Source organism: Monodelphis domestica, chromosome 2 (assembly GCF_027887165.1).
Source record: "Monodelphis domestica isolate mMonDom1 chromosome 2, mMonDom1.pri, whole genome shotgun sequence".
NCBI classification, from domain to species: Eukaryota; Metazoa; Chordata; class Mammalia; order Didelphimorphia; family Didelphidae; genus Monodelphis; species Monodelphis domestica.
Window position 1 is genome coordinate 366,466,065 of NC_077228.1, and position 72,089 is coordinate 366,538,153.

Below are 72,089 nucleotides of genomic sequence, written 5' to 3' on the forward strand. Positions count from 1 at the left end.
AGGAAGTCCTTTTCGGTCTAAATCTCCCTTTCCTTCCCTCCAAAGTGGAGAGACTCAAGATTGACAGCCTAGCCTTTGAGAGTTTCAGGTTTGTAACCCCTGGTCTTTGTCACAGCAGGGTCAATGTCCAGATCCAAGGTGTCACAAAACCTGTGTGAGATCTACTTACGCTGCTTCTTATACTTCTCAGGTTTCTGTCACAATTTTTGGTATCCTGGGATCTTTGAGGGGGGGGGGATAGTGGTTCAAGTTCAAGGAGGGATTTTGTATAGCTCAGGATACAGTCTCTGATCAGAGCTTTACCTTTTGTAAGGGGTAAATTTAGTGGTTGTTGCCTGAATATATTATGCTAATGGTTGTCAGGGATTTAAATCAATCCCAATAAAAATACTCAAGTCAGTTTGGGAATTTTATAGTGGTTTAATTAATATATAGGGAAGGAATTAAGAGGAGAGAGAGAAAGGGGTATAAGATTGCTCCAGCCTCACCTAAGCCAAAGGGAGTTAAGAGATCTCAACCATGAGGCCTCCTCCAAGATTTAGGGGCTTCCTAAGAGGATAATATATTGGAACGGTAAAGGAAAAAATAAGAATCAACCTAAACTCAAAGAGTGCTCAGGGAAGATGCCTCACCTGACCCATGATACTGAGCTTCTCCCAGTCACCTCACCTAGGACACTCACCACCAAACTTGGACAAGAGCTGCAGGCATGCCAAGATTCCAAAATGCCAAAACGCCACCCAGCACAAAGAGCCAGAGCCACGTCTCCATGAGAAGAGCTAAAAGAGGAAGTGATGTGAATATATAGAATCTTTTTTACAATACTTCCTGCATTTCACATGTACCAATGATAGTTTAAGCTTGACTTAGGACAGCCAGGGGGTCTGTCAGTTCTTTCTTATTTGTCACTTGCTAGCACATGTCTGTCATAGGCCATATCTCCTCAACACTTAATCCCTAAGTAGGGGTGTTTACATTCCTGTTTGTTAGGATTTTCAAAAACCAATCAGGGAGTAGAAAATCTAAAATTCACAATCCCCTCCTGATGATGATTGGGGGACTAGTCTCCCCAATTGATCACTAAACATAATCATCCTGCACCTCTAAATTTTCTAACTGCAAGTGCATGCAAAATTTTCCCTTCTAAGAGTAAACTACAATAGTTAGAGAGAAGAGGAGAATTAAAGAAAGACAACAAAAGCAATGTTTTCTGGGCCCATTGATGAAACTCAATTAGAGGGCTGTCCCCTTTTGGCATATAAGAGTATACATTCAAATAAATGTTCAACCACACCTAAAGCTCATTCTGGATCTTCTTTATGTAGCTTAGATTTTCCAGCATCTTTCTGCAATGGTTCATTCTCTGTGTTTTAGGAGTTACCAAGGTTCTTTCCTTGAAAATCTTTTTCAAACAAAATTTCAAAATCTTGAATTTTTATTAAATACAATCCCCCCTGTAGTGCGTGTTAAGAAATACCTAGTTCAGCTCAGGATGCATTGGTTGGGTTATGGGGTTGTATGAGTCAATTATCAAAAGAAGAGAAAAAACAAAAACAAACAAAAACATAAAAATATGGAAAAAAGTTAAACTTTTGTGAGAAAGAAAAAAATTGAAAATCATGATAAAAATATTAAAATCTATGTATATAAAATGTTGAGTAATCAAGATTAAATTCATAATAGGCCCTTATTTGGGTTTAATAAATTTCTAACAGGCCATTGTATTAGGGTCCAATTTAAAGTAATTTCTATTCCACAAGACTGTAGAACAAAATGCAGTAATACTTCATGTACCCATTTGCAGCCAAGACTACAGGAAGTTGCCATACTATAAGAGGGAAAAAGTACTAGAATTTTGTATGTGATAGGGAAGTGTCATTCCCTGGTCTGACTTTTTGTCATTCTCAGGGATATGGGGAGCCAGGATGATAGCCAAACTTTGGTACTTGTCTGTGAGTATTTCACAAAGAGTGTGGATACAAAGAAATCCTACAACTTAACATATGTCAAGCGTCTCAACCTCAAGTTTCACACTAGGTTCAAGTCCTTTTGTATTGGCTTAGAAAAGCATCAATCCTTCCTGTATTTGATTCTTTCTTTTTGACCTGTGTGCTCTTTTTTGCACTATTGAGGTTAAGTCTGTGCTCCTTTTTTTAATCCAATTTCCTAGAATTAGACACAAACATTAATCACAGTCCCATAAAATTTATCAATAAATGGCAGATTCCCACAATTTAAATCTTTTGGGTATGCATTAATATTATACCAAGTATATATGTATATATATAAACTTTTTTTACTGCTGAATGAAAATTAATATTGATTCTATGTATCTTAAGTACAAGAAATGAAAAAAAGGAAAAATCAAATATTCTAATCAAAATAAAAGAAAAGCAATAATAAAAATAAGGAAAAAAAATTCAGGGATTCAATGTATTCCCCCCCAAAAAACCCGTATCCACTTGTCTATGGATTATTGTCTTCAATGCATGTAATAGGATACAGTCAATCAGTCTCAATAGAAGATGCTCTCTTTACATGTGGAGCAATGAATCCAAGAGTCCTTCTCTCCAATCTTTATAGATGTCAGAGTAGTTAACAATATTTGGAATACCCCTTCCCAGGAAGGCTGAATTGTTCCAGTACACTGGAAGTTTTTTATATACACCTTGTCTCCTAGGTTCAAGTCATGAAGTGAAAAGTCTAGTGGTCTGGCTTGTATTGCAGCTCCAGATTCATGGAGTTCACAGTTTGTGCTATAATTCCTGTATGTAGGAAGTAATAGTAGTATCTCCCCCTAATAGTGATATATACTCAGGGGAGAAAGGCTTAGCCTGTATAGGTGGATGTCCAAAAAGCATCTCAAATGGTGAGATGTATAGGTCTCCTCTGGGCCTGCTTCTAAGATAAAATAGGGCCAGAGGGAGAATTTCAAGCCATTTTAAATGGGTCTCAGTGCATAATTTTCCAATCATCATTTTAAATTCTCTGTTCATTCTTTCAACTTGGCCTGATCTCTGGGGATAATATGGTAAATGAAATTTGGGAATTATCCCCAAGCAAGAATATATCTGATTTAGGACAGAATCAGTAAAATGACTTCCTCTATCTGAATCAACATGTGCTGGCAGGCCAAAGCGAGGAATAATTTATTTTAAAAGCACTTTAGCAACAAAAGCCTCTGTGGCTTGGGCTATAGGAAATGCTTTTGGCCATCTGGTCAGTTGATCTACTATGACTAGAAAAAAATGTATAATGTCTAGCCTTTGGCACTGTTATTAAATCTATCTGTAAGTGCTCAAAATGTGTGTAAGCCAGAGGACAGCCACCAAAGATTTTGCAAAGAAAGGCATGTTGGTTATATCCTTGGCAGGTAGAGCAGGCTACACACACTTTAGAGGCTATAGTACTTATACCAGGGGCTATTCAACACTCTTTTTTTTCAGCTCATGTGCTACATGGTATCCTCAAAATATAATTGGGAAGTCTCCTATCAAGGCAGGTAGACTATGTAGCATGTTTATGGAAGGATAGTATAAGAGCCACACAAAATCATTTGGCATAAATGGATTGGAAATTTTCATGAAGAATATGCTCTTGTCAATGAGGTAATTGATTTGTTGGAATATTTGATTATTTAAATTAGTTAGAAATATTTGACATAAATAGTGTTTTTAAAATTAATTATTGTTATAAAATATATTATTATAAAGAGAAATATGTGAACAGAATGCATACTTTTCCTACAAGTGACTTTTAGGGATTTCAGAGAAATGCTGTTCATCTTTTGTTTATAAATAAGACCAATGGTATCACTAGAGTGATTTCTTGAATTGTTTATAAGTTGAATTTAAGAGAGGCAGAAATGCATGAAGTTGTCAGTCTCACTCTTTTTTTCCAGAGTCATTGAAGTCTACTAGCAAAACAAAAATAAGGATGACTAGTAATGGATTGGAATACAGTTGATCACCTTAACGTTTTTACTGTCTGACTAAGCTCAAACTGCTATACAGTGCCTCCTTTCAGCTGCTTTGATGACTGCTGACACAAATGTTTCTCATTTTTCCATTCCACTAGAGAAAGCATTCATGTGTTTGTGAGAGATACCCCCTTAACTCACACATGGATTTGTGGCTTGATAGTTACTGTCAATGTGGTTTAGATCATTTGTCAGATGGTTGAACAGATTGTGGTCACTGAATTTGCTACAGCTTCTTGGAATCACTGCTAAAAGTTGAGTGTCAAGAAGATGGCACTAGTGGATAAACAAATATGAAATAGTTTTGGCAAGCTCTCATACCAGAGTTCTTAGTTCTCCTTAAATACTCATAAATCTCAGAGAAATGTTAATAAAAAGAAAACAATGGAGGTAAAAGACTATTTAAAAGTAAATGTGTGCAATTAAATCCACAGAATATAATATTAGAAGATATTTAGTTTTTTAAGAATTGATAGATGTGAAACTACTCTCTACAAATGATCCAAAAAATAAGAAAAAAATAAATATGGTGACTGGAAACAATATCTGATAAAGGAATTAAACAAATGTATTTATTGTGGCTGTGATTACCATATAATTCAGAGTTATGATAATTTTCTGAGAACTATGACAGTAATCTTATCAATGTAGAAAAAATTAAATTAAAAAAGCACAGAATCATAGTAGTTTGAGGATCTAATGTAGTAATTATGCAATTTATTGAATACTGGTTATATGATACATCATCCATTTAATGCAGCATAATTGCTTAATATAATGTATAAAAAATAAATAAAACATCATTTTTTAGAAAAATAATACAATTTTAGGGGCAGGAAGATAATTTCAAATGTAAGAAAAATCTTTCAGTATATAATATGGATCCCCTCTGATGAATAAAAGCATATAGGAGATAGAAAAATAACAGGAAGGCATAGACAAATTATGATCACTATTATTGAAACTATATAATTAACATATTTCCATCATACTTGTGATGTTCTAATAGAGCTGGAGTTTTTTAAATACTATAAACTTCTTTCACTGGAAACATTAGTTTTATAAGAATGTGTTCCTTGATATGCCAGCCAATAACTATATATACTTCATCTTAATTATGTGATTTTTAGTGAAAAAATAATCTTTTCTGAAGAATGCAAGGTGATATATTGATTTGAATTCCAAGACCCTTTTTAATGGTTTAAAAATAATAAATTACGAATCCACTAGTAATAAGCAAATGGAAATACCTCAAAGGCCAAATAATGTTTGAAGATATATATATAACATAACATAGTTTGACTTCTGTGATATTATCCTCCATGGCAAAATTCAACTTTCAAAAAATCTTAGAATACATTAAAAGGAAACAATAGCATAATGGTAATTCACAGAATTATATAAATTAATATAAACAACCACACAAATAGACATTCACATTGATACTGTGGCATTTTAATATCCTCTCATATGGATATAAGTGCTAATTCATGCAACTATTCTGCTTCCTACACTGCTTCTATTACATCAACATATCACTTAAATAACTGTAATTAAACATTCCCTCTTACTGCTGATTACATTGCACTGATGAACATTCCCACTGGATTTAATGGCCTCTTACATACCAGCTACAATAATCATCTCACATTATAATGACTTTCCTACAGAAGACTTCTTAAATAATCTGAAATTCAAATTCTACAAGGTGTTGATTATTGCAATCTGAAGTTCAACAGGAGCCTAATCAAGAGAGTTTGAGTATCACAACAGTGACATTTATTAGACAATATATTAATATGTAGGTTTGAAAATGCACACATAAGTTGTTTTGTCATTAGAGCAATACAGTAAAAGAAATCATAGCACAAATAAGAAAGTCATTTTTTTCCCACTTTGAGATGGAGGTAAAAGCTATAGAAACCTCTTTTAATAAAAAAAAAATTAAATCAACATTTCCACAAATCTAAATAATTCTTTCAGTTTAAAATTTCAGATACTCTACATTCATATGGATTTCATCTTGAAACTTGATTGTAAAAATGGAATGAATAATATTTTGGAAAATAATAGTGAAGAAATCTGAAGCAGAAAGGCCATTTTTATAATTAAGTGGGATAAAACAAAATTTAGCAATTATAACATTTTATCATCAATGATTTTTGTTCCTTATTTTTAACCAAAAGTGGGAAAAATAGAATGCTGTTGTAGTAAACAAAATAATCCAGATCTCTTCAAATCCACCATATGAGATTCTGGATAGATTTTCCCTCCCCACAAAAACAACAACAAAAACCTATTGTTATTTTTGTGCTTTGCCAATGAACTAAATGTGTCAAAAGGTATAACAAAGAAATGCAATGAACTTCCAGAAGAAATACATGCTTTCCATTGCAGAAGAATTTCTCTTGAGAAAAAACCTTTCCTACAATACTTTTGAAAAGAATTTTAAGGTGAGAATAACTAAAATGTCAACTAAATTGGGCATGAGTGCTGATATATGTGTTTGTGTGTGTGTGTTTAATTGTTTATCAGATGTTGTTACTACTACTACAACTACTATTGCTATTGTTACTTTTACTTATTATTTGTAGTATTATAATATCATAGTTCTGGTACTGTATTATTCCATGATTTTAAAAAGGGTGACTATATAATATACAGAGAAAACATATTTCACTTTTGGTTGGATTTAATGGTTAGTAAGGTTTTTTTTTCTTTTATTAACTTTAAATGTACCAATCTATAATCTCTACAAACTAATGGAAGTAACAAAAAATCAAGTCAAATTCATTTCTGACATGAATGTATGATTTTATTTTAATTTTTACAGCTTACCAGTCAATACAATTTTAATGTTCATTTTCTGTTATTTTATAACTTGGTTATTTCCTTCCCTGCCATACCTTACCATTCATCAAGAAGGAAATTAATATCATATAGGTTGTACATATATTATCATATAATGATACATTCATGTTCATCATCTTCTCATACAAAATACATGTTGCTTATAATAAAGAAAAATTCATGGATGAAATAAAGTAAACAATACATTTTAAACTACATTCAGACTCTGTTTTCTTCCTCCTGTTTCATCATGATTCCTTTTGAATTGTCTTAGATACTGAATTTTATCACAATAGTTAACTCATTCATATTTGATCATCATCAAATGATCATTATTGTTGTTATTCTGTACAACATACTCTTTCTGTTCACATGTGTGTAATTAGGATCTGTTACTCTAAAAACTACAATTCCCAGCACCCCACCCTCCTCATTTTATTACTGATATAGGGAGTATATAAATTTGGTGTAGCCCCACCTCTATCTTTTCTTCCTCTTGAGGTTTTGGTGGGGTGGGCTTCTTAAACAGGTAAGGAGATCTTAGTCACATGTTCTTAATTTCATTAAATAATTAGTTTTTTTTTTAACTTTGATTTCCTTTTTATTCCTCCTACTTCAAGTGATTATTAATAAACTCTATAAAATATAATTATTGGAGTGTTGGATATTAATTTCTGTCCTAAACTTTCCTTTGCATTACTTTTATAAGTATTTCTATGTTTTTTGTGATCATCTTGTTTGTCATTTCTTATGGCACAATAGTATTCTATCACAAGCATATACCACAGATTATTCAACCATTTCATGTCTGATGGACATCTCTTCAGTTTCCAGTTCTTTGCCATCACAAAAAAAAAACAAAACCCTGCTATGAGTCTTTTTTGAACATGTAGGTTATTTCCCTAACTTTAATATCTTTGAAATACAGACCTAGCAGTAGTCCTGCTAGGCCAAAGGGTATGCATAATTTTATGGTTTTTAAGGAATGGTTCCAGATTGCTCTCCTGAAATGTATCACTTATCATCTCATCCTGAAATCTGTAACAGTCATATCATCTTAACCACATATTTCATGAACACATCTCTCATTTTTGCTCAAAAAATCATGAAACATTTTATCAAATGTATTACTAAGACTCTTGAAAAGTGAATTCATAACTTTCCAGCATGTAATGAAATAAAATTAAGTTAGTCATGCATGATATGTTTTTAAGACCATAGCTTGACATTTTTGCTATCAAGGTTCTTTTTAAATCAACCAATCAATTGATGAATACTTAGTAAGCACCAATTTTATGATAGGTATTGTTCTATTGTCCTAGCATGAAAAATAAAAGCACCAAAGGAAGCTTTTTCCCTCAGGGAACTAAAGAAATAATCAGGAAGATAATGTGCAAATAAATATACACAAATTCAGTTATGTATGTGATAAAAAAACAAATAAGAGAAAAGCACTGGAATTAAGAGAATCTGGGAGAAGGTAGCATTGTAATTGGGACAGAAAGGGATCTAGGGACTTTATTATTCAGAATTTAAGAGAGGTAACATTCCAGAAATGGGAGGACAGTCAAAGAAAATGTCCAGACCTGAAAAAAAGAGTACTTTTTTCATGAAACAAGCAGAAATCTGCTGTCACTGGTTCTAAGAGTATGTACCAGGAGATAATGTGTAAGAAGAGTGGAAAGCAGAGTAGTCTATTTTATCAAGGTCTTTAAATGTCAAACAGGATTTTTTATTCCATTCTAAAGGCAATAGGATGCCACTGGATCTGATTGAATGGTGGTGGTGGTTATGATGGGTGATACCAGACATGTGTTTTATGAAAGTCACCTTAGTAGTTGAATGGCATATACACATGGAAATAAGAAACCTGAGGCCAGCAGAGCATCCAGTACAATCATGCAATAATATTGTCAAAAGGTCATGAAAACCTGCATTATGACAGTGACAGTGTTAGAGGAAATATGTGGATACATAAGAAAACTGTGGTACACATGAAATCTTGAGGTCTAAGCAACAGATGAGATATAGGGATAAGAGACAGTGAATCAGAGATAAGAGACAGAATAACTCCTGTGTTGTGTGTTGTTAGGCTAAGGGACAAGTTGAATGGTGTTACTTTCTATAGTTATAGGAAAAAGAGGACTATTTGTCTGAGTGGTTATGGAGTGGTTATGGTATTTGGTGAATTTTATTGAGCATCTAGTTGAAGATATTTGAAAGGCAAAAGGAAAAACAAGATTGGAAGTCAACAGAGACATTAGGGCAAGATAGATAGATTTGATCATCCTTGGCATAGATATGGTAATTAATTCCATGGCAATTGATGAATTAATTAATTGAAATAATATAGAAGGAGAAGAGAAGAGAAACCAGGAAAATAAAGATAGATAGATAGATAGATAGATAGATAGATAGATAGATAGATAGATAGATAGATAGATCTGTAATAGGCTCTAGTAAAGAAGATAGAGGAGAACTGGCTATATTATTAAGAGGATAACTAAGAGAAAGTAGAGTCCCAAAAGATCTAGAAAGGCAAAGTATCAAAGAAAAAAGTAATTAATGAAAAAAGTCTATAAAAATGAGAACTAAGAAAAGATCATTTCATTTTTCAAATAAGAAATCATTAAGAGCAGTTGGTAGAATGACAATATTAAAAGATGCATTATGTAGACCTGAGAAAAGAGTGAGTGAGAGAAGGTAGAGGTATTTATTTATTTTTTTCCCCTTCATTTTTTTTCTTTTTTTTATTTAATATTATTTTATTTGGTCGTTTTCATACATTATTCACTGGAAACAAAGATCAAAGATCGTTTTCTATTCCTCCCCTCCCCCCCCACCTTTCCCTCTCCCATAGCCGATGCATGATTCCACTGGTTATCACATATGTTCTTAACTCGAACCCATTTCACTGTTGTTGGAATATGCATTATAGTGTTCATTTAGAGTCTCTACTCAGGCTTATCTCCTCCAACCCTGTAGTCAAGCAGTTGCTTTTCAGCGGTGTTTTTACTCCCACAGTTTATCCTCTGCTTGTGGATAGTATTTTTTTTAAATCCCTGCAGATTGTTCAGGGAAATTGCATTGATACTAATGGAGAAGTCCATCACCTTCGATTGTACCAAAATGTATCAGTCTCTGTGTATAATGTTTTCCTGGTTCTGCTCCTTTCGCTCTGCATTACTTCCTGGAGGTTGTTCCAGTCTCCATGGAATTCCTCCACTTTATTATTCCTTTTAACACAATAGTATTCCATCACCAACATATACCACAATTTGTTCAGCCATTCCCCAATTGAAGGGCATCCCCTCATTTTCCAATTTTTGGCCACCACAAAGAGCGCAACTATGAATATTTTTGCACAAGTCTTTTTGTCCATTATCTCTTTGGGGTACAAGCCCAGCAGTGCTATGGCTGGATCAAAGGGCAGACAGTCTTTTATCGCCCTTTGGACATAGTTCCAAATTGCCCTCCAGAATGGTTGGATCAATTCACAACTCCACCAGCAATGAATTAATGTCCCCACTTTGCCACATCCCATCCAGCATTCATTACTTTGCATAGCTGTCATGTTAGCCAATCTGCTAGGTGTGAGGTGATAACTCAGAGTTGTTTTGATTTGCATCTCTCTGATTATAAGAGATGTAGAGCACTTTTTCATGTGCTTATTAATAGTTTTGATTTCTTTGGCTGAGAATTGCCTGTTCATGTCCCTTGCCCATTTGTCAATTGGAGAATGGCTTGATTTTTTGTACAATTGATTTAGTTCTTTATAAATTTGAGTAATTAAACCTTTGTCAGAGGTTTTTATGAAGATTGTTTCCCAATTTGTTGCTACCCTTCTGATTTTGGTTACATTGGTTTTGTTTGTACAAAAACTTTTTAATTTGATGTAATCCAGATTATTTATTTTGCATTTTGTAACTCTTTCTAATTCTTGCTTGGTTTTGAAATATTTCCCTTCCCAAAGGTCTGACATGTATACTATTCTGTGTTTGCCTAATTTTCTTATAGTTTCCTTCTTTATGTTCAAGTCATTCACCCATTTTGAATTTATCTTGGTGTAGGGTGTGAGGTGTTGATCTAAACCTAATCTTTCCCATACTGTCCTCCAATTTTCCCAACAGTTTTTATGAAATAGTGGATTTTTGTCCCAAAAGCTGGGATCTTTGGGTTTGTCATATACTGTCTTGCTGAGGTTGCTTGCCCCCAGTCTATTCCACTGATCCTCCTTTCTGTCTCTTAGCCAGTACCAAATTGTTTTGATGACCGCTGCTTTGTAATATAGTCTGAGATCTGGGACTGCAAGACCCCCTTCCTTTGTATTTTTTTTCATTATTTCCCTGGATATCCTTGATCTTTTGTTCTTCCAAATGAACTTTGTTATGGTTTTTTATAAATCAGTAAAAAAAAAATTTTGGAAGTTCCATGGGTATGGCACTAAATAGATAGATGAGTTTGGGTAGGATAGTCATTTTTATTATATTGGCTTGTCCTACCCATGAGCAGTTAATGTTCTTCCAATTGTTCAAGTCTAGTTTTACTTGTGTGGAAAGCGTTTTGTAGTTGTGTTCATATAGATCCTGTGTTTGTCTCGGGAGATAGATTCCTAAGTATTTTATTTTGTCTTGGGTAATTTTGAATGGGATTTCTCTTTCTAGTTCTTGCTGCTGAGCTGTGTTGGAATTATATAGAAATGCTGATGACTTATGTGGGTTTATTTTGTATCCTGCAACTTTGCTAAAGTTGTTGATTATTTCGATTAGCTTTTTGGTTGAGTCTCTAGGATTCTTTAAGTAGACCATCATGTCATCTGCAAAGAGCGATAATTTGGTCTCCTCCTTGCCTATTTTGATGCCTTCAATTTCTTTTTCTTCTCTAATTGCTACTGCTAGTGTTTCTAATACAATGTCAAATAATAGAGGTGATAATGGGCATCCTTGTTTCACTCCTGATCTTAATGGGAATGAATTTAGTTTATCCCCATTGCAGATGATATTAGCTGATGGTTTTAGATATATACTGTTTATTATTTTTAGGAATGACCCTTCTATTCCTATGCTTTCTAGTGTTTTCAGTAGGAATGGATGTTGCATTTTATCAAAGGCTTTTTCTGCATCTATTGAGATAATCATGTGGTTCTTGTTGGTTTGCTTGTTGATGTGGTCAATTATGTGGATAGTTTTCCTAATGTTGAACCAGCCCTGCATCCCTGGAATAAATCCTACTTGATCATGGTGGATGACCCTTCTAATCACTTGCTGGAGTCTTTTTGCTAGTATCCTATTTAAGATTTTTGCATCTATATTCATTAGGGAGATTGGTCTATAGTTTTCTTTCTCTGTTTTTGGCCTGCCTGGTTTTGGAATCAATACCATGCTTGTGTCATAAAAGGAGTTTGGTAGAACTCCCTCTTTGCTTATTCTGTCAAATAGTTTGTATAGTATTAGGATTAACTCTTCTCTGAATGTTTGATAGAATTCGCTGGTGAATCCATCAGGCCCTGGGGATTTTTTCTTAGGAAGTTCTGTGATGGCCTGTTGGATTTCTTTTTCTGATATGGGATTATTTAAGAAAACTATTTCTTCTTCTGTTAGTCTAGGCAATTTATATTTTTGTAAATATTCATCCATATCACCTAGGTTGGTATATTTATTGCCATATAGTTGGGCAAAGTAGTTCTTAATGATTGCCTTAATTTCCTCTTCATTGGAGGTGAGATCCCCGTTTTCATCCTTGATGCTATTAATTTGCCTTTCTTCTTTCCTTTTTTTAATTAAATTAACCAGTACTTTGTCTATTTTGTCTGTTTTTTCAAAGTACCAGCTTCTAGTCTTGTTTATTAGTTCAATAGTTCTGTCACTTTCTATCTTATTAATTTCTCCCTTAATTTTTAGGATCTCTAGTATGGTTTTCTTCTGGGGGTTTTTAATTTGTTCATTCTCAAGTTTTTTTATTTGCATTTCCAATTCCTTGGTCTCTGTCCTCCCTAATTTGTTAATATATGCACTCAGGGATATGAATTTTCCTCTAAGTACGGCCTTGGCTGCATCCCATAAGGTTTGAAAAGATGTTTCGCCGTTGTCATTTTCTTCAACGAAATTGTTAATTGTTTCTATGATTTCTTCCCCATCTATCCGATTTTGGAGTATCATGTTATTTAATTTCCAATTAATTTTTGATTTGGGTCTCCATGTACCCTTGCCGATCAATATTTTAATTGCCATGTGATCTGAAAAGGCTGCAGTTAATATTTCTGCTTTTCTGCATTTGAGTGCCATGTTTCTATGACCTAGTGTATGATCTATTTTTGTGAATGTGCCATGTGGTGCTGAAAAGAAGGTGTATTCTTTTTTGTCCCTATTTATTTTTCTCCATATGTCTATTAATTCTAATTTTTCTAAGATTTCATTCACCTCTTTTACCTCTTTCTTATTTATTTTTTGGTTTGATTTATCTAAATTTGATAGTGGTTGGTTCAAGTCTCCCACTAATATGGTTTTACTGTCTATTTCCTCCTTCAATTCTCCTAGTTTCTCTATTAAAAATTTGGATGCTATACCATTTGGTGCATACATGTTGATTAGTGATATTTCCTCATTGTCTATACTTCCTTTTAGCAGAATATATTTACCTTCCCTATCCCTTTTGATCAGTTCTATTTGTACTTTGGCTTTGTCAGATATCATGATTGCAACTCCTGCCTTCTTTCTATCGGTTGAGGCCCAAAAGGTCTTACTCCAACCTTTAATTCTAACCTTGTGAGTGTCAACCCGTCTCATATGTGTTTCTTGAAGACAACATATGGTAGGGTTTTGGGTTCTAATCCAATCTGCTATTTGTCTGCGTTTTATGGGTGAGTTCATCCCATTCACTTTCAAAGTTATGATTGTTATTTGTGGATTCGCTGGCATTTTGATATCTTCCCCTAGTTCTGACCTTTCTTCTTTAGCTTTCTTCTTTTGAACCAGTGTGAAAGTGTCAATCTCCCTAGTCCCCTCCCTTGAGATGCTTCCCTTTCTAGCCCCTCCCTTTTTATGCTCCCTTCCCCTCCCCCCTCTCCTTCCCTCCCTTTTTGTACTCCCTCCCTCCTCCCCCTCCTTGATTTTCCTTTCTTTCTTGCCCTAATGGATAAGATAGAATTCAGGATCCCACTGGATCTAGATGTTCTTCCCTCTCAGATTTGATTTCAGTGAGAGTAAGGTTTAAGTAATTCCACTTCACGCTCTCTTCCTCTCCTTCTCATATGAGAGTTCTTCCCCTCCCCTTCCCATGTGTATCTTTATATGGGAAAGATTATTCTATTGATTCCCCCCCTATTTCTTGAAGTTAATCTTAGTATTATCGTGGTTCCCCCCTCCCTTTTCCTTTCTTTACCCCAACTTTCCCCAAATCTTCTTAATGCCCCAATCTTTCCCTATGCATGTTTCTTCTAACTACTCTTATGATGATACAATTTATGAGAGTTACACAAAACATTTTCCCCACATATTAATATATATAATTTGATGTAAATGTAGTCCTTATAGAAGAGAGTTTGACTTAAAGGAAAAGATAAGATTTATCTCCTTTTCCCTTTCTTTCATATTTACCTTTTCATGTTTCTCTTGCTTTCTGTGCTTGGATATAGAACTTTCCACAGAGCTCTGGTATTTTCTTAGCAAATGCTTGGAAATCTTCTATTTTGTTGAATGCCCATACTTTCCCCTGGAAGTATATAGTCAGTTTTGCTGGGTAGTTGATTCTTGGTTGGAGACCCAGCTCTCTTGCCTTTCTAAATATCGTGTTCCATGCTTTGAGGTCTCTTAGTGTGTTATCCGCTAAGTCGTGTGTGATCCTTATGGGAGCCCCCTTATATCTGAAGCTCTTCTTCTTGGCTTCTTGTAGGATTTTCTCCTTTACTTGGAGGCTCTTGAATTTGGCAATTACATTCCTAGGCATTGTCTTTTGGGGATTTAGTATAGAAGGTGTTCTATGAATCTTTCTATTTCTATTTTGCCCCCTTGCTCCAGAACGTGGGGGCAATTTTCTTTTATAATCTCCTGTATAATAATATCCAATTTGTTGTTTACCTCTGGTTTTTCTGGGAGACCGATAATACGGAGATTTTCTCGTCTTCCTCTGTTCTCCAGGTCTGTGACCTTCTCAGTGAGATATTTTATATTTTCTTCCAATTCATTAATTATTTGGGTTTGCTTTATTGATTCTTGCTGTTTTATCATCTCGCTTTCTTCGAGGTGCTTAATTCTGGTCGTTAGGGACTGGTTTTGCTTTTCAGCCTTGTCTGCCCTTCTATTGGATGCTTCGAGTTCTTTTTCCAATTGAGCATTCTTATCTGTCAGACAGCTGATCTCTTTCTCCCATTTTTCTTTCCAGGTTTCCATCTTTTGGATAAGTTCCAGTTTGAGATCTTCCAGAGCTTGTTGATAGTTTCCATTTTGGGAGGCGTGTTCTGAATTTTTTTGGATTTCCTCCTCATTCTCCTCTTTTCCTTGGGTACTTCCACCATAAAAGTTTTCAATAGTCACTTTTTTCCCTTTCTTAGTGGAGGCTTGATTTTGGGGCATGTGAGCCATCCCTTTGGTGATTTTATTCCCCTTTCATTTTTGGTCTGGGGTCTGGGTTATATGAGCGGTTTTTCTGTGAATTTAGGTTGCTTCAGACTAGTTCTTCCCAGCCTCCGAGGTTTCTTAGAGCGCTGGGTCCCTGATTACAGCCACACTGCCCAGGTATTCAGCTCCGCCCAGATAATCAGCGCGTGGTGTTCAGCGCAGCCCGCCCCAAGTACAGTTCCGCTGGATTCTGCAGTGAAAGTGCCCCGAGACGTTTTTTCCTGGCAGTCCCCAGTTCCCAAGGACCCTGGAGTCCCCCCCCCCCAGACAGAGACGCTCCCCACTCACTCGCTGTCCTGGTGAGCGCTCAGGTAGCTCACTCTGGTTTAGTCGGGGAGGTGGGGTGGGGGAAGGGCGACTCAGTTCACTTTTCTGTGCAAGCTTTTCCTTCTTATTTTAGTGTGGAAATGTTCAATCCCCACGTACCTTTACCTCTGTGGGGTACTGGGGAGTCCTTCTGTTCCTCCAAAGGTGATTTTATGCTCCTTTGATGTAGTCTATTTCATTCGGTGCCGGGGAGAGGAAGCGTGTGGCATCTAGATTGTAGCCATGATTACCCGGAAGTGGTAGAGGTATTTATTGCAAATGACCTTTTGAGTAGTTTTGAGTACTTTAACTTAAAAAGGTTGAAGAGATATAGGAGGATGAGAGGGATAGAAGGATGAAATTAAAGTATTTTTAAGGATACTGTGATATGACCATTTTTAAGGCAAAATTAAATTTATGAGTAGAAAGGAAAAGGTTGAAATTAGTGATAGGTTTTCTGAAATTATACTGCTCATCATTTCTTCTAACAAAATAGTATTTCATTATCATAAAACATAATTTGTTCAGCCATTCCCAAACTAATGGAAGCCCCTTAGTTTTCAATTCTTTGCCAACACAAAATGCGCTTTATATAAATACTTTTGTACAAGTAAGTTCTTTCTCCTCTTTTAAAAAAAATGATCCCTTTGAGATATAGTCCTGGTAGTGATGATACTGAATCAAAGGTTATGCACAGTTTTAAAGCCCTTAGGGCATAGTTATAAATTGCCATATTGTGAGTGAAAAACACCCTACCCCTTTATATGAGGATTAGATTTTAATGGTAGCAGTAGTATTGAATTAATCATAACTATAATTCTAGGAGAGTTAAATAATGTTAGCATAAGTGATGATTTTAGTAGGTATTTTGTGATTATTTTGCTATAAGTATTAAGGTTTTGAATGAAATAAATAACTTTTAGCATAAGTAATCATTGTTAGTATAATCCTCAGTTTTGGGTCATAGATTTCAAATTGCTATATCATGCTCTCTCAGCAATTATGGTCTTAAATGTGTGATCCAGTTTATGTCACTAGGCCTTACCCTGGGTGCTATAAAGGATAATTTTAGCATTGTTACCTAAATTATATTAATTATTGGTTGCCATGGATATCCCAAATAATAACATAAAAATACCCAAGTCAGTCTGAAATTTTATGGTGTTTTAATTAATATAGTGGAAAGAAATTAAGAAGAAGGGAGAAGAAAAGGGTGTAGGATATTCTCCTACCTGGTTTGTGCCAGGCAGGAAGATTGTGAGATCTAGAAAGTAAGGTTTTGGGGTATGAAGGAAGAAGGAATCAGTCTGAAATCCAAGAGGGCTCAGTCAAGATGCCTGAACCTGAATTAGCTCAAGGGCAAACTCACTGTCATATCCCAGAAAAATAGCTTCCACCACTCTAAGATCTCGGAATGCTTAGCATGCTGCCAGCCAGAGCCCCCTCTCTGGGGAAAGAGATCAAGAGAGGAAGTGAGGTGCCCTACGTAGATGGTTTTACATCACTTTCCTCCATCTCATCTGTACCAATATTAGCTTAGCTTGACTTAGGACAGTCCAGGGGTCTGTCTGCTATTACTGCACATATCTGTTGAATGCCATTTTCTCAAATACTTAATCCTTGAGTGTGGTACAGATATTCCTGACCTTGTTAAACTAAGTAGGGTGGAGAAATGTAGAGTTCCCAAGACTTGATTCTGTTAAACCAAGTATCTCCATTGTTACTAATCATGAGATAGCTAAATAAGATGTTCTAAAGTACAGTCTGAGTAGGGTGGAGTAGTTTTAAAATTCATAAACCCCCCTGAGGCCCGAGGAAGAGTAGTCTCTCCAATGGGTATTATAAACATACTAGCTATGAAATTACAGTAGTTAGGGAGGAATAGAAAAGAGAGAAAGCAAAACCAATGTTTTGCTAGAGGCATTGACAAAAAGCCAAATTAGGGACAGTCCCCTTTGGCGTAAAACTGTACATTTACAATAAATGTTCAATCAAACTTTAGTTCAATCAACCACACCAAAAATTTGTTCTGGATCTTCATGATATAGTGTAGGTTTTCTGGCATCTTTCTGGAAAAGTCCATTCTCTGGATTTAGGAGTTAGCAAGCTTCTTCCTTGAAGATCATTCTCAAACAAAAATTTTCAAAATCTTGGACTTTTATTAAAATACAATCCCCCCTGAAGAGGGTGTTAAAAACATCCAGTTCTGCTCAGGATGCATTGTTGAGTTATGGGGGTGTATGAGTCAATTATTAAAAGAATTGAAAAACAACAAAAAGAAATATATATATATATATATATATATATATATATATATATATATATATATATATACATATTTATATAAAGGGAAAAATGGGGGAAAGTTAAACTTTTGGGAGAAAGAAAAAAAATTCTAAATCAGAATCAAAATACCAAAATCTATGTATATAAAATGTTGAATGTGTTAGATTTTAAAAAGAGGGCCCGATGGCAAGCACCTCTATAGATTCGTACAGGATCTGAGGGCAGTGAGTAATCATGTTATAAAGAGACACTCTGTAGTTTCTAACATAAATACTATTATTTCCTCTATTCCTAGCACAGCTACATACTTTACAGTAGTAGACTTGTGTTCAGCTTTCTTTTCCACACCTATACATGAGAACTCCAGGCATATTTTTGCTTTTACCTGGAAGGGCTCACAAAATTCATGGAGTCGGCTGCCACAGGGTTATGTGGAAAGTCCGAGTTTATTTGAGCAAATTTTGAGCCAAGACACAGACAATATAACATTTCAAAATAGTAAATTAATCAAATATGTAAATGATCTACTCTTGGCTTCAACAGAAACAAAAACATGTCAAGAAGATAGCAAACACCTTCTTTTGGAATTGTACAAAAGTGAACATAAAATCTCAAAGGATAAAGTTCAGTGGTGTCTCCCTAAAGTAGAATATTTGGGATTCATCCTGTCTATGGGTGCTCGTTATATTTCTCCAAAACGAATTGAGAATATTCAAAATTTAAGAGCTCCTACTACTAAGAAACAGTTGAGAGCAATTTTAGGAGCAACAGGGGTTTGCAGACAATGGATTCCTTGCTATGGGGAAATTACTAAACCCCTTATAGCATTAACAATGGATTCGGTTCCTGAACCCCTCAAATTAGAGCCTGAACACTTGTCAGCTCTATCAGATCTAAAAAAGGCTATCATGTCTGCTCCTGCTCTAGGTATCCCAGATTACAACGAGCCATTTACTTTGTATGTGCATAAGTGAAGAGGAATAGCTTCTGGCGTGTTAACTCAGACTTTGGGACCTTCTCAGTGCCCAATTGCTTATTATTCTGCTAAATTGAACCTAGTAGCAGCAGGAGCACCACCATGTCTTAGAGGAGTAGCTGCTATAGTCTTACTAGTAACAAAAACTGTTGATTTAGTATTGGGATGTCCATTAACAATAATGTGCCCACATGAGGTAGAAGCATTGTTGATAAAACACAGAACACAGGCATTCTCGGATCAGAGAATTACAAGATATGAAATAACCTTATTAAATAGTAAAAACATTACTTTAAAACGTTGTACTACTCTTAACCCTGCCACCTTGCTTCCAGATTTACCAACTTCAGGAGAACCATTACACAATTGTGAAACATTAGTGTCCATGGCAGAAAAGCCTTGAGATAATCTCTTGGACACTTCCTTAGACAATGCAGATTTGATTTTATTTACCGATGGTTCCTCTTTTATGAGGGATGGCATACATTACACTGGAGCTGCTGTAGTCTCAGAATTTGCCACTGAATGGTCAGCTTCAGTACCTTCTAACATTAGAGCTCAAGGAGCAGAACTCATACCTCTGAAGCAAGCTTGTATAATTGCCAAGGATAAAAAGGCAACAATTTATATGGATTCTTGATATGCTTTTGGCATTTGTCACTTAGTCGGAATGTTATTACTCCATAGAGGATTCTTAAACTCGCTGGAAAATCTATAGGTAATGCAGAAATTATTAATGAAGTTCTTTCTGCTCTCCAGCTTCCTGAAGCCCTAGCTGCAGTTCATTGTTCTGCCCATACAGGTGGCACTGACCCTGTCTCTAGAGGAAATGATTGAGCAGATGCCACTGCAAAGCTAGCAGCCATAGGAGGGTCTGAATTAATTTTAACATTAACAACCAGTGATGACTTTAATTTATCACTTTCCTATAATGAAAAGTAAGTGGAAAAATGGAAACAAAAATTCAAAGCAAAACAGATTAATGGAGTATGGGTGTAATCTGAAGGAAAACCCCTGCTCCCTAGAAGTTTCTATCACCAAATTTGCCAATCTATTCATAAAAATGGTCACTTTGGTACCCAGGGCATCATTGACTCTGTTAAGAGAGTATGGATAGCCCCTGGTATAACTACCATAGCCCCTAAAGTGTGTACAGCCTGTTCTATATAACCAACATGCCTTTCTTGGCAAAGCCTTTGGTGGGTATCCTCTGGCTTACACACATTTTGAGTACCTACAGATGGATTTAATAATAATTCCAAAGGTTGGACATTATGAATTTTTTCTAGTCATAGTAGATCAATCTAACAGATGGCTAGAGGCATTTCCTACCACCCAAGCTATAGTGGCTTTTGCTGCTAAGGTGCTTTTAAAATAAATTATTCCTTGCTTTGGCCTGCCAGCACATATTGATTCAGATAGAGGAAGTCATTTTACTGATTCTGTCCTAAATCAGATACATTCTTGCTTGGGGATAATTCCCAAATTTCATGTACCATATCATCCCCAGAGATCAGGCCAAGTTGAAAGAATGAACAGAGAATTTAAAACTATGATTGGCAAATTATGCACTAAGACTCATATAAAATGGCCTGAAATTCTCCCTCTCGTCCTATTTTATCTTAGAAGCAGGCCCAGAGAAGACTTACATATTTGACCATTTGAGATGCTTTTTGGACATCTGCCTATATAGGCTAAGCCTTTCTCCCCTGCATAGATATCACTATTAGGGAGAGACACTTCTATTGCTTCCTATATACAGGAATTACAGCACAAACTGTGAACTCCATGAATCTGGAGCTGCAATACAAGCCGGACAATTAGACTTTTCACTTCACTACCTGAAACCAGGATACAAGGTGTATATTAAGAATTGCCCAGCATACTGGAGCAACCCAACTGTCCTGGGAAGGATCATTGAAAATATTATTAACTACTCTAATATCTATAAGGATTGGAGAGAAGGACTCTTGGATTCATTGCTCACATATAAAGAGAGCATCTTCAATTGAGACTAATTGACTCTATCCTATCACATGAATTAGAGATAATAATCCATTGACAAGTGGATACTGCTTTTGTAGAACACATTATATACCTGATTTTTTCCCTTTTTTATTATTGCTTTTCTTTTATTTTGATGAGAATATTTGATTTTCCCCCTTTTCCTCATTTCTTTTACTAAAAGTACATACAATTAATTTTTTTTCTTTTCTCTACAGTAATAAAAGTTTGTGTGTGTGTATGTATGTATGTATATATATATATATATATATATATACTTGCTATAATACCAATCGATACACAAAAGCTTTAAACTATGGGAACCTGACATTTATTGATAAAATGTTATAGGAAGGTGATTAATGTTTGTGTCTGATTCCAGAAAAAAAGGATAAAAAGAAGGAGCACAGACTTAACCTCAATAGTGCCAAAAAGAGCACACAGGAAAAACTGTGATCCTCAAGGTTGCGATGCTTTACATATATTAAGTCATAGGACTTCCTTGTATCTACACTCTTTGTGAAGTACTCATACAAGTACCAAATCTGACCATCATCCTGGCTCCCTATATCCCTGAGAATTACAAAAATCAGACTAGGGAATGAGACTTCCCTATCAAAATAGAATTGTAGTCCTCTTTCTTTTTATAGTATGGCAATTTCCTGTAGTCTTGGCTGTAAATGAGTAAGTGAAATATTACTGCATTCTGTCCTACAGACTTGTGGGATAAAAATCACTTTAAATTGGATCTATAAAAGGCCCTATTATGAATTTATTCTTGCCATTGATCATTTAACATAATCAATTTGTAATCCTAAATGCACTTCTAACTATATATATATATATATACACAATATTCAAATTACTGAGAGGAATTAGAATAGTGAGGGAGGAAATAGAAAAGAAAAGAAAGCAAAACCAATGTTTTGCTAGGCACATTGACAGAAAGCCAAATGAGGGGCAGTCCCTTTTGGCATAAATGTGTACATTTACAATAAATGTTCAATCAAACTTCAGTTCAATCAATCATATTCAAAGTTCATTCTTGATCTTCTTGATGAAGTGTAGGTTTTCCAGTATCTTTCTGCAACAGTTCATTCTCTGGATATAAAAGTTTCAAGCTTCTTTCTTGAAGATCTTTTCTCGAACAAAATCAAAATCTTGAATTTTTATAAAAGTACAATCTTAAACAAAAAATCAAAATTCTTGGATTTTTATAAAAATACAATCTCAAACAAAAAATTCAAAATTTGAAAATTCTTAGATTTTAAATTAAAATAAAATCTCCCCTGAAGTAGGTGTTAAAACATTCAGTTCAACTCAGAATGCAATGTTGAGTTATGGGGGTGTATGAGTCAATTATCAAAAGAAGAGAAAAATAATCAAAAACATAAGGAAAAATTCAAAATAGGCCCTTGTATAGGTCCAATATAAAGTAATTTCTATCCCACAAGTCTGTAGGACAGAATGTAGTAATATGTCATTTAGCCATTTGCAACCAAGACTACAGGAAGTTGCCATAATATAAGAAGAAAAGAATTAAAATTCTATTTTGATAGGGAAGCATCATTCCCTCATCTGAGTTTTTTCTTCATTCTCAGGGATATAGGGAGCCAGCATAATAGTCAAACTTTGTACTTGTATGAGTACTTAGAAAAGAGTGTAGATACAAGGAAGTCCTACGACTTAACGTATATCAAGTGTCGCAACCTCGAGTCTCACATTAGTATTTCATGTGTGCTCGTTTTTGGCACTTTTCAGGTTAAGTCTGTGCTCCTTGTTTTTATCCCATTTTCTGGAATCATACATAAACATTAATCATAGTCCTATAATATTTTATCAATAAATGACAGGTTCCCATAGTTTAAAGTTTTTAGCAAGAATATATATTAACTTCTATTACTGCAGGAAAAAATATTAATATTAATTATGTGTACCTTCAGTACAAAAATGAGAAAAAATCAAATATTCTAAACAAAATAAAGAAAAGAAATAATAAAAATAAAGAAAAAATCAGTAATTCAATGTGTTCTCAAAAAAAATAGCATTCACTTGTCTAAGGATTATCTTCAATGCATGCAATAGGTTTCAGTCAATCAGTCTCAGCAGAAGATTATTTCTTCACATTTGAGCAGTGAATCCAAGAGTCCTTTTCTCCAATCTTTATGGATGTTGGAGTAGTTAACAATATTTGGAATGGCCTTTCCATGAAGGCTGAGTTGCTCCAGTATGCTTGAAATTCTTAATATAAACTTTATCTCCTGGATTCAGGTCATGCAGAGAAAAGTCTAGTGGTCCAGCTTGTACTGCAGCTCTGGATTCATGAAGTTCATGTAGTTTGTGCTGTAACTCCTGTATATAGGAAGCAATAGTAATATCTCCCCTGTAAACCTTAAAATTTCTTAGACTTATGAATGTTGGAAATTTCCCCATTGGGAAATTTCATACTTGAAAAAATTTCCTACTGATAGTAAGAACTCTATCGGAATATGAAACTCCTTGGCATGGGAGGATCCTTCTCCTCCCTACTTAAGACTACTTTAGGACAGAAACCTTTTGCTAAACAATGGAAAGGGCTTTGACCTATGCTTAAGCATAGAACAAGAAGTTCTTTGAGTCATGATTGATTTTAGAATTGATACAATAGAGATACTTGGAATGACAGAACCAGGTCTTGGAAACTACAATCTCCACCCTACTCACCCTACCCTTTGCTGATCCAAGAATGCCTTTGTTCTATGCCTTAACAACAATGCTTCTACCTCATGTGGGCACATAATTGTTAATGGGTATACCAATACTAGATCAACAGTTTTTTGTCACTAATAAGACTATAGCAACTACTCCTCTAAGGCATGGTGGTGCTCCTGATGCTACTGGGTCCAGTTGAGTAGAATAATAAGCAATTGGGAGCTGAGAAGGCCCCAAAGTCTGAGTTAAAACATCTGAAGCTCTGTTCGCTCATGTACATACAAAGTAAATGGGTTATTGTAATCTAGGATTCCTAGAGTAGGGGCAGATAGGACAGTATGTTTTAGATCTGATAGAGCTGACAAGTGTTCTGACTCTAATTTGTGGGTTTCGGGGACTGAATACATTGTTAGTGCTATAAGGGTTTTAGTAATTTCCCCATAGCAAGGAATCCATTATCTATAAAACCCTGTTGCTCTTAAAATTTCTTTCAACTGTTTTTTAGTGGTAGGAGCACTTAAATTTTGAATATTTTCAATTCATTTGGGAGAAATATAGAGAACACCCACAGTCAGGATGAACCCCAAATATTCTATTTTAGGGAGACAGCACTAAACTTTATCCTTTGGGATTTTATGCCCTCATTTGTACAATTCCAAAAGAAGGTGTTTACTATCTTCCTGATATGCTTCTGCATTTGTTGGAGCCAAGAGTAAATAATCTACATATTTGATTAATTTGCTCTTTTTAAATTTTATATTATCTGTATCTTGTCTCGAAATTTGTGGAAATAAACTCCGGCTATTTATGAAACCTTGTGGCAAACAAGTCCATGAGTACCTCAGATTTTTCAGATGGAAGCAAAGCTATGTCTGGAGTTACCATGTATGGAAATGGAAAAGAAACCTGAGCACAAGTCTACTACTGTAAAGCATGTAGCTGTGCTAGGAATAGAGGAAATGATAGTATTTATTTTGGAAACTACGGAGTGTTTCTTTATAACATAGTTGTTCATAGCCCTCAGATCCTATAGGAATCTATAGAGGTACTTGCCATCCAGCCCCCATTTTGTTTTTTTAATGGTCAGGATGGGTGTGTTGTAGTCATATTTATAAGAGATTATTATTCCCTGTGCAATTAATGAGTTTATTACTGGGGTATTACCCTCTATTGCCTCTTCTGAGAGGGGATACTGAGGAATTGAAGGAGGTGGGCTAGATTTAGTTTTAATTTCTACAGGAATATGCGATTTAAGTAAGCCTACATAGGAAGAAGAAATGGCCTAGAAAGACTCCGTTATATCTTCAGGTATTACAAGGTGGGATGCTTTCCCCCTCTTGATTCTCAGAGAGAATTACAGGTAGTAAATTTAAAGATTCCTCAGGTACTTCCAATGATAAGGAACCATCTGGGGAGTAAGTTATTGTGGCTCTGAGTTTGCATAGAAGGTCCCTCCCCAGCAAATTTAAAGGGAAATCAGGCATCAAAAGTAAAGTATGTTGTACCTCTAGGGGTCCTACAGACACCATTCTAGGGGAAAGTTTTTTAACCCTTTGGGATATTCCTGACACTCCCATTACATTCTCTGAGCATACAGAATAACAATGTAAATCAGGTGTACTCTTTAATACAGACCTGGAAGCTCCAGTGTCTAAAAGATAATCATAATAGGTGTTACACACCTTTAAGGTAATATGGGGTTCATTAGTATGGGAGGGCAGTGGATAGGGAAAACAGGTAGTAGGACATCAGGGTCCAGAAAATCAAAGATTGTATCCTCTGATTCCTGTGCCCCAGGCCCCCCCTGGACACCTTCATAGTATTTGGAAAGTTCCTTTGGCACTACCCTGAAGGGCACCCTTCTGAGGGGCATTAGGACTCTGAGTATTTTTTGGATGAGCACCTCTAAAGTTATATTGTTGTGGAGTTATTTGGTTTGAGTTATCATTTTCCAAATATTTATTCCTGTAGTTATCATTGCTAAAGCTGTGGTTTCCATGATAATTATTATAGTTATTTCTATAATTATTACTTCTGTAGTTGTTATTAAATTGCAGATTCCTTCTGAGTGCCTTGAGTAAATTTCTACACTCTACCATTCCATAGACCTTCTTCTCACAAAACTGGCAGGTAATGGATCGATAATTAGATTCCTGGAGAAGTACAAGTGCCATTGGTTGAGTATCATGCCCTCTTTCCAGTTGGGCAATCTTATCTGTTAATTGTTTCTCCATTTCCCCCATGATATCATTATTCTCTTCATCCTTTTCTTTGTTTCCCTTTGAAACATATGGAGCTGTTTTCCACAATTCTTCAAGGTCCATCTCTGACCATCTTGGGCAATGTGTTCTAAAATAATCCCAAATCACTTTTCAAGAGTTATTCACAAAGTACCTTCTAACTTGTCTCATGCAATTTTCTTTAGATAGGTCAAAATCCAGGTATCTACCCCCAAATTTGATTATTCTGTCCATGAATCTGGAGGGTGTCTCTTCCTCATTTTGCTTATTTTTTTTTTCAAATTCTGTCCACTTATCTGTATATCTGCACACTTTCTCATCGCTGTTAAGATAGCCTCTCTACAAAGATCCTCAGAGTTGTTATAGTCCCATTCAGGATCCTAAGATGGCCAATGTGCTGCATTGTGCCCATGGGTTTTGTTGACATGAGCAATTATTTTATTTTTCTCACATTCAAATTTACTTACCTCTACAGCTAATCAAAATAAGCTATTAAAAGGGATAGTCACTATAGAGAAAAGGCTTAGGAAAGTTAAGAAGATTGAGGGTATTTCATCACATCCAAAATGGTAAAGGATAATTTTAGCTTTGTGACCTAAATTATATTAAACATTGGTTGCCATGGATATCCCATATAATAAAATAAAAATACCCAAGTCAGTTTGAAATTTTATGGTGATTTAATTAATATAGTGGAAAGAAATTAAGTAGAAGGGAGAAGGGAAGGGTGTAGGATTTTCTCCCACCTGCCTTGTGCTGGGCGGGAAGATTAGGGGATCTAGAAAGTAAGGGTTTGGGGTGTGAAAGATGAAGTAAACAGCCTGAACTACAAGAGGGCTCAGCCAAGATGCCTGAACCTGAATTAGCTCAAGGGCAAACTCACTGCCAAAACCCATACAAATAGCTGACACCACTCCATGATCTCAGAATGCTTAGCACTCTGCCAGCCAGAGCCACCTCTCCAGGGAAAGAGATCAAGAGAGGAAGTGAGGTGCCCTATGTAGATGCTTTTATATCACTTTCCTCCATCTCATCTGTACCAATGTTATCTTAACTTGACTTAGGACAGCGCAGGGGTCTGTTCACTGTTACTGCACATGTCTGTTTTCTCAAATTTCTCAATTTCTCAAATACTTAATCCTTGAGTATGGTGCAGATATTCCTGACCTTGTTAAACTAAGTAGAGTCAAGAAATGTAGAGTTCCCAAGGCTTGATTCTGTTAAATCAAGTATCTCCATTGCTACTAATCAGGAGATAGCTAAATCAGATCTTCTAAAGTACAGTCTGAGTAGGGTGGAGTAGTTTTAAAATTCACAGTTCAAACCTTGGTACCACCCCAAACCACCCACTTTTATCATTTGAGTCACTAGTTCAGGCCCCCCTCCTCCCCCCTTGTCTATCAAATGACTTTCAAGAAATAATCAGGTGACTTCTTCTATATTAATGAACTAATCCACTAAAATAAATAGAAAGGAAAGAGTTAACATACTAACCATTAGCAGGGACAGAGTAGTTTAGGGTGGAAAAGGGAATGTTGTAACTAGAGAGGTAACATAGGGACAGAATAAATCAGATTTCATTAGATACAAGTTACTATATGTATACTTATGCTTGTTATGAATTGTTACATTGGAATTAGTATTACATAAGACATGGGATAGTTCAATTTTACTTGAGAGTTAAATTTATATTGATTGCAATGGGAATTACGTTTGTATTAAAAATGGCTATATTATAAAAACTTTGTTGGCACATAATCCTAACCCTCTTCCCACAATTCAGTCTTAGCATAAGATAGGACCTTAGATTAGCAAATAGACAGATTAGGGTAAGAATTATTATTTCAGGAGGGGTTAGATTAGATGGGAACAATAAATAATGTAGATTGATTAGAATAGACATAGAAGGTAAGTAACTGGCATGGGCCAGGATGTCATCATGAGACCAACAGGAAATGGAGGATTTGTGATAGATGCTGGAACATAAGAAAAGTGTCAGGCTGAAGAATGTGTGGAACTGGTCACCACGATGTGTGAGGGGCCCCAGGAGTTTGGAATCTGGAGGAACAGAAGATTCTGGCAGGAAGAGCAATTGTTCTCTCAGGAGGAGCCAAAGAGAGAAGTTTGAATGAGGCTGTCTCCTGAGGGTTACCCACTTCTTCCTGTTTGTGACTGGAAATACTCCCCCCCCCGACATTTCCCAATTGAAAAAGACTATTGAAGAGAAACCTGAGAAAAGGCATTTTGAATCTCTGTCAGACCTTACCTCAACTCCTGTTGCCCTGGATCTGAATGGTGGCCAAGGGGCCAAACCCAGGTTCAGACACCTTGACTTTCTCTCAGGGGGCTCAGGCTGCCAAAGCCTGAATTCTCCCAAAACTTGAGGAGGGAGGGAAAAGTATTTTAGATAGAGATAGGGACTCCCTCTTTTCCCACTCTCCTCTCCCATTTTTTCCCTGCCAGTTATTCATTTGTATTATCCTGATTGATTTGACATTAAAATAGTTAACTGTTCCCCAAGCTGTGAATCAAGTGTGAGTGAATAGATCAAGGAGAGACACTTTGATCTTGAGTAGTAGAGGGGGGAAAAGAGAGACAAAAGCAAATCTGGGAGAGCAGTCATAGCTAAGGAGGGAAGGCAGAAGGGGGAAAACCTTCAAACCCCCTCTCCTTTCTCTGAGCCAACCCTAAACATCAGTTGTCTCCCCTGAACCTCACTTTGAGGAGGGAGATCTCTTCTCTTTTTCTCTCTCTCTATTCTAAAAAAACTTAACCTTCTCTTGATTTCAACTTGAACCCCAGATGGAACAGAACCCCCATTTTAAAAATTTAGTTACCAACTGTCACCAACTGTCATCAACTGTCAGTTGTAACTCCTGAGGCTAGTAGCAATTGTCACTGGCTCTGCCTAGGGGTTTCTACACAGGATCAAAGACAACTTGATTTCTGGTGGGGGGAGAACAAACAAGTCACCAACTCCACTCTGGTCAGTTGGAAAACTGAATAAGTGAAGCCATTGTAAAAGGCTAAAAAATATCACAATTGTCAGCTTATAGGATCTAGCCATCCTAGATCCTGGTTAGAAGCAAAGTTTGTGGGGACAACAATTATTTTTAACTATTAACTCCTGGCAAAGCCTAGAAAAGATCTAATGGGAAACATGTTCCAACTAATATTATGGTCAGCTATAGTAGGATCACAAACTGAACGCTCCTAGGGGACTGAAAATCAAACCTAAAAACAAGACAGAGCCAAGGAACCCTCCTGTTGGACTCAATTCAAAAGGTATGCCTTCCCAAAAGTCTGAATTCAAGAACACTCGGGTTTAAGAGGAAGGCAGAAGAATGGTCCCAGGACCCCTCCCTCTGCTCACCTAGAGTGCTGAGACTCCAGAGGCAGTGGGAAAATCTGAGCAGGCAAAGGTGCTGGTCTGGAGGGTGTACCTTGCAGGCAGGGCTGTGTCAAGCTCAAAGTATCGAACACAGATGGCAGGGAAGGAGCTAGAGAGTGAACAAAGAGCTGGCAGCCTGGCCAGAGCTGTGGAGATCCTCCATATTTTCTCTAGCCTTACAGGAATGTTGGCCTCAGATCACACCCAGCCCAACCAAGCTGAACTTCATCCCATCAAAAGTCTTCAGAACTCAGGAAAGTACAGACTGCACACCCCTCCCTCATTGACTGCTGGACTTTAATCCAATCAAAAGCTTCCAGAGGACAGGGAAGCTCAAACCCCCAACAACCCTCCCCCAGAGACTGTACCAAAAGATCTTCTGTGAAAGCTCCAAGAGGAGAAACTGAAAGAAGTCTCCAGAACCAAAAAATGAGAGGAACAAGAGCACAGACAAATACGGGGAGCAAAGAAGGGGTGGATATGAGCAAACAACAGAAAAAAAATTAAGAAATTACAATAGATGGCTTCTATACAGCTAATGGAACAGAGGGGGAGGGATAAAAAATGATAAAACAGAAATCCCAGTAAATTGAATACAGACTTTGGAAGAAACCAAAATGTAATTCAAAACACAATTAAGAGAGGCTGAAGACAACTAACAGCAAGATAAGTCATCTGGAAACAGAAAACAGTGTCTTGAAAGCCAAAATTAATCAGCTGGAAAATGAGACAAAAGACATGAAAGATGATGCAAAGATGAAAGATGAGGCAAAGGAGATGAAAGATGAAGTAAAGAGGATGAAAGGTGACATCCATATAAAATCAGACCAGAAAGATAATGACCAAAAAGCCAGGGATGAAATCCAATTTTTAAGAACCAGAATACAACAACTAGAATTAAGTGAACTCACAAGACAGCAGGACACTATAAAACAAAACCAAAAGAATGAAAAAATTGAGGAAAATAGGAAGCATCTCATTCACAAAACAGAGGATTTAGAAAATCATTTGAGGAGAGACAATTTAAGAATCATTGGTCTACCAGAAGATCATGACAAAAGAAAAGGACTGGACACAATACTATAGGAAATTATTCAAGAAAACTGCCCCAATATTCTACAACAAGTGGGAAAAGTGGAGACTGAAAGAATCCACATATCACCTCCTGTACTTAATCCCCAACTGACAACACCCAGGAATGTTATAGCCAAATTCAAGAACTATCAGACCAAAGGAAAGATATTACAAGATGCCAAAAAAACATTCAGATACCATGAAACCACAGAGCAGGATCTGGCTGCATCCACGCTGAAGGACCAAAAGGCATGGGATATGATATTCTGGAAAGCAAGGGAACTAGGTCTACAACCATGAATCAATTACCCAGCAAAACTGACTATATTCTTATAAGGGAAAGTATGGTCATTCAACAAAATAAAAAAATTCCAAAAATTTGCAAAGAAAAGACCAGACCTGAACAGAAAATTTGACATCCACGCACAGAACTCAATAGAATCTTCAAAAGGTAATTAAAAAAGAGGGAAAAAAGAAAACCAAACCAAACCAAACCAAAACAAAATTTAAGAGACTCAATAACTTAAAATGATATGTATCCCTATAAGAAAAGAGGTCATTGGTAACTCTTAAAAACTGTTGTAATCACCTGCGCAGCTAGAAGAATTACACTTAGAGGGAACAGTGACAAATTGCATAGGATAAAAGGACAAGACATAAATATGTATATAGATATATGCATGCATAAATACATATACATATGTATACATACATATATATAATTAGAGCTAAAAAAGAAAGGTTAATACTAAAAGAAATTGGAAAAGAAACGAATAGGGGTAAATTCATTTGTCACAAAGAAGCTCATGGTGGGAGGGGGGGAACATCAACATACTGGAAAGGTAGAATACTCAACTCTTATGTGCTTTGAAATTGATCCAAAGAGGGAAGAACAATACAATCCATTAGGGCAGAGAATAGATTTCCACCCCATAGGGGAGTAGAAGGGTAATAAACGGCCTGGTGGGGAGAGAAGCAATACAAAGGAGGGAGAGGATGGGGTGAATTTTAGAAAGACTACAGGGAAAATAAGGGGTGGAATAAAAAGGGAGGGGGTAGAAAAGGAAGTAAAATAAGGGTGGGAACTAGGGGGAATGATTAAAAACAAACATGGTGTAGAAGGAAATAGTGAAAGAAGAAAAGTCAGGACCAGGAGTAGAAATCAAAATGCTGGGAAATACACATCTAGTAATCATAACTCTAAATGTGAATGAAATGAACTCACCCATAAAACGCAAGTGAATATCAGAGTGGATTAGAATCCAAAACCCTACCATATTCTGTCTACAAGAAACACATATGAGGAAGGTATATATGCATAGGGTGAAAATAAGAGGATGGAGCCAAATCTTTTGGGCATCAACTGATGAAAAGAAGGCAGGAGTAGCAATCATGATATCTGACAAAGCCAAATTAAAATAAATCTAGTTAAAAGACATAAGGAAGGTAATTATATTCTGATAAAAGGCAGTATAGACAATGAGGAAATATCCTTATTCAACATGTATGCACCAAATGGCATAGCATCCACATTTCTAAAGGAGAAAGTATTGGAGTTCAAGGATGAAATAGATAGAAAAACTATATTAGTGGGAGACCTGAACCTTACTCTACCTGAACTAGATAAATCAAATAAAAAATAAATAAGAAAGAGAAGTGAATGAAATTTTAGAAAAATTAGAGTTAGTATGCATGTGGAGAAAAATAAATAGGGTCAAAAATGAATATACCTTCTTTTCAGCAGCACTTGGTACATTCACAAAAATTGACCATGTATTAGAGCATAAACACATTGCAAACAAGGGCAAAATAGCAGAAATAATAAATATAACCAACTTAGATCACAAAGCAATGGAAATAATAATTAATAAGGGTACATGGAGAGGTAAATTAAAAAAATAATTGGAAATTAAACAATAGGATTCCCCAAAACCGGTTAGTTAAAGAACAAATTGTAGAAACAATTAATAACTTCATTGAAGAAAATGACAATGATGAGATGCTTTCAAAACCTATGGGATGCAGCCAAAGCAGTACTCAGGGGAAAATTAATATTCTTGAGTTCATATATTAACAAATTAGGGAGGGTAAAGTTCAATGAATTTGCCATGCAAATTAAAAAAAAAAACTAGAAAGAGAACAAATTAAAAATCCTCAGATGAAGAGTAAATTAGAGATCCAAAAAATTAAAGGAGAAATTAATAAAATTGAAAGTCAAAGAACTATTGATTTAATAAATAAGACTAGAAGCTGGTACTTTGAAAAAAGAAATAAAATATACAACATACTAATCAGTCTAATTAAAAAAAAGGAAAGAAAAACACCAAATTGACAGTATCCAAGTTGAAAAGGGACACCTCACTTCAAATGAAGAGGAAATCAAGGCAATCTTTAAAATTATTTTGTCTAAACATACAGTAAAAAATTTGGCAATCTATGTGATATGGATGAATACTCACAAAAATATAAATTGCCTAGACTAACAGAGGAAGAAATAAATTACCTAAACAACCCCATATCAGAAAAAGAAATTGAACAAGCCATCAACAAACTCTCTAAGGAAAAATCCCCAGGTCTAGATGGACTCACAAATGAATTCTATCAAACATTCAAAGAACAACTAATCCCAATATTATACAAACTATTTGGCAGAATAAGGAAAAAAAAGGAGTTTTACCAAATTCATTTTATGACACAAACACGGTACTGATCCCAAAGCCAGGCAGGTCAAAAACAGAGAAAGAAAACTATAGACCAATCTCCTTAATGAATATAGATGCAAAAATCTTAAATAGGATACTAGCAAAAAGACTCCAGTAAGAGATCATGAGGCTTATTCATTATGACCAGGTAGGTTTCATACCAGGAATGCAAGGAGGGTTCAATAGTAGGAAAACCATCCACATAATTGACCATATTAACAAGCAAACTGACAAAAATCACATGATTATCTTCACTGGTGAATCCATCAGGCCCTAGGGATTTTTTCTTAGGAAGTTCTTTGATGGCCTGTTGGAATTCTGTTTCTGATATGGGATTATTTAAGAAATCTATTTTCTATTCTGTTAGTGTAGGCAATTTATATTTTTTTAGATATTCATCCATATCACTTAGGTTGGTATATTTATTGCCATATAGTTGGGCAAAGTAGTTTTTAATGATTGCCTGAATTTCCTCTTCGTTTGAGGTGAGGTCCCCCTTTTCATCTTTGATGCTGTTAATTTGCCTTTCTTCTTTCCTTTTTTCTGTTTTTTCAAAGTAACAGCTTCCAGTCTTGTTTATTAGCTCAATAGTTTTATCACTTTTTATTTTATTAATTTCTCCCTTAATTTTTAGGATCTCTACTTTGGTTTTCTTCTGGGGGTTTTTAATTTGTTTGTTTTCAAGTTTTTTGATTTGCATTTCCAATTCCTTGATCTCACTCCTCCCTAATTTGTTAATATATTCACTCAGGGATATGAATTTTCCTCTAAGTACTGCCTTGGCTGCATCCCATAAGGTTTGAAAGGATGTCTCACTGTTGTCATCTGCCTCAATGCACATGATTATCTTAATATATGCAGAAAAAGCCTTTGATATAATACAATACACATTCCTATTAAAAACACAAGAAATTATAGAAATGGAAGGGACTTTCCTAAAAATAATAAACACTATATATCTAAAACCATCAGGAAACATAATCTGTAATGTGGTTAAACTAAAAGCCTTCTTAATAAGATCAGGAGTGAAACAAAGATACCCATTATCACCTCTAATATTTAAAATTGTACTTGAAAAACTAGTAGTAGCAATTCGAGAAGAAAAAGAAATTGAAGGTATTAGAAATGGCAATGAGGAGACCAAACTATCACTCTTTGTGGATGATATGATGGTTTACTTAAAGAATCCTAGTTAATCAACCAAAAATCTAGTCAAAACAATCAACAATTTTAGCAAATTTGCAGGATACAAAATGAACTGGCATAAGTCATCAGCATTTCTATATATCTCCAACTGTAAACCTTAAAATTTCTTAGACTTATGAATGTTGGAAATTTTACCATTGGGAAATTTCATACTTGGAAAAAATTTCCTACTGATAGTAAGAACTCTATTAGAATGTGAAAACCCTTGGCATGGGAGGATCCTTCTCCTCCCTACTTAAGACTACTTTAGGACAGAAACCTTTTGCTAAACAATGGAAAGGGCTTTGACCTATGCTTAAGCATAGAACAGGAAGTTCTTTGAGTCATGATTGATTTTAGAATTGATACAATAGAGATACTTGGAATGACAGAACCAGATCTTGGAAAATACAATCTCCACCCTACTCAGAGTAAAAGGATTTAGGAAGGGCTGCAGCAAAGATCAAGATTTAATTATTTGAGAATATGACCTTCAACAGACATGTGCAAAGGGGTCAGACCTCTGGGCAGTCCTGGGTTAATCTAGAGCCACCATTGGCACAGGGGAGACATCGACAGTGATTGGTAGATGTGAGAACTGAGGGGAGGGAACCAGAGATTGTTTCCTTAAAGATAGAGGGGTCTGAGGTCCTAGAGGGGAGAGCTCCTGGAAAGGTCTTGAAGGAGGCTGTGGAAGGAGAACTCAGGAGGAGTCAGGAGGAGAATTCTCTGGAACATTTCTTGAAAGGAGGCTCTCTGGAAGGTGGAGCCTGAGGTTGGCATGAGAAGCCTTACCTAGAGAGATCTTGGGTGAGTGATAAAACCAACTGACTGATATATTCATTATTATTACTTTCTTACTTTCTCTCTTTTTCTATTGATTAATCAGTGTATTATGAATTAAATTTCTCTATAAAACCCATTTGGCTTGGGCATATTCATAAATTGGGAATATATTCCCTGGTGAGCATCTTATATTTATGTAAAACCAAGACACAGTAGAAACATATTTCAGTGGTCATAATTTTTATATATTTCCCTTGCTCCCAAAGCATTTTAATTATCACACAACCCGTTTCAGCAGCAAGAATTAGAAAGTGAAATTCCATTTAAGGTCACCTGAGACAATATAAAATACTTAGGAATCTATCTGCCAAGACAAATATAGTAACTATATGAAGACAATTACAAAACACTCTTCACACAATTAAAACAAGATCTAAACAATTGGGAAAACATTGATTGCTCATGGGTGGGATGAGCTAACACAATAAAAATGACAATCTTACCCAAATTAATCTACTTATTTCGTGCCATACCCATTGAACTACCAAAAAACTTCTTTACTCAATTAGAAAAAAAAAAAACATAACAAAGTTCATTTGGAAGAACTAAAGATCAAGGATATCCAGGGAAATCATTAAAAAAATGCAAAGGGAGCAGGACTTACAGTCCCAGATCTCAAACTATACTATAAAGCAGTGGTTATCAAAACAATTTGGTACTGGCTCTGAGACAGAAAGGAGGATCAGTGGAATAGACTTGGGGTAAATTACCTCAGGAAGACAGTCTATGATACACTCAAAAATCCCAGTTTTGGGTACCAAAACACACTTTTTGATAAAAGCTGCTGGGAAAATTGGAAGACAGTATGGGAGAAATTAGTTTTGGATCAATATCTCACACCATACACAAAGATAAACTCAGAATGGTTGAATGACCTGAATATAAAGAAGGAAATTATAAGCAAATTAGATGAATACAGGATAGTATACTTGTCAGATCTTTGAGAAAGGAAAGACTTTAAAACCAAGTAAAAGCTTGAAAAAACACAAAATATAAAATCAATAATTTTGATTACATCAAATTAAAAAGTTGTTGTACAAACAAAACTAATGCATCCAAAATTAGAAGGGAATCAATAAATTGGGAAACAATCTTCATTACAAAAACCTCTGACAAAGATCTAATTACTCAAATTTATAAAGAGCTAAACCAGTTGCACCAAAAAAATCAAGCAATTCTCCAATTGAAAAATGGGCAAGGGACATGAATAGGCAATTTTCAGTTAAAGAAATCAAAACTAGGACTTCCGGTTAAGATGGCGGCTTAGATAAAGCTGAAGTTCAGATCTCCGGAAAACCCTTCCCGACTGATCTCAAACTAGAAGCTCCTAAGGCGCCGAAATTCAAAACGATCAACAGCACAGACCCTGGGAACCCTCCTCCTGGACCTGGACCCGGTTCAAAAGGTACGGCTCCCCTTAAAAGCCAGAACCTGAGATCCTTCAGACCTCAGGGGTAGGAGCGCAGAGTCCAAGGCTCCCAGAAGCGGCAGCCGCGCCGGGCTCAGAGAGCAGGGTCTGAGGAACAACAACCCTCAGGGTCTTCTACCCAAGTCCCAGTCCGGGTGAAAGTTACTGCCTGGGGCCTCAGCTGCAAAGAGCCGGTCGGTCCCGGTGAAAGTTACTGCCTGGGGCCTCCGCTGCAGAGAGCTGGTCAAAACAACAGCAACCCTCAGGGCGGGCAAGACAGCCTCACGGGCTGGATCCTGCTATCCAAGTCTCAGTGAAAGTCTGTGCTCTCGGAGCTTGGGGAAGCGGCAGCCCATCCCCCCGCAGGCCGACGAAACAGCCTCACGGCCAGGGATTCTGAAGGCAACTTCCGGAAATCGAGCCAGGGGGAGAGTGTGGCCTCGTGGTCCGACCCTTCCATTCCAGTTCCAGTGAGGCATATTCAGTTTAACCCAGGGAACGCTCATAGAACCAACATCTGCCCAGGACTAAAGCCTCTGATCACCAGACAAAGACAAGAAAAGCCAATCCTCCACGTTCAGAGATGACAAACTCCACAGAAGCACAGAAGCCCCAAAATACCAAGAAAAATAAGAAGAAAGGGGCGACTCTGGACACATTCTATGGAGCCAAAATACAAAATACAGAGCAGATAGAAGAAGATATACAAGAAAATTCTCCAAAATCTTCCAAAGGAAATAGAAACTCTCCACAAACCCATGAAGAATTTGAATCAGAAAGGACCAAAAAGATGGAAGCCCTCTGGGAGGAAAAGTGGGAAATGATGCAAAAGAAATTCACGCATCTATAAAACCAGTTTGACCAAACTGTAAAAGAAAACCAGGCTTTAAAGCAAGAACTAATAAAGCAAAGCCAAAACACCAAGAAATTAGAAGAGAACATAAAATATCTCACCGACAAGGTGATAGATCTGGAAAACAGGGGGAGAAGAGAAAATTTAAGAATAATTGGACTCCCAGAAAAGCCAGAAATAAACACCAAACTGGACATGGTGATACAAGATATAATCAAAGAAAATTGCCCAGAGATTCTAGAACAAGGGGGCAATACATCCACTGACAGAGCTCACAGAACACCTTCTACACTAAACCCCCAAAAGACAACTCCCAGGAATGTAATTGCCAAATTCCAAAGCTATCAAACAAAAGAAAAAATCCTACAGGAAGCCAGAAAAAGACAATTTAGATATAAAGGAATGCCAATCAGGGTCACACAAGACCTTGCAAGTTCTACGCTGAATGATCGTAAGGCATGGAACATGATCTTCAGAAAGGCAAGAGAGCTGGGTCTCCAACCAAGAATCAGCTACCCAGCAAAACTGACTATATACTTCCAAGGGAAAGTATGGGCATTCAACAAAATAGAAGACTTCCAACTTTTTGCAAAGAAAAGACCAGAGCTCTGTGGAAAGTTTGATACCGAAAATCAAAGAGCAAGGAATACCTGAAAAGGTAAATATTAAGGAAAGGGGAAAAATGTTATCTTCTTTCACTCAAACTCTCTTCTATAAGGACTATATTTATATCAATCTATGTATACTAATATGTGGGGAAAATGTAATGTATAAATAGGGGGTAAAGAAAGACCAAATAGAATAATGGTTCTCACACAAAGATTCACAGGGGAAGGGGAGGGGAAGAAAACTCCTATAAGAAGGAGAGGAAGAGAGGGGGGGGGTTTACTTAAACCTCAATCTCAGGGAAATCAACTCTGAGAGGGAAAAACATCCAGATCCATTGGGATCTTGAATTCTATCTTACCCAACAAGGGTAAGGAGAAGGGAAAACCAAGGGGGGGAGGGGGAGAGGGAGAACAAAAAGGGAGGGAAAGAGAGGGGGGAGGGGGAGGGAACAAAAAGGGAGTGACTAAAAAGGGAAACATCAAGGGAGGGGACAAGGGGGACTGATTCAAAGTAAATCACTGGACTAAAAGGTAGAGCCGAAGAAGAAAAGGTTAGAATTAGGGAAGGCAATCAAAATGCCAGGGAGTCCACAAATGACAATCATAACTTTGAACATGAATGGGATGAACTCACCCATAAAACGTAGACGAATAGCTGAATGGATTAGAATCCAAAACCCTACCATATGTTGTCTTCAAGAAACACACATGAGGCGGGTTGACACCCACAAGGTCAGAATTAAAGGATGGAGTAAGACCTTCTGGGCCTCAACTGATAGAAAGAAGGCAGGAGTGGTAATCATGATATCTGATAAAGCCAATGCAAAAATAGACCTGATCAAAAGGGATAGGGAAGGTAATTATATTTTGTTAAAAGGGACTCTAGACAATGAGGAAATATCATTAATCAACATGTATGCACCAAATAATATAGCACCCAAATTTCTAATGGAGAAACTAGGAGAATTGAAGGAAGAAATAGACAATAAAACCATACTAGTGGGAGACTTAAACCAACCATTATCAAATTTAGATAAATCAAATCAAAAAATAAATAAGAAAGAGGTAAAAGAAGTGAATGAAATCTTAGAAAAATTAGAATTAATAGACATATGGAGAAAAATAAATAGGGATAAAAAGGAATACACCTTCTTCTCAGCACCACATGGCACATTCACAAAAATTGACCATACATTAGGTCACAGAAACATAGCACACAAATGCAAAAAAGCAGAAATAATGAATGCAGCCTTCTCAGATCACAAGGCAATAAAAATAATGATTAGTAATGGTACATGGAAAACCAAATCTAAAACCAATTGGAAATTAAACAATATGATACTCCAAAACCGTTTAGCTAAAGAAGAAATCATAGAAACAATTAATAATTTCATCAAGGAAAATGACAATGGTGAAACATCCTTTCAAACCTTTTGGGATGCAGCCAAAGCGGTAATCAGAGGCAAATTCATATCCCTGAAAGCTCATATTAACAAACAAGGGAGAGCAGAGATCAATCAATTGGAAATGCAATTGAAAAAACTCGAAAGCGATTAAATTAAAAACCCCCAGCAGAAAACCAAATTAGAAATCCTAAAAATTAAGGGAGAAATTAATAAAATCGAAAGTGATAGAACTATTGATTTAATAAATAAGACAAGAAGCTGGTACTTTGAAAAAACAAACAAAATAGACAAAGTACTGGTCAATCTAATTAAAAAAAGGAAGGAAGAAAAGCAAATTCACAGCATTAAAGATGAAAAGGGGTCAGCACCTCCAATGAGGAGGAAATTAAGGCAATCATTAGAAATTACTTTGCCCAATTATATGGCAATAAATACACCAATTTAGGAGAAATGGATGAATATATACAAAAATACAAACTGCCTAGACTAACAGAAGAGGAAATAGAATTCTTAAATAATCCCATATCAGAAATTGAAATCCATCAAGCCATCAAAGAACTTCCTAAGAAAAAATCCCCAGGGCCTGATGGATTCACCTGTGAATTCTATCAAACATTCAGAGAACAGTTAACCCCAATACTATACAAACTATTTGACATAATAAGCAAAGAGGGAGTTCTACCAAACTCCTTTTACGACACAAACATGGTACTGATTCCAAAACCAGGCAGGTCAAAAACAGAGAAAGAAAACTATAGACCAATCTCCCTAATGAATATAGATGCAAAAATTTTAAATAGGATACTAGCAAAAAGACTCCAGCAAGTGATCAGAAGGATCATTCACCATGATGAAGTAGGATTTATACCAGGGATGCAGGGCTGGTTCAACATTAGGAAAACCATCCACATAATTGACCACATCAACAAGCAAACTAGCAAGAACCACATGATTATTTCAATAGATGCAGAAAAAGACTTTGATAAAATACAACACCCATTCCTATTAAAAACACTAGAAAGCATAGGAATAGAAGGGTCATTCCTAAAAATAATAAATAGTATATATCTAAAACCAACAGCTAATATCATCTGCAATGGGGATAAACTAGATGCATTCCCAATAAGATCAGGAGTGAAACAAGGATGCCCATTATCACCTCTACTATTTGACATTGTACTAGAAACACTAGCAGTAGCAATTAGAGAAGATAAAGAAATTGAAGGCATCAGAATAGGCAAGGAGGAGACCAAGTTATCACTCTTTGCGGATGACATGATGGTCTACTTAAAGAATCCTAGAGATTCAACCAAAAAGCTAATTGAAATAATCAACAACTTTAGCAAAGTTGCAGGATACAAAATAAACCCACATAAATCATCAGCTTTTCTATATATCTCCAACACAGCTCAGCAGCAAGAACTAGAAAGAGAAATCCCATTCAAAATCACCTTAGACAAAATAAAATACCTAGGAATCTATCTCCCAAGACAAACACAGGAACTATATGAACACAACTACAAAACACTCGCCAAACAACTAAAACTAGACTTGAACAATTGGAAAAACATTAACTGCTCATGGATAGGACGAGCCAATATAATAAAAATGACCATCCTACCCAAACTTATTTATCTATTTAGTGCCATACCCATTGAACTACCAAAATACTTCTTCACTGATTTAGAAAAAACCATAACAAAGTTCATTTGGAAGAACAAAAGATCAAGGATATCCAGGGAAATAATGAAAAAAAAACACATATGATGGGGGCCTTGCAGTCCCAGACCTCAAACTATATTACAAAGCAGCAGTCATCAAAACAATTTGGTACTGGCTAAGAAACAGAAAGGAAGATCAGTGGAATAGACTGGGGGAAAACGACCTCAGCAAGACAGTATACGATAAACCCAAAGATCCCAGCTTTTGGGACAAAAATCCACTATTCGATAAAAACTGCTGGGAAAATTGGAAGACAGTGTGGGAGAGACTAGGAATAGATCAACACCTCACACCCTACACCAAGATAAATTCAAAATGGGTGAGTGACTTAAACATAAAGAAGGAAACCATAAGTAAATTGGGTAAACACAGAATAGTATACATGTCAGACCTTTGGGAGGGGAAAGGCTTTAAAACCAAGCAAGATATAGAAAAATCACAAAATGTAAAATAAATAATTTTGACTACATCAAACTAAAAAGCTTTTGTACAAACAAAACCAATATAACTAAAATCAGAAGGGAAACAACAAATTGGGAAAAAATCTTCATAGAAACCTCTGACAAAGGTTTAATTACTCATATTTATAATGAGCTAAATCAATTGTACAAAAAATCAAGCCATTCTCCAATTGATAAATGGGCAAGGGAAATGGATAGGCAGTTCTCAGATAAAGAAATCAAAACTATTAACAAGCACATGAAGAAGTGTTCTACATCTCTTATAATCAGAGAGATGCAAATCAAAACAACTCTGAGGTATCACCTCACACCTAGCAGATTGGCTAACATAACAGCAAAGGAAAGTAATGCATGCTGGAGGGGATGTGGCAAAGCAGGGACATTAATTCATTGCTGGTGGAGCTGTGAACTGATCCAACCATTCTGGAGGGCAATTTGGAACTATGCCCAAAGGGCGACAAAAGAATATCTACCCTTTGACCCAGCCATAGCACTGCTGGGTCTGTACCCCAAAGAGATAATGGACACAAAGACTTGTACAAAAATACTCATAGCTGCGCTCTTTGTGGTGGCCCAAAACTGGTAAATGAGGGGATGCCCATCAATTGGGGAATGGCTGAACAAACTGTGGTATATGTTGGTGATGGAATACTATTGTGCTAAAAGGAATAATAAAGTGGAGGAGTTCCATGGAGACTGGAACAACCTCCAGGAAGTGATGCAGAGTGAGAGGAGCAGAACCAGGAGAACATTGTATACAGAGACTAATACACTGTGGTATAATCGAACGTAATGGACTTCTCCATTAGTGGCGGTGTAATGTCCCTGAACAACTTGCAGGGATCCAGGAGAAAAAAACACCATTCATAAGCAAAGGATAAACTATGGGAGTGGAAACTCCAAGAAAAAGCAACTGCCTGAATACAGAGGTTGAGTGGACATGACAGAGGATAGACTCTAAATGAACACTCTAATGCAAATACTATCAACAAAGCAATGGGTTCAAATCAAGAAAACATCTAATGCCCAGTGGACTTATGCGTCGGCTATGGGGGGTGGGGGGGAGGAAAAGAAAATGATCTATGTCTTTAACGAATAATGCTTGGAAATGATCAAATAAAATATATTAAAAAAAAAAGAAATCTCTTTGCAAAGACAAACAGGAGAATTTTATGAACACAACTAGAAAACACTCTTCACAGAATTAAAACTAATTCTAATTGTAAAAACTAATTGTTCATGGGTAGGACAAGCTAAAATAATAAAAATGAAAATCCTACTAAAATCTTGAAACTGTACTATATAACTGGTCATCAAAACAATATGGTACTGACTAAGAGACAGAATGGTAGATCAATGGAATAGACTAGGGGTAAATGACTTCAGCAGGCTAGTTTTTTTTTTTTTTTTTATAAACCCAATGATCCCAACTTTGGGGACAGGAACTCACTTTTTTAAAAAAATCTTATGGGAAAATTGGAAAACAGCATGGCAAAAATCAGGTTTAGATCAACATCTTACAGTTGGGGGGAGGAAAAGAAAATGATCTATGTCTTTAACGAATAATGCTTGGAAATGATCAAATAAAATATATTAAAAAAAAAAGAAATCAAAACTATTAATAAGCACATAAAAAAGTGTTCTAAATCTCTTATAATCAGAGAAATGCAAATCAAAACAACTCTGAGGTATCACCTCACAACTATCAGATTGGCTTACATGACAGTAAAGGAAAGTAATGAATGCTAGAGGGCATGTGGCAAAGTTGGGACATTAATTCATTGCTGGTGGAGTTGTGAATTGATCCAACCATTCTGGAGGGCAATTTGGAACTATGCCCAAAGGGCGATAAAAGACTGTCTGCCCTTTGATCCAGCCATAGCACTGCTGGGTTGTACCCCAAAGAGATAATAAGGAAAAAAGACTTGTACAAGAATATTCATAGCTCCGCTCTTTGTGGTGGTAAAAAATTATAAAATGAGGGGATGCCCTTCAATTGGAGAATGGCTGAACAAATTGTGGTATATGTTGGTGATGGAATACTATTTTGCTCAAAGGAAAAATCAAGTGAAGGAATTCCATGGGGACTGGAACAACCTCCAGGAATTGATGCAGACTGAGATGAGCTGAAACAGGAAAATATTTTACACAGAGACTGATACACTGTGGCACAATTGAATGTAATGGTCTTTTCCATCAGTGGCAATTCAATGACCCTGAACAACTCGGAGGAACCTATGAGAAAAACCACTATCCACATCCAGAGGAAACACTGCAGGAGTAAAAGCACGAAGGAAAAACAACTGCTTGAATACATGGTTTGAAAGTATATGGTTGGGGATGTAGACTCTAAATGAATATCCTAGTGTAAACAACAATATGGAAATAGGTTCTGATCAAGGACAGAAGTAATACCAAATGAAATTGCGTATTTGCTGTGGGAAGAGAGGGTGGAGGGGAGGGAGGGAAAAATGTGATTATTGTGACCAAGGAATAATGTTCTAAATTGACTAAATAAACATTCAAATGGAAAAAAAAGAATCAGAGGATTTGGAAAATTATATTCCAGAAATCATAAAGGAACTAGGACTATAATGTAGGATCACCTATCCAGCAAAACTGAGCTTATTACTCCAGGGGAAGAAATGCACATTTATACATATTTCTGAGTAAAAGCCAAAAAATGAAATGGAAATTTGTTAATCAAATTCAATATTCAAGAAAAGCATAAAAAGATAAACAGAAAAGTGGAAACTCAAGATACTCAATCGTGCAAAACTAACCATATTCCTACATGTTATAGTGATAATTAGTAAATTTAACAATCTATGTTACAAGTGACACTTAAGATAATTAAAATACTTAAGATAATCATGAGAAACAATGGATATAAACTGTTTGCATTAATACATAAAAAGTTGATAACTAAAATTCTTAAGATATCTATAAAACTTGAAGTACCTAAGCTAGCTAAAGTGCTTAACATTCTGAAGATACTAAAGAACTTTATCACTATTAGGGTAGTAAATAGGTTCATACATAGACAAAGAGCAAGAGGTAATTTATATATTATGGGATGGTATCAAAAATATGACAGAACAGGTGAATACATTGAGGAAAGAGAAAAAAAAAGTTCTGGATACATTATTTAACATGAAAAGACATGTAAGAATTCATAAAGAGGAGGAGATGATGTGGTGGCTGTGAACAACCTTTGAAACTGATTATCATTAGAGTTAATGCAAAGTGGGAATAATGTCCCATTCAAATATAGTAACCTATCTTATCCCATTGGGGAGAAAAAAAGGGGAAGTTAAATAAGAAAAGGAAAAATGGACAAAGGGGAAGTGGAATCAACAAAAGGAAGGGTAATTTTCCAGAATTCCATAGTCAGAAGCAAAAACATTTGTGAAGAGGGAAGGGCTCAAAGAAGAAAAAGAGAAAAAGAAAGAATATAAGATGGAGGGGAAAACACATGATACATTCATCCATAAAATGGAAGAGGATATAAAATTGAAATAAAATGCAGAAATTTAGAATATGCTGTCTATAAGAAACAAATTCAAAGGAAGGAGACATACATAAGTAAAAATAAAGGACTGGAATAGAATCTATATGACTCAACTACAGGTTAAAAAAAAAACAGAGGTAGCAATTTTGATCTCTAACAAAGCAAGAAAGTAAAAATAGGGCTAATGAAGAGAAATAATAAATAAAATTATATCTTGATTGTGAGGTCCACTGAGGATAGCAGCTATTCTTGTCTGAGAGAGTTGGCAAAGTCCCAGTCTCTCACACAAAGGCACTGTTGCTCTCTGCCAAAGGTCATCATTAAACTCTGACTCCCTGACTTCCCTGGGTCCTTCCTTATAGTGATAAATAGTATGATATGGATTACATAAATGCTTTCCTGCAATATATATATATATATTTTTTTTCATGATATAAGACACACATCACATATACAAAAAAAAAACTCATTGAGGAAATTAAGAGATAGAAATATTTGTTATGATTCAATTCTTTCCTGTCCTTATCTAATTCTTTCTATCTGCTAGTCTCCCTAGCAGGCTAACTCTCATTCTCCATGGCTACTATGACTTTCAGATCCTATAATTCATCCCCATGCCTCCCAAGCATGGTTCTGACACTTGATAAAAGGTATCATAGACAATGAAGTAATATCAATATTAAATATATATGCAATAAATATATATGCATAAATGGTATAGTGTATACAAATTTCCAAAGGAGAAATTATCTGAGTTACAAGAGGAAATAAGCAATAATTCTATGTTAGTAGGGGACATCAACTTCCCTCTCAAAATCAGATAAATCAAACAAACAAAAATAAAACAAGAAAGAAATAATGGAGGTGAATAGAATTTTTGAAAAAGTAGATTTAATAGACCTCTAGAGAGAAATGAATGAGAATAGAAAGGAATATAGCATTTTTCTCATCAGTACATGATATCTTCATGAAAACTGATAATAAAATAGGACATAAATGCACTACAACCAAATGAAGAAAAGCAGAAATATTAAATGCAGCATTTTCAGACCATAAGGCTATAAAACTTAGATTAAAAATGAGCAAAGTATTCCGAAGGAAAAAATGTTCAAAAACAGATGGATTAACACGTGAATTCTACCAAAGTTTTAAAGAATAATTGAACCTAATACAAACTCTACCAAATTCCTTTTATGACACAAATATGGTAATGATACCTAAATCAGGAAGGGAAAATATAAAGAAATTTAAAGACCAATTTCCTTAATGAATATTGATGCAAAATTTTGAAATAAAATGCTATCAAGGAGTTTATAACAATATATCACAAGGATCATAAATTACATAAGCAGGTGAATGTTATACTAGAAATGCAGTTATGGTCCAAAATTAGGGAATCATGCAGAACAATTGACCATAAAAGAAAAGAACAAATAGAAAATATATGTTATCTCAGTAGATGCAGAAAAAAAAACTTTTAACAAAATGCAATAGTCATTCCCATAAAAAATACTAGAGAACATTGAAAAATTCCATAAAATGATAAAATTCCATCTAGATCTTCAGTAAACATTATTTGTAATGGTAATAATCTAAAGTCTTCCTGATAAAATTAGAGGTAAAGAAAGAATGCTCATTATTATCACTACCATTCAATATTGTACTTGAAATACTAGGTATAGCAATAAGAGAAGAAGAAACTGAAGAAGTTTGAATAAGTAATGAGAAAATAAAACTATCATTCTCCAGAGATGATATAATAGCATTGTATGAATTTAATAAAAATTGTACCTCTTATTTTGTTTGAAAACACATTTTTGTTGGTATGATCCCTGCTTTTTGACTGGGCCATTCATATGGACTATGAGAGGATGCCAGAGGCCTCCTGGTTCCCTTGAATTCTGGAAGGGGCTGGCTCCTTGTCCAGTATGTCTCCTGTCATTCTGAAGACTGGGCTCTGTCCCAGAACAGTGTAAAGTCTATCCAATCAGAGAAACTCAGAAAGAATGAAATCAATGGGATTTTTGGAAAGTTGTTTGGAATAAGCAGCTCCCTCTTGGCCTCTTGTTGGCACTTCCACTTTTGGCTAGTAAAGAGATACCAGTGTGACAAAATTCAGAATAGTTAGGCAGTAATGTGATTATGTGATTCTCTCCAACTTTTACTAATAAATAATTACAAATGAATAAACAGTCTCCACAGAATTATAATCATGACAAGGTAGTTTAAAACTTTTAGAAAATCAATTGAAACAAATTGAAATAACATCTTTACTAAAGTTGTTACAAAATAAACTCTATACTACTAATTTAATCCAAGAACAAATCATAGAATGAGAAATCTTCTTTAAAATAAAAAAATAAATTAAAATCTCCCTTAAAATGAGACAAAATAAAGAATCTGGCAGTTTACCTTTCCAAGACAAACTCAGGAAATATATGATAACCAATACAAAGCCCTTTTCTCTCAAATAAAATTATATTTAACAGTTGAAAAAAACATCAATTGCTTAAGGAAGCAATGAAAAAACAATATTTGAAGGAAGATGGCTTAGCTATAAAGGATCTCAAACTGTATGATAAAGTCACAATAAGTAAAACAATTTGATACTGCCTAAGTAGTAGTAGTGAATCAATGTAATAAATTATATACTCAATATGGAGAAACAAATGATCAGATCATATTACTCCCAAAGTGACAAACTGAAAGTTATAAGCTTTAGATAGAAGAACTCACTATTTGAACAAAACAAAATTGAAAACAGCATGGCAAAAACTGGGCACAGACCAACACTTCAAATTATATCTCAACATCATCATTCACAACACTGAAAGTGACATTTTGTAAAGTTCTTTGGTAAAATCCTTGTAAAGTGAATGTATAGTGGCTCTACATTCAGTAAAAGCAAAGCATATGCCTTTGAAGCATTCCTACTGCATCTTTTGTAATGATGCTTCTTTTTCTTTTTTGTCCATTATCTCTTTACTAACAGATTCTAAATAATCCAATATTTGATAAACTTAACAAAATGAAATTTTTGATAAAATTATATATGTAAGAATATTTTAAAAGAAAAATTATAAAGCAGTTTGTGGGAAATTCTGGATAAACCAACATTTTATATCATTAAGGGGGATAGTTTTTGTCATAAAATCTGGTGAATTATTCAGTCCCCCACCCAGTTTATCTATTTCTGTTCTAAATTTAGTAGCAAGTCTTTTATGCTTATTTTTCAACCTCTAAATGGTTAGAGAATTTAAATATGAGGGATCATGACATATAAAATGAGATAAAAATTGTATGTAGAATCTTGTTTAAATCTATTCATGGGAAGAATTCCCAAACAAGGAAAGAAGAAAAGTGATTTTAAAAAGTTGAAATAGATAAATTTTCTATCATTATATTGAAAAGGGAGGGGGATTTGCATGATTAAAATCAACAAAATTAGATAAAGAAGAAAAGTAGCTAACTATGAACAAAATTTTGGCATTAAATATTTGTCATAAGGTCATGATAGTCAAAATATAAAGACAGCTAATACAAATATTTAAGAACAAAAAATTATTGAGTTACATGAAGAAAATATAATTTAAAATTATCAAAAATGGAGTAAGTATAGTCTTTCAAAAGTATTATCCATGAAATGAATGATAAGAAAAAAAACAAAAATTGAAACTACTCTGATACTTCAAATCACATTCCAAATTATTGAGACGAAAGCAGTGGGATTTTGAGAAGACAATACATTAATTAAACACAATAACATTACAAATAAGAATTATTAGAATTTTTCAAATACAATGAAATGCAATTTTTAAATCATGTTAAGACAGCTATTAAAATTCCATTGTGTTAACAAGAGATTTTCTGCTAGTTCCATATATTTTTGGGAAGGTTGATAATATAAATCTTCTGCATATGCCAAAATATGTGTGGCAAAATTTTATATAGAAATTGCTCGATAGCCAAGAACTATTTTTTAAAATAATATTTAACTGCAAGGAAAAGCAATTTTAAGCTTTATTTTTATTAAATATATAATTTCAAATTTTCTTTTCCCCTCTAGTTTCCCTTCATCCTTGAGAAGGAAAGCAATTTGATACTGTGAATCTTAAAAACTGCTCAGATGGTACCTTAGAAGATTTGGTTAAGCTATTCCCCTATTGTAACAATGGAGGTACTTAATCGGGAATATATTGAGAACTTTTAAAATTACTCCACCCTGTTCAGTCAGTACCTTGGGGAAGATAAAGTTGTAAACTCCTGCTTGAACAATGAAAGTCCCTAACTCATACTTAGAGTAAAGCTAGAAACTTAAGCTAGGTCTATTTTTAGATCTACTACAAAAGGGTGTTAAGTACCTATAAAGGTTAAATTAATCACTAAAGGGTCAAGCAACTTACAAAAGGCAAGCTTAACAAAAGAGGTGTGAAGTTTTTATCTAACCAGAGAAGGTGAGAACAAAAGAAGATAAGAACAAGGAATGTGCAGTCCTGGGAAAAAGCATCTACTGTGATTGGTAGATGTGAAAATTTAGGGGAGGTAAAGTAAGAGAAATTTTCTTTAAAAAGAGAATTCAGTTCAGTTTGTAGTTAGTTCAGTTTGGAAGCTGAATTGGAGCTCTGAACTCAGTTCAGGAGTTGAAGAGTTCAGTGGAGGACTAGAGTTTGATTGAGACAATCTTGTGGTGAGTTAGAAAGACTGATTCACTCTCCCTTAAGCTTAGGCCTAGGCCATTCAGCATAGGCCTTTTCTACTATTTTCTCTTTCTCTCTCTCTTTCTCCTTCCCTTAATTCCTTCATTTGTATTAATTAAAATCTCCATAAAACCCAGCTGACTTGGGTATTTTCATATTTGGGAATTTTCCCATGGCAATCACTTAATTTTAGATTTAAAATCAAGACACTAAAAATTATCTCTACAGTTTGGCCGAAACCTTTACAGTTTTGGAAATCATAGTCTTGGCAAACCACATTTTCATGGTTACAATACAGATTACATATGATCAGTCATGTAAGATATATTTCCACATTACACATATAGTAGAAAAAAATTCCCCTCAAAATAGAAAATCTAATGATTTGTTCAAAGCATTTTCTGACATGCATTCAGCCATGATCAGTTCTTTCTCTGAAAGTAGATTGGACTTATCATCATAAGTTCTTGTGAAATATTCAGCTGTTTTTCCACAGATTTATCTTTTTCTATTATAAATTTAGTGCTGAGTATTTTATGCTTATCTGTTAACTTTATTTATTGTCTTTTATGTATTAAAACTATGAAAATATAAATAAAATAATTTATTCAAAAACTATAATAAAATTTCTAATTTGATTAGTTGCATTAGAATTAAGCAACACTGGTAAGTGCCATACCAAACTAGCCAAAAATAATTTCATAGAATTAGAGAAAGTAACAAGAAAATAAAGCTAGAAGAATAAAAGTAGAAGAATATCAAGGAAATTGATGACAAAAAATCATGAAGGAAGGAAGCCTATCCATATCAAATCTCAAAATATACCAGAAAGTGGGACAGCTGGGTATCTTAGTGGACTGAGAGCCAGGAACCTAAAACAGGAGGTCCTAGGATCAAATCTGGCCTCAGACACTTCCCAGCTGTGTGACCCTGGGCAAGTCACTTAACCCCCATTGCCTAGCCCTTACCATTCTTCTCCCTTGGAACCAATACACAGTAATGATTACAAGATGGAAGGTAAAGGTTACATATATATATATATATATATATATATATATATATATATATATATATATATATATATATATATATATAACTGTCAGGGACAAGCCTAGGCCTAAACTTCTCTACACTATCTAATAATATACCCACTATTTAACTACTTGCCTAAGAAAATCACTAATCAATAAGGATGTTCAGGCCATAAAATCTATTTCTCTATCTGCTGTCAGTTAGAAAAGATTGCAAGTCCCTAAGAGATTGAACCACACACTCTTCTCCCCAGGGGACCCAGAGACAAAAGCCCCTTTCTAACTGCCTGAAACTAACCAATCAACTCTCAGCCACATCCTGCTAACTGTCATCAACTGACAGTCTGCACAGCAGGGGGGGATCTTACTCAGAAATCTTTTTGCTCCCTTGTCTCTTAAAAAGAAATAGGGAGAGATTAAGAAAAACTCTCTTAACATGTGCAGACAACATAGAGTTGTTAATACTCACATCCACTTAATGTTTGATAATCCTGAAGATTCAAGATTTTGATAAAAGAACTCAGGTTGACAAAATTCCTGGGAAATCTGTAAAATCAAGTGGCAAAGGCTGGAAATTGACCAAATATCATGTTGTACACTGGGATACAGTTAAAATAGGCCCTTGTTCTAGAAATAAAGGGTGACAACATAAACCAAATACATAAAGGTAATAAAAGGTTTACCTATCAGAAATATAGGAAGAATTTATAACCAAAAATGCCTAGATAATATTACAAAAATATGAAATTGATCATTTTGAATACTTCAGATTAAAAACATTTTATACAACAAAACCACTGCAGTGGATATTAAAATAGAAACAACAAATTTTGGGGAAAATGTAGCAATTGTCCTGAAAAAATGTCTCATTGCTCAAATATATAGAGAACTGACTCAAATTTATAAGAATACAAAGAATTCTCCAATTGAAAAGTCATCAAAGATTAGGAACAAGCAGTGCTTAGAGGGAAAAAAAAACATCTATAGTCATATGAAAAAAATGTTCCCCAAAACTATTGATTAGAGAAATTAAATTAAAATAACTTGTATCATATACAACTTCATACCTACTGGATTAGTTAATATTATTAAAAAGATAAATGATAAATATTGGAGAGGATGTTGGAAAATGTGTACATGAATCCTTTGTTGGTGGAATTGTGAACTCTTTCTCTATACTGGAGAGAAATATGGAATCATACTCAAAGGTCCATAAATCCATGCTTATTCTTTGACCCCAAAATAATACTAATTATTCTATATCCAAAAGAGATTGAGATATGGGGAAAAGATCTACTTGTACCAAAATATTTTAGCAAATTTCTTTGTAGTGGCAAATAATTGGAAACTAAATGATTGTCTATCACTTGGGCAATGGGTGAACAAGTTATGGTATATCTTGAAATGGAATATTATTGCACCATAATAAATTATCAAAAGGATGATTTGAGGGGAAAACTGGAAAGACTTATGAACTGATGAAAAATGAAGTGTTCAGAAAAAGAACACTTTATCTAATTACAGAAATATTATATGATGATTTTATGATGCAGGAACAAACCATTATCAGAAAAGAATGTTCCCTATATCCACAAGGATCCCATAATGAAAAAAAACACCATCCAGCCAAAGAAGGAGCTGTTGGAATCTGATTAAAAATCAAATATTTCTATCTCTCACTTAATTTCCTCAATGAGTTTTTTTTTGTATATGTGATGTGTCTTATATCATGAAAAATATAGATATATATATATTGCAGGAAAGCATTTATGTAATCCATATCATACTATTTATCACTATAAGGAAGGACCCAGGGAAGGTTCGAAAAATTATGAACCTTTAAATGTCATGAAATAATTGTCAAAATGATTTCCTCATGTAACTAAAAAGTGAATAAAAATGGAGACACTAGACAAATTACCCCCCCAAAAGAAATGTACATAATCTTTAATGATTACTTTTGTAAGAAAAAAAAGCTAGCTGTTATTAGTCAGAAAAGGATAAAGTACAGAAAGAACATTTTGTACCACTATCATTGTTGGATAAGTTAAGTTTCATACAAAATGATGTCACTCTACTACAATTTAACAATGCATTTTTCATCCTGTATGAATTAGATTTCTGTCATAATTATGAAGCAGGTTGATGATTAATTGAAACACTAAGCAGAATAATATTAGAAAGAGAAACATTCAAAACCACTTGATTTTGTCTGTAGATTGAGAGAATCCTTTGGGAAAAAAATACTTATTCATGAAAAAAGGGGGGAAAACCTTTAAAATATAGGCATAGGTGACCACAGAATATGGAAAGATATCTAACTCAAAGTAAAAAAATGTACCATATTCAATGAGGATATGTTAGAATTTTTCACAATAAGTACAAGTCACAAGTCAAGAATGTTCACTATTACCACATTTACTTGTTATGGTTCTATAAATTGAATAGCAATAAAAGGAAACTCTATCTTTAAAAACAAGTAGAGATGAGCTAAAAGTTATAGTAATCCTCTTTTGCTGATTACATAAGTTATTACTTGGAAAATCCTTTGGAATTAGTAAAAACAAAAATTCAAAAAGTTGACATGATCAATTAAGTATTTATTAATGTTATAATGAAGTTACATATATAAGGAATATTCATTTTTGTGGTTGGATTGTGATAATATAAAAACTACTAGCAAAGTTAGTTGACATAGTATATCAATAAATTAAAGGGCAGTTTATAGAATTTCTGACACTACTATCATCTCATCATATTACAAATATTTTTCATCTCATACTGGAAAATTAGAGTGAAATATGCTTTTACTCCCTTTTATAGGTGTCCATGTTATTCCTTCAAAGAGATTGAAGTTAACCTCCTAAAGAGAAGCTGTGACTGCATATTTCTCTCTCTTGAGGAATCTTCACTAACTCCCTATAGCAAATCAGTGTCAAATATAATTTGAATTATAATCTTTAATAATCTCCTCTCTCCAACATTTCTTTATACTTTAATTCTCACTCATTGTCTTATGATTCAGTGATATTGATAACCTTACTCTACATGAGATAGATCATGCCATCTCCAAACTCAATGAAATTTCAGTATCTACCATTGAGAACTTAAAATGTTTTCCTTTATCTTCTCAGATTCCAGGTTGCCTTCACATTTAAACTAAAAACTCAGCCTTTATAAACAATGTTTTTCTAGATCATACTTAATTTGGGCATCTTAATTTTTAGATTACTGCAAAATTATACTTCAATACTTTTAAATACATAATTATTTATCATCTACCTTATTAGACTAGAAATTTCTTGAGAGCAAGAATTGCTTTTATTTTTCTTTGAACCTTCCTGATCTTATAATGGTGCCTGCACATTGATATCATATAATTAAGGACATAATACATGATTTTTTACTCATTTGCATATGCACACATGTAAACATAAAGCACACACATAAAGCTATAGATAACTATGACTATATATGCATTATATATATACAGTTACATATATGTATATATAACATATAAAAGTTATCATTATCTATATTTGTATATGTATATGTACCCATGCATGTCTGGATTCATGAACACATATGGCAAGCAGTTTGTATGCACATTGTATGCATATGTGTGCCTTGATTTAATAATAATGATAATATTCTTATAGTTAAACAATGTTAGCATAAGTAAAATAGCTTTAGTTAAATACATTTTATCTAGTCACTATGACTTTGAACTTGTAATCTTGTTCTCTGATTTCTAATCACATGATTATCTTTTTCTTATGGAGTGAGACTTAGGACCTCTACTCCACCTTGGTATATGTGACTTCTGTTGTGACATTTTGCCTACATATCACACCATGTGAATGATTGTATCTATGTTTGTCACTCCCCCTTGTCCTGTATAATTTTTACCCTGATATATAAGTTGTGACAATTCTTTGGGGTATAAAAGGAGGCCTCCCACAAGGCTCTGCGTCTTTGGTCTTGACCAGAGTGCAGCTTTGTTGTGAGATTGGCCCTCTCTCAATAAACCTAATTCTATTTGTTTTGGAGACTTTGTTTCTCTTATTGGTGTTTCTGCTGATATAAATTTCACAATAATACATAGTACATATACTATACATCCATTATATATGCATATGTAGTATATGTATATGGACAGTGTATATAACATATATGCAGTATTTATTCCATGTAAGGTAACAAATATAAAATATGTATATTATATTGCATTTCAGTGTTATTCAAATAATATTATTTGCATTTTTATATAATTTGTGTATATTTGTATATATTTGTACTAATATAGGGCAATAGTACCATATAATTATTTTTACATATACTTTAATAAAAATGTGTTATTTCAAAATTATCAAATCTTATTTTCTTTTCATAAGATTCTAATAGTACATTGAAAGATATTCAAATTTCTTTTTGGTCTAACCACTTTGAATTCTCTATCCTATTGCCAAAGAATATTAAAAGAGACAGATTATATCAATTTTTTATTCCCTATGTAAATTTTTATTTAAGCTTTTGTTTAGAGATTTCTTTCATTTGAACTCTTATTGAGGAATAATATAATTTTTCTCTATTCTTATTCTTCTATTTTCATTATATCATATTATTATTTCTATTATTCTTCTATGGGAAATTAAAAATAGTTAACCACTTTCTTGTATTCTTTACTTTTCAAACTAAGAAGTTCAGGTCCCACAAAATATAATATTGAAATGATTTATTACTGTTTATTCTCCTTAGAATAACTATCAAAATATACATGTGCTCCTTAAATCTTGAAGGAGACAAATGAATGGTTTCAATATATACATCTCCATTGTTCTGCTTGATAATTTAGTTAACATACTATGGTCTTGAAAAATATTCAGGAAAGAATTTACAAAACAACTTTACTAATATCTTTTAGAAATCCTGCCCAGTCAATCCCCATACTGATTTACTGAGCATAAATTTAAACAAAAATCTTCTAGCATTACATCTTTTTTAAAATTTCTTAATGTTCTGATGACCTCTAAAATTAAGACTGCTTTTATTTTTAACTACCAGAGAATACCCATATCATTGATGGAGTTTGTAGAGATGGGGAGAAATTCATTTCTGCCCTTCAATTTCTTATAATATAGCAGACAAAGATTGGTGACAGGAGAAATCAATCCTAACTTTATCCCTTGTCGAATACCAGTACACACAGTGTCACAAAACCAATGTGAAAAAATGGAGTATAGATTTTCTGCTGACATTTGTAAAGTGTTTGTGTCAAAGTATTCTTCTAATACAGCAAAGGTTACAGTTTAACAAATTAAAGCACATGCTTCTTTTAAACTGACATGTTGGTCATTTGGGTTAATTCAAATAGCTATGTTTCTTTTAATCAATTCTTAACCTAACCTGATTTGTTAAAATCCTATTCTTCCATTATTCAGATAGCCAGGAATATCTTCCACAAAATTATTAAAGATATGTTATAATATATTTTTTCAAATCATTTTTATTCACTTTAATGAGGATTAAAATAATCTATTTTGAAATATATTTCCTAAAAATTTGTATGATTTTTCTTGGAGAATTCAATTTTGGTGGGGTCCTAAACATAGTTATTTGCCATAACTTGTTATTTTTCCTCTGGCATAAGAAGTCTTTGAAAAAACTTTTAGACTTCTGATTATTTGAAAGACACTATCTTGATTAGCATAACTAGACTTTTGTGATATTATAAAAATTAAATCTATACATTCTAATATTCCTTATCATTTTTGTATATAAACTTAAGAACTACTTAAAATGAATGATTCAAAAATATTTATTGAATGACTACTATGTACTCCTGTTTTCTAAAATTAATTTTTTTATAAAACATGATCCCAATTTTCAGGAAGCTTAAATAGTCATTAAAGGATTAGAGCACAAACTGGAATTTAAATGATTCTTTGACTAATCTGAAGACCATGAGAGTCACAGAATAGGACAAGAGGTAGAAATGACAGAAATGAGAAATGTTAGTTCCAAATATTAATATCTTCTATTAAAGTCATATATCTCATGCTGGTATGGCAACAATTAAGATTTCTCAAAAGCTATACCAATAAACTAAATTCTGTTCTGTTTTTGTTTTTTCCCTACCACACTAGAAAAGTTGTGATTTTGAACTAGTATTGAACAGTGTTTCTATATTCTCAAGATAAGTCATAATAAGTCCAAAAGAGTTGATTCCCAGGCTAACTTCAGGCAATGACTTCAATCACATCAACTATGGAAAACTATATACTAAATCATAGAAGAGTGGCAATCTTCCTTGGTGGAGATAACATATTTTATTTAATTTTAGACTTTTTAAATATTACACCATTCTATTTTCATATTTTTATTTATTTCTAAGCATTTGAATTATTTTTATTTGTTCTGAATTCATAGATTATGCCATTGTTAGCATTCAATTTCTCTCCTTCATTTGAAACCTCTTCCCCACTTTTATGTAAGTAATATTAAAACATGGATGCTACTAAATAAATACCATCTCTCCTCAGTCCCTTATAGAGACAGCCTACAACATAAACTCAAAAACTGTGGAAGTAACAGTTCCCCTCAAAACACCAGACCTGCTTCCAAGGTACTCCCCACAACATTCATTGAGAAGAAGAATCATTGTGGTGAAAAGGCCCATCTTCCTCATCTGCTGAATGACTGTTACTAAGCAATACATAAACATAATACTCTTACTGGTAGCACTCACCTACCAACCACCCAGGCCTGCTTACGGCACTAACTTCAGAACCATTATATGTGGCTGTGAATCCTTCATGGGAGATGGTATGTAGCAGTTCTTTCCAACTACCAACTAATTTCCAACCACAGAAATGGAAAGTCAGTTGATTATCATTAAGATTTATTAATAGTCAATAATACTTCCATAGCACATGTGTATATGGGACATTAGTTATGAATTTTGTTAATCTAACATAGTATGTACTCTAATCTATCAGGACATCAAAATACAATAGTTTACTCCATTCCCTCATTGCCATGAAGACAGGCACACTAGAAGCTACAGTTATATAGTATCTCTTTTAGACATAATTGAAAATAGACCATATGATGAAACTGCTTCTTAGAAAAAACTAACACAATGGAAAAAGTTAATCACAATGAAAGTGGTTAATAGTGGAAGGAAATGCGGTGAATAATTCAGAATCATTTGGTTTTCTCACATAATGTAAATTAAAAGAAAAAGATGTTAGTATCTTAAATGCTGATAGTAGCAAGTGACCTATTTCAGGTTTAAAATATTGACCTTCCTTTTTAACAAAATGTATCATGATAGTTAGGTGCAATGTAGCATAACTAAGCAGGTGGTCCCATAGTAAGAATGAGTTGTAAAAGGAATATATTTACAATATTAACTGTGCTTTTACAAAAAGTGAAATCTATTCTGTCTATAGAATTGCATATCTAGGAAGCTGATAAACTCTCCATCATATCCTTCCACAATAAAGCCAATTAGACATCTATTATTTCATTCAACAGTGATTCCTAATTCAATCAAATGTCAAAGGTGTCCAGAAATTATTATGCATTTTCCCAAAAGAATTAACTAATTTCTACCATTAATGTATTGTATTAATATATTGTTAACTAAACCATTTACATTTCATGGATTCTTTAAAAATCATTTAAAATGAATTTATATTTTAATTTTTTAATATTAATTGGGAAATTACTTAGATCATATTACCTCTGCTTTCATATATGGACTATTTAATTATCTATAGGAGTCCAGCTAGGAAAACAATGTACTTTGGTTGCATAATTAAACTATTTGTGTTTCAATGAATAATGTAAAAACATAATGAAACAAAAACAAAAATGCTACTTACATATTTTTATTTGGGAGATGTGAGAGTAGAAACAAATACCCATTTTCTAAATAGTTAGAGAGAGAGCTCCTTAGAATAAGTTAAATCACAGGAATTTAATTGTAATGTAAAAATATGGAAAATTTATATCAGAAAGGATGGATATCTTCAAAAGCAGCCATCTTTTGGGGGGAGTTCATCTATAATTGATCAGAAAAGCTTTTGAAAATTTACTTTATTTACTTTCCCTTTATATTGAATTCCTTATCCTTTATTTCATAAAGTGAGCTTTTGTTCTTTTAAGATAATTAATTTGTTGGAGGTAAATTACTGGTAGAAATTTTTGTATTAAACAAGAACTGCTGGAAAGTTTGAAAATGCTTTTTTTGTTTGTTTTAGAAATAAGGTTTGGGAAATCTTAACTTATAGGTCCTTGTATAAATGTATACATATTATTTTAAGCATTCAAAATATTATCTTGAAAAAGCTATGTAGAACTCACAGACTGAAAAGGGTTTCTAAACCCACACATACACACTCACTCACACTCATGTTAATTATCCCAAGTTTAGTCACATATATGATAGTATTTAGCAAAATTACTTCAAATGGCTGTAACATGAGTAAGAATAGTCAATCAAATAATTAGCTCTTGTTAGGCTTTAAGATGCTTGCTCAGTGACTGACACATAAAGGGCATTTAATTAATGTCTATCGAAATGAATAGTTCATGAGGATTTACTTTCATTTTTTGTACTTCTTACTCTCATAGATGGCACAATGCCTGAAACATAGTGCAGGCTTAATAAAAGTTTGTGGTTGTTCAGTAATTTCAGAAATGTCTGTCTCTTTGTGACCCTGTTTGTGATTTTCTTGGCAGAAATACCAAAGTAGTTTGCCCCTTTCCCACTTCACTTTGCAAATGAGTAACTGAAGTAAGGGTAATATTTATTTGGGAAATGGGTGGGATTGATGAACAGGGGATACAGAAGGTTTTATAACAGGAAATGGAGGAGCTGAAGGGAGAGAGGGAATATGGCTGCCAGTGAGGTAACAAGAGAGAGATGCCCCCTGCCAAGAGGCTACTTTTGAAAAATAGGGTTCCCGAGAAATGGACCACTTATGATAGGCTAAGGGGATGTCTTCTCTATAGAATGACTTTGCAGATACCCCAGAGCAGGTTAGCATGGACCCTCCTGAGGTACAAGCCTCCCCCCAGACCAAGGTTGCCTAGTAGGGGTCCAATAAGTACTATTTATAGTTGAATGGCTATCCTGAGGTTTAGCTCCTTCTATGTCCTCTGAAAAGTTAGTCTTCTTATCTGACTGTGATATTCAAATAAAGACAACTTTTAATAACATGGATTGGGAAAGAGGGATTCCCTAGATGAGGTTTGAGTCTCTAAGCTTTAGAGCTGAGGTCAGGCCTCACCCAGGCTGGTGGAGGGTTTTTGTTATTCCTGTCTATGTTATATCTGTGCTAGCTTTCTTAATTTCAAAAGTCTTAGCAGTAGACAGTGAGAGGAAGAAAAGTTCTGACTTTCAGAGCTGGTTAGGCCTGTCTCTGGACTTATAGTTCAAACTGCTTCCCTTAAGTTCTTTTTTTGATGACATGATCACAGGAATCCAGAGATAGCACACAGTTGGGAAAATCAGGAATAATAGAGTCACTTCTATCTAGAGACCAGGAGGGAGCTCCTTCCACTTCCAGGGCCAGGAAGTAAGTGCTGAATCACAACACCAACTGCCACTCCCAGTTGCCCTTTCCCCCTCCAACTGTCATTCTTGTCAATATCTTCTCTCTCTAACATTTCCACTGTTGTTTGTTCCAACTCAGTGGCAGAAAGTCCAGAATTTGCTTTAGTTTTCCCTTCTACAATATCAGTTTAGCCCTAAGACTGTGTATATTTTATCTCAGATTAACTATTACCCTAATATTTCCAAATTTCTTGGATGTTATAGGATATAGCCTGCTTCTATGAAACTTGAATCATTCCATAGTTCTCTGTGTAATGATCATTTTAATTCTTTGGAAATAAGGGTATCTCATGCTTATATATATATATATATATATATATATATATATATATATATATATATATATATATATATATATATGGGTGTATGGGGTCCTCAGGGAGGAGTAATATCTTTGGTATGGAGGGCTTGTCATGCCCTCCTAGGGCAGCTCTCCAGCCTCTGACCTTCCTAGTAGCTGCTAGCATGCGGCAGCGGCCACACCCCAGGCAATGGCTTCGACAGGCTGGCTAAACCTTGTGAGGGTAGCCATCGGGTCTTAGACCCCTGGTGAACCAGGGCTTTGCTCACCCAGCATGTGAAAACTGCTTTGGTGGCACAGGCGGAAGAAACCAACAAGAAGGTTCAACTGCTGAGATGGCGATGCAGCAAAGCACTGTGGAGTGCTTAGGGCGTGTTGGAGCACAAAAGACAACATGGCCATCCAATGCAGCTGAGGAAGTCTCCAGGTGTAACGACTTTTCATGCCAATGGACCCAGGCTTCCAATGCCAAGAAAGTGGGACTGTCTCTGTGCATTGACTTTTCCACTTGAATCTTCATGCACAAGTGTCTTTTGTGCACAAAAATGCACAAAGACAATTGTCATCCTCGGTTACCGAGAGACTACTACTACTACTACTATATATATATATATATATACATATATATATATATATATACAATATATATAATTATTGACATGAAAATTTCCATTTCAAGTGAAAGAAATTTATGTAATTAAACTAATTTTGCTATTTCTTTTACCTAATTTATGAATTATACATTTTTTTACTTATTGTCTTTTGACAATCATACATAGGAACTTGAGATTTTGAATTGTAATAGAGTTTTTGGACAATAAATTGGCTGATGGTTTGAAACTGTCTGGACACCATATCTGTACCAAACAAAGGCAAGAAGAGTGGTAATTTAAAGGTCTCCTATACATGAGACTGTTTCAGTCTTGGTGGAAATGTTGTAATTGTTTTCTCTGGACCAACCATCTATAGCTGGGCTGTACTGGCTTATGAAAGATGACTTACTGGCTATCAGATGAGTTTTGATGCAGCCAAATCCAAACTATCTCAGAATAACTTTGCCCTGGGTTATAAAGGTGCAGATTTCCAGCTGCATACACATGTGAATGATGACACTGACTCTGGAGGGTTGATCTACCAAAAATTTAGTGAGAAGATTGAAACTTTGATAAATCTTGCTTGGATAGATGCTCTGCCAATAGTAATGATTCATCTCAGGACCAAGCCAAGTGGAGGCTTACACCTATCTCCAACTGAAATGTTATATGGTCATACAATCTGGCAAGGAAGAACACAAAAACCTGCATATGTGTCAATGTTGGGAGGAGATTGCCAGCTATATGAATATATTCAAGCTATTCAAAAGAGACTTAAAGAATTACATGAAATGGGCATATTACAACAGACTCCCACTAGACTATTGGTTGTACAATATAAAACCTGGAGACATAGTATATATAAAGAACATCAATAGAAAATCAGGAACAGATCCAAAATATTTGGGTCCCCATGAAGTTCCATCCGTTTCTGTGTTGGCTGTAAAGTTACAAACAAAAATCTGTGGTTCCACTTTTCCCACATAAAATTGCAAAAAACAAATACAGACAGAATAATCAGAACACTCACAAACTACTCAAAATTTGGCATCAAATCAAAACCCAGAGAATTAATGAAGAAAACATAAGAAACTGCTGGAGAATCCAATGACTAAAACCAATAAACATCACATCACATTCATATCATTAAGTTCCAGTGGAAGAGGAAAGATTCCATTAGTCAGCATGTAGATGGCAGACAAATATCCAACTGCCAAAGACGAAGAAAAAGAACAAAAGATAGAAGCAAGAAGAAAGCAATCAACTTACAACATAAAATGGACAATTAGACTTTTGAAACTTGATAAAAAGGCCATTCCAAGGATAAAGACAAAAGGGAATCCATATATGTAAGACTAGGCCATATAAACACAAATTTAACCTCACACTATAGAAGTGCAAACAACGCTACATAACTTCAAGTAATAAGGGAACCTACAGGCAAAGAGTTAGACAAAAGACACCTTGCAACAAACAAGGGTAAGTATGTGCATGCACCAGGACACATTAGACATTATATAACATAAAACTTGATTTCTAGACATGAACCTTGTGTAAATAAATGAGTGTCTGAAGATTGCATATGTGCAAAATGTGTATATGTATATATTGTATAAATGGATATAGTTTCTAAGTCCATAGAGTTTTTTTTTTTTAATCTGACAAGGACATGGTTCAATTTCCTTGTAGGGCTAAAAAATCTCTATGCAAGACTAGAAAACTTTGTAAAATGTATCATATGGGAATATGTACATACTTGTATCATACATACATAAAAGTAGATAAAATTTACTAACAAACTTTCTAACCTATAGAATAGTGTAGGACCTAACCACATTAAAATAATAGCATATGGAAAGAATCATATAGGGAACTAGGGAAAGTTATGTTTTATAGCTAGACAGCTTAGGGACAGCATAAAGATAAGACTATGATGTATATTTTAAATAGTGACACTAAAGAAAAATGAGATAGATAACCATATAAAATAAGGATAACATTATTTTGTAAGCATAAGTAGGGTAACATTAGACTAAGAAATTATATAGCTTAGTATAGAGTAAAAAAAGGTTAATACTAAAAAACTTATATTGTTACATTGAATTTACTGATTGCATTTGAGAAAAACCTGTTTGCTATTACATAATTGTTCACCTATTGCAACATTGTAATGCAATTTGCATTATCCTTTCCTACCTAAAACTTTCCTACATGCTTTTTTTAGCATAGGTAGATAGAATAATAGATAAAGATAGTAAGATAGGAATTTATTATTTTTGGTGGGATAGAGCATAGGATAAGAATAGGAAAAGACAGTGTACAAGTAGCATGAGCTTTTAGCAAAAGACTCATGAAAATTAAAACTGGGATATTGTAATGATAGGGAGTAGGAAAGAACTGTTGGGGGTGAATGGAATGTTGAGAGATCTACAGGTGCAAGAGGCAGGAAGGACAGTTGGAAACTGGGCAAGGACTTTTGGAAAATTCTCCTGAGGGACAGGGTCTTGAGTTCAGAGACACAGAAGGGAGTGGAAGGCAGAGCTGTTTCTCTAAGCCATTTTCAAGGCACTTTTGGAGATTTAGGGTTAGAAATCTTAACATCACTGGTTCCTATGTTACTCTGAAGACCTTCATTTCATGAACTATTGAAATACTGAACTCAAATCATTAAGTGGCGCACTCTCCCTCTTTCTATCTTTCCCCCCTTTCTACCTCTCCCCTGCCTTACAAGAAGACTTTTTATTTCTATAATTGGATTATTTAGAATTATAGGATTTAATACAGATTCAGGGAAGGGAAGGTGAACTTTAAGAATTGACAAACTCTGCCAATTCAGAGGATGGACCTTTGAAAAGGGATTTCAGAAATTAGGGTGTCCTACACCCTCTAACCTCTACCTACTTCTCCTTTACCCCAAATCACCATTAAAACACATTTGAGCAGTCAGATAGCAAATTCAAACTTATTTATTCACATCAAGAGAATAAACCCATTGGCAGACTCCATCTTGCTGCCAGCTTTCAAGAAGTCACAAAGGGGAGATTTGTGAGTGCCCCAAAGTAGCACATATCTGGATTGGGGTTCCACATAACTCTCCTTATAACCCTCCTAGAAAATAATTTAAAAGGTAGGCAGAGAGGATTTGGTTCACTGGGCTGAGAAAAGAGGGCAGACCACAGCAAGGCCCTACCAAGGAATACAGAAGGAAGCAAAAGCAGGTCTTCCCATTCCTACCCCTCATCTATGGTTTCAGGTTTTGTAAATTGGTCCAAGCCAAAGTTTACACCCTGAGATCTTGCCTGAGATAACAGCAGTATAAACACATAACCACTCCTTAAAGTTCAAAACTTCAGCTCAAGTCTATAGTGAGGCCCCATATTCTAGCAAATGGCAATCCATGATGTGTCTGGCTAGAGCTGGCCCAGAGGGAGGATTTGAGCCCTTTCCCAAGCCCAAATAGAGGCTCTAACCATCTGCATAAAGTAGTTGGCAGTGTGTGTAGCTAGTATGAGTCCAAGGGGAGACTCAGAACTCTTGCCCAAGCCGTTAATAAGATCTTAAACCTCAGCAAACGGCATTCAAATATGCCTGGTTTATGTAAAGCCAGATCAAAATTTAAGCCATAGTCCAAGCTTGAAGTGATGTCCTTAATCCCAGTTCAAGTTAAACAGCATCACACCTGGCCCATATAAACTCAGAACAAGGCCTAGAGCCCTTACACAAGCTCAAGGTGAGGTTACAAGATTCAGGGCAAGGTAGGCCACAGTGTGCCTGATCTTTTTAAGTCAAGAGTGAGGTCCAAAGCCTTTGCCCAAACCTGAGGCTAGAATGAACTACCATTACAGGGTAGCTCACAGTGCTTTGAGCTCTGCAAGTCATTAGCAGTCCAAGATGGTGACTGAATTGGTAAAATAAGGTGATTTTCAGAGCTCCCAACCTGTAGGCCTTCATAAAATCTTAGAAGACCTGAAACTTTCAGAAATTCAGAAATACAGCTAAAGGTAGCATGAAGGAAAAACTAAAGTTTAAAAGAGATTTTCCTCTACCCTGAGCACAGAACCCATCTTTAAAAGTAAAAATCAATAAAAAGCTGGGGAAAATGAGTAAACATAAAAAAACCTAACTTGCAAAAAAATTTTATGGTGTTAAAGGAGAACAAGATGCAGACTCAGAAGAGGACAGAGAAAGCAAATTAGCTACATACAAAACTTCAAAGAAAATTATAAATTGGCCTTAGGCTTTATAAGATCTTAGACAGAATTTCAAAAATCAATTCAGAGAGGTAAAGAAAAAATCGGGAAGAGAAGTGAAAACAATGCAAAGCAGAATTGGCCAAAAGGAAAAAGAGATATGAAAAAAGCAATGAAGAAAAGAGATTCTTAAAAGGTAGAATTGACTAAATGGAAAAAAGAAGTTTAAAAGCTCATGGAAGAAAATAATTTCTTAAATTTAGAACTGGATAAATAGAAGCTAACAATCTAATAAGACATACAGAAAAAATAAAACAAAGTCGAAAGGATGAAAAATACAAGAAAGCATGAAACATCTTATTGAAAAAGCAACTAACATAAAATATATATCCAGGAGAGAAAATTTAATAATTATTGTATTACAAGAAATCCATGATAAAAAAAAAAAGCCTAGCTGTCATATTGGAAGATGTTATAGTTGTACAGCGCCAAGATGGAGGCTTGGGAGCACCAAAAGCCAAAACTTCCCTGACAACCCTTCCATACCAATATTTAAAGCATATCTCAAAGAAAACAGAAATCCAAACCCAATAAGAAGAAGTCTTAGGACTCTCCTGCTGAACACAACTTGAAAAATAGGCATAGAGTCTATTTTGAGGGGATAAGGGATAGATGGGCTGGCTGAACACCCTCTCCTACCCCAATGCTGAGACCTGCTACAAGACAGGGCTACCTGCATAAGCCCCAGGCCAAGGCTATAGCTTCAAAACAACATCTCTGACCCAAAATACAAGGTCCAGAGGCTGTCAGGTAGAAACATGATGGGGAAGGGTTCACCTATCTAAACTGCCTCAGCCCCACTGGCTTAAGTAATGAATTTCATCAGGTTAGCTCAGAGGATTACCATAACTGTTTAAATCCACTATAACAGTGAAGAATTGAGAAAAGAGAATATTTGGCCTCAAGGAATAGCATCTGAAACACTCTGGTTCAGTAAATCAACAGAGGGGCAAGTTTATACTCCATAGGGTGTTAAAAATAAATAAATAATAAATAAATAAAATGAGTAAATGAGAGGGAAAAAAAGAAAGTTAAAATTGAAAGTTTCTTTGGGGGTAAGGACCAAAGAACAGAATTAATGGAAGAGAATGAGATCCAGGGAACATCCAGCAAAGGCTCAAAAAAACTTTTGAAGTTATATGCAGACTATGGAGGAGCTCAAAGAGGAATTTAAAGATTAAATAGATAGGTTAAAGAAAAATGGAAAAAGGAAACCAGTAGTCTAAAAGAAAAATAGTTCATCTTGAAATAGAGAAACAGGAATAAAAACAAGAAACCAATGCAATGAAAGTCAGAATTGACCTGTTGGAAAACGAAACAAAAGTCAGAAGAAAAAAAAAAGAATAACTTGAAAAGAAGAATGGACTAAAAGGATAAAGACAATAAAAAGATCATGGAAGAAATTCAGTCTTTAAAAATGACAACTGGGCAAATAGAAGCTAATGACTTCACAAAACACCAAGAAACAATAAAACAAAATCAAAATCAAAAGAATGACAAAATAGAAGAATATAAGAGATATCTCACTGAGAAAACAACTCACCTGGAAAATAGTTCCAGGAGAGACAATGTAAGAATTATTGGACTACCTGAAAGTCAGGGCAAAAAAAAAAAGCCTAGACATCATACTACACAGAATTCTCCAAGTAATTATCAAAGAAATCTGTCATAACAGTCTTGATCAAGAGGGTAAAGGAGAAATTGAAAGAATCCACAGAAAACCTTCTGAAATAAATGTCAAAATGATAACTCCCAGAAATATGATAACTAATGATATGATATGATTAGATCTCCCAGGCAAAGAAGAAAATATTCTAAGAAGCTTGAAAAGCAATTTAAATATCATAGATTTACAGTCATGTTTACACAGAATTTAGCAGTTTCCACATTAAAGCTCTGGTGCTTTGGAATATGATAGTCCAGAAGAAAAAGAAGTAAGTTTACAACATACAGTCACTTACCCAGAAAAACTGAATATTTTATTTCAGGGGGAAATGGTAATTTAATAAAATAGAAGATCTCTAAGCATTCCTGATGAAAAGACTAGAAGCTAAACAGAAAGTTTGATGTTTATATACAAAACTTAAGAGAAACATGAAAAGGTAAATAAGAGAGAAAATGTGCAGGATTCAATAAGGTCAAACTATTTGTATTCCTACATGGAAATGATATTTGTCTCTCTTTAAAATTTGACCAGTATTAAAGCAATTAAAAGAAGTATACATAGATAATGTTGGACTAAGTTGAGCAGGATGATATGATATGCAAAAAAAAAAATTAAGAGTTGAAAAATAGAATTTCACTTAGAGAAAAGGGAAGGGAGAAGTTGAATGGGGCAAGTTATCTCACTTAAAGAGGTAATGGAAAAACTATTACATTAGAAGGGTAGATTGTGGTAGCAACAGGCAATGCTTAAGCATTACACTCATTAAAACTGACTCAGAGAAGGAAAAACAACAATACTTAGTCATGTATAGAATCCTATCTTATAATATGGAGAAGGGAGAGATTAAAAGCAAAACATTCATTGAGATGGACAGAATGAAGGAGAGAGAATGCACATATTTAAAAGAAAAAAATTAGATTGTGAGAAATACAGTTGGTTATCATAACTGTGAATTTCAATGGAATGAACTCACCCATAAAACAGAAGTGAATAGCAGAGATGATTAAAAATCTGAATCCTAAATATATATTGTTAACAAGAAACACATCTGAGAGAGAGGAGAGGGACATACAGAGTAAAGATAAGGGGCTAGAGCAGAACTTATATTTGAAACCAACAGACAAGTGTACTAATGATCTTAGACAAAACTAAAACAAAAATAGATCTAATTAAAAGAAATAAGGTGGGAAATGTATCTTGATAAAAGGTACTATAGACAATGAAGTAATTTCAATATTAGCATTATATATGTATATATAATGGTATAAATGATTTAGCCTCCACATTTAACAAAAGATAATTAAATGGTCTTCAGAGAAATAGACAATAAAACTATACTAGTGGGGGACAACTTCCCCCTCTCAGATCAAGATAAAACAAACCAAAACAATGAAGAAATGAATGAATGAAGTTTTAGAAAAGTCAGATATACTTCTGGAGAAATTTGAAATGGAATAAAAAGGAATATACCATCTTTTCAGTAGCAAATGGCACCAACATAAAAATCAACAATGCATTAGGTCAGGAAAACTTTACAAACAAAAGCAGAAAACCAGAAATAATAAATGTATCCTTTTCAGATGAAAATAAAATCAAAATTAAAATCAATAAGCATACATGGAAAAACAATTGGAAAACAAATCATCTAATTCTAGAAAAGATGTGGGATTATAGAAACAATAAATAATTTCATTAAGGAAAATAACAATGAGGAGATAGCATATCAAAAATTATGGAATACAATGCAGAGTGAAAGGAGCAGAATAAGGAGAACATTGTACACAGAGACTGATACAGTGTGGTACAATAAAATGCAATGAATTTCTCTAGTAGTAGCAATGTAATGATCCAGCAAAATTTGAAGGGATTTATGAGAAAGAATGCTATCCACATTCAGAGGAAAAACTGTGGGAACAGAAACACAGAAGAAAAGCAACTGCTTGATCACATGGTTTGATGGGAATATGATTGGGGGTATAGACTCTAAATTATCACCCTAGAACAAACATAACAATATGGAAATAGGTTTTGATCAAGGACACATGAAAAACCCAGTGGAATTGTGCATTGGCTATGGGACAGTTTGGGGGGTAAGAGGGGAGGGAAAGAACATGACTCTTGTAACCAAGGAAAAATAACTAAATAAAATATAAAAACTAAATAAATAAATTATAGAATACAGTCTAAGTAGTACATGGGAAAAAGTTTCTATCTCTAAAAAACTTACATCAATAAAATACAAGAAGTTCATCAACATGATTTGGTTATGCAACTAAAATAACTAGAAAATAACAAATTAAAATCTTCAATTAAAGACCAAATAGAAAATATTAAGAATCCAAGGTGAAATTAATAAAAATTGAAAGTGAGAGAACTAATGAACTAACAAATAAGACTAGAAATTGGTTTTGTGAACAAATAAATTATGTAGTGAGCTGGTTAATTTGATTTTTATTAAAAAAAGAGAAAGAAGAAAATCAAACAGCCAGTATCAACAATGAAAAAGATGAATTTACCACTAATGAAGAGGTAAGTAAAGCAATCATTAGGAGCTATTTTTCCCAATTATTTGTCAATAAATCTGACAATCTTAGTGAAATGGACTAATATTTCCAAAAATATGAATTTCAAAATTGATTATAAAATATTAATAATATTAAATTAATATTATCTGCAATAGGGATAAGTTAGAAGCTTTCCCAATAAGTTCAAGGGTGTAGGAAGCATTTCCATTCTACAACTATTACTTATTATTGTACTAGAAATTCTAGCTTCCTCAATAAGAGAAGAAAAATAAATTGAAGGAATTAAAGTAGGCAATGAAGAAACTAAAGTATCATTCTTTGAAGATGATAAAATGATATACTTAAAGAGTCCTAGAGAATATACCAAAAATTTAGTCAAAATAATTAATAACTATCAAAGTTGTGGGTAGAAAATACTCATAAATCATCAGTCTTTCTATATATAAGCAACACAGTTCAGCCACAAGAGAAAGAGAAATCCAATTTAAAATAATTCTAGACAATATAAGGTATTTGGGAATATATTTGGCAAGAAAAATACAGGAAATTTATGAGTACAATTACAAAACATTTTTCACACAAAGTCAGATCAAAACAATTGGAAAAAATTAATTACTCATGGTTAGCTAAGTTAATAGAATAAAAATTACAACTCTACCTGAATTAGTTTTCTTATTCTTTGCCATACCAATCAATCTAGGAAATAATTATTTTATTAAACTAGAAAAAAATAAAATCCATCTGGAAGAAGAGAAGGTCAAGAATATAAAGGTAATTAATTTAATGTGAGGTGCTGACCAGCAGCCCTCACAAGAAAGGATAGAAGATTGACCATGGGGGAAGGGCTAAGCTGAGGGGATGGATAAAAAGGAGGCAGACACCGAGGCAGTATTTGTAACAATCGAGCTACAGAGATCAAGCCTCAGCTACCTAACTTCACAAGGACATGAGACAGTTAGGTAACTTTAAATCAACACCAGGGAGATAGCAATGAGTATTAAAATCAGCTGATAGAAAAGTCACAATCCCTTAGAACCAGGGCTCTAGTCATGGACCATACAAGCTAGAGGATAGGAGATTAAGAAGGAGAGGTGTTTCAAAGAAATAGAGGAAATTCCATGAGAAATCTGTTCTTGGCCATATAATAGTGAAAATTTCACCTTTTAAGATTGTTGTAATATTGAACAATGGCCACCAAGGAATTTACTTATGAAATTCCTAAAATGAAACACTCAAGTCAGAATGGAGTTTATGGAGGTTTAATCACAATGAGAGTAGGGAAAGGAGAGGGAGAGAAGGAGAGAGGAGAAAAGGGAAAGGGGCTACTCAACCTCTGACCGAGGCAGAGGGAGTTTTAGGCCCAAAGGGCCAAGGTAGAAAGAATCAGTTCTTAACTCACGAGACCGATCTGAAGGAAAGCTGTCTGCGGGCGTCCTCCCTGTCCAAGCTTCTAACACCAACTCGCCTCTTGCTCTCTCCACAGGAAGTGAGCGAATTCCAGAGGCTGTTCCCTACCTCACTTCCTGTGCCTCACAAGTGCCAATGGTTGGCTCTAGCTTGGCTTAGGACAGCCCAGGTGGGCAGTTAGTTATTTATGATTTGTCATTGACTAGCACATGCCCATGTAGTGTGGGTGTGCACAATTTTTGGGTGCTATACCAAGATGGAGATTTTTTAAATTCACAGCCAGAGGCCAAGCTCCAGGGAAGACAGAGACAGGTGAAAAGATAATAAGGGCTAGCTTGCTGTGCCCTGCTCATATTTATTGGTATTGGGATGCAAACGTACATAATACATATTAATGAAGACACAGTGGATTGCCATTCCTTCAGTTGTAAAATTAAGACAAGGCAGAGGCTTGGGTTTTTCTCAGCCAGGTGAGCACAAAGAAACCTGAGTTAGTGCCTAAACCTTAGGAATGCTGGGATCAAGGGTCAATGCCTTTCTTGCCATGCGCAGGACTGAGCATGCCCTTTCCTAAAACAATCTTTACAGATTAATTATATCCCCTGTGCATACACAGGTGTGGACTGTTACATTTAAAATTGTGAAGGAGGGTTGCCTAGCAGTACCAGATCCAAAATCTGTAACATAAAGCAGAAATCACCAAAATAATCTGGCACTGACTAAGAATGGTAGATGAATGGAATAGAAGAGATATACCATATACAGCAATTAATGACAGTATCAACCTAGTGTTTGGTAAAACCAAAGACCCTGGATTTTGGAATAAGAACTAACTATTTTACAATAATTATTGGGAAAAATGGAAAACAGTATGTCATAA